The sequence below is a fragment of the Diorhabda carinulata genome, chromosome 7, assembly GCF_026250575.1.
Source record: "Diorhabda carinulata isolate Delta chromosome 7, icDioCari1.1, whole genome shotgun sequence".
Classification (NCBI taxonomy): Eukaryota; Metazoa; Arthropoda; class Insecta; order Coleoptera; family Chrysomelidae; genus Diorhabda; species Diorhabda carinulata.
In genome coordinates this window covers 16,717,947-16,779,528 of record NC_079466.1, presented here as the reverse complement: position 1 = coordinate 16,779,528, position 61,582 = coordinate 16,717,947, and the positions used below count along the sequence as shown (strand labels likewise).

At 32.5% G+C, this 61,582-nt stretch overlaps 1 protein-coding gene across 1 annotated transcript; it reads right to left on the bottom strand.

Annotated features, from left to right (window-relative positions):
• Positions 1-11,026: 11,026 nt before the first annotated feature.
• Positions 11,027-34,783, bottom strand: LOC130896292 (uncharacterized). The gene is made up of 8 exons (XM_057804287.1): positions 34,523-34,783; positions 28,100-28,299; positions 24,842-25,154; positions 21,896-22,094; positions 17,947-18,046; positions 15,631-15,732; positions 11,972-12,127; positions 11,027-11,321 (listed from the first exon to the last, which is right to left on the bottom strand). Exons 1-8 carry the CDS (start codon positions 34,527-34,529, stop codon positions 11,271-11,273), a joined length of 1,128 nt encoding a protein of 375 aa, XP_057660270.1. The 5' UTR covers positions 34,530-34,783; the 3' UTR covers positions 11,027-11,270.
• Between the last annotated feature and the right edge of the window lie 26,799 nt (positions 34,784-61,582).

Sequence of the window (61,582 nt, the reverse complement as noted above, 5' to 3'; positions counted from 1 at the left end):
TTTCCTGTTTCTACGTTGACGCAAGTTCGTGTGCCTACGACAACGAAAATTGGATTGCCTAGAAAGGAAGACTACTAAGTTGAAATCATTTATTATGCGCTTCTATTTCAACATGGAGACCGATATGACCACCTACCGATACGCCATTCATCGTGATTTCATTGAGAGATAGCCAGCACTCAATTGAACAACGAATAGTTGACCAAGGGAGAAGTATTGTGACGAACAATCTGCTCAGATAGAATTCCTTCTAGATCTTCAAGAAATAGATTATCATCTCGCAGCACAAGATGCAAATAAAAATACACGCTAAAACCAACAACGGCGAACACGAACATGTAATCACCATCAATCAGACTATACCCGATTTTGACAATACCTAACCAAATACCGTCTATAAAATGTGACTAAAATTGCACAAGGCATTAGCGGGGTTTGAGAGCACAAACCCTGTACGTCGTCCAAAATCACCTAAATGAAGACCATAAAGTGGCTTCATCCACTTATTTATAGTGGAGCTAGTGCAGTAGTCGGTCTACATAATCAGTAAATGTACGTGACAAATATCTGTACCAATGATACTAACAAAAACCTTGTTGGCAATGCCGCCTAGAACGTTCCATCGATACCATTAGGAGTGAGCTGGGACGCCTAATGAAGTACAAGAATTGTGAATTACCCTCTAATCGCTCGAGAAATCACAGCAGAAAAATATTGGAGGAAATTATTACTCACACACAGCATCCAGAACATCAACAACATTTGCGTGAGTATATTAATTTGTTTTGTTTTGTTTTGACAAAACAAATAAAGTAGCAGGATGCCTCAACAGCATTATTTGGAAAAATAAACATCTTACAACAGAAACAAAAAGCAAAATATATAAAACAACAATTAGATCTATAATGATATACACAGCAGATACAAGTCCCGTTACAACTAAGACAAAAATATTACTAGAGACAAAGGAAATGAAAGTACTCAGGAAAATAGCTGGCAAAACACTTTTAGATGGAGAAAGAAGTGAAAACATACGAAATATGGCAAGGTAAAAAATGTAATTGACTAAGTACAAAAATGAAAACAAGAATAGAATAGTCACATTAGCAGAGCGACAAGCGAAAGACTGGTGCGTATCGCAAGGAATAAATCGCCAACAGTCGGTCGATCGAGAAAGAGATGGTGTGACAATCTGGATCCAGGAGGCTAAAACTGAAAACAGGTTTTAAACTCACCATACATGAAGGAAGAAGAAGAAGATGAAGATATTAATTTACTTTTTCAAAAGTTTAAATCGAAATCTAAACGTTAACGAAATACAATGAATGCACGAAAACGGAGCGACAGAATAACATTTTTTATATCAAACCTAAAGTATTTTACAGGAAGCTTGGAGCTACACCCAATAACGTAAGTCATCGAAACGGACGTTGGAAAAGTATTGATCTTTATTGTGGTGGACTCCCAAAAGCACAAGAGAAACGCCGACTGGATACTAGTCGAAAAGATGAGATTGAATATCGTTCCGATGCAGTTTGATAACTTCACACTAAAAAAAATCACTGGGACTTGATAATATTGGTCAACAAGGTTTTATGCCGTAAAAAATGTTTTTTCTAAGAATACGTTAGTATGAATTACAAGGTACAAGGAATAAAAATTGTGTGATGCAAAATCAGTTAATTCTATAATTATTGAAAATGAGTTTTTCAGATTTGTAATAGTGTAATAGGGAAATCACTGCTTTCTATACTTATCTAATAACACTGGCCGACAAGATTTTCGTAACCCAGGCGAGACCTTTATCTTTAAAATGGAAATACCCGCCCAATAATAGAAAAATATTCATTAAGCCTCAACACGTACCACTTTTTAATTTTTATTAGTTTAATAATCCCTGTTTCCATTAACAGATAGGTAATTTTATGGACCAAAAAAATACTTGAAGAGTATTATTCAGAATAATAAACATTAAAATAACATTAAGAATTAGTATTCTGTTGAGTTTCATAGTAGTTCTCAGTTCATAGTGCAAAAAGTGATTGTCAAGACGAAAATATCGAGTCGAGCGCGCCGCAGTTGCAAAACTTCTCACAAATATTGCTATATTTGTGGAGAATTTATGGTGAAATCGCAAGCCAGGCCATTTTCCGAAAATGTGGAAAAAGCCTATCTCAAATATTTTGGTACTTTAATTGGAGACCAAGACAAGCAGTGGGCCCTCCACGCCTGCTGTGTTAGTTGTAGCGTGTCATTGGTGCAGTGGATAAATGGAAAGAAAAAAAGCATGCTTCTTGCAATTCCAATGGTATTGCGGAAACATAATAAGCATTTTGACGACTGCTATTTTTGTCTAACAAAGATTTTTCTAAGAAAGGAAAGCACAAGATCGAGTATCCAAATGTGCCGTCTGCTATACGACCTGTTTCCCATAACGAAGATTTACTAGTACCGATTGGGTCTTTAGATCCGTAAAATATTGTTCTAGGAGATACTGGAGACAACGTATCATCAGAAAGCTCGGAAGAGCAATACACTATTTTTACTCCAAGTACTAGTTCCGGCGAAACACATTTGAATGTTCAAAGTGAGTTGAATGATTTAGCGCGTGATTAGAGGTTATCAAAGCTAAAGTCTGAACTTCCATTCCTTAAGACGGGAAGCAAGTTGTAAGCCAAAGAGACAAAAATTGGTCTAATGGTCTAATAATAATCCCAGTGAGTAGCGCCTATTTATTGACTCGTCTAAATACAGTTTAAAAGCACTATTATTACACAATGGAAATTCAAAACCGTCTACACCAGTTGCTCATTCTGTGAAGATAGAAGAAACTCATGAAAATATTCGCTTGCTTTTAGACAAAATTAACTACAACAAGTGGCAGATATGTGGAGACTTGAAGGTGATTGGAATTTTGATGGGATTTTAGAGTGGGTTTACGAAACATTCTTTATCTATGGGACAGTCGGGTAATAGATCAACACTATGTCAAAAAAAATTGGCAAGTAAGAAGTGAGTTTCAACCGGGATCTCAAAATTTTAAGTTTGTGCCCCTTGTAGATCGCAAAAATGACCTTTTGCTCCTCCATCACATTAAATTTGGTTTGATGAAATTGTTTTTTTAATTAATTATTGAATATTTTAACAATGAATATGGTTCTATAAATGTAACATAAAAACCTTACGTGTAACAATTATTTTTGTCATATTTCCTTATTTGTATAAGTCCATTTTATCACAATATGCTATTAATTCTTGTATTACTAAAAAATTTTTTTTTGTTGACCAGTGAGGATTAATGGTTGGTCAAATGTATTAAGCTGTGACTATCGAGATCAGTGAATGCCTAATTGTTTTTGATTGTATTATTATTAAGATTTTTTTTCAGAACACCATTCAAGGAGCATCCATTAAAATTTATTTGATTATTTTCATGGCTACTCTTACAATGTGGTTTTTGTCTTTTTTTTGCGAATCAATCGTGAACAAGGTAAAGGTATTTTTTGAAAATATTATTTTTTTTTTTGAAAAATATAATTCGGGGGCAAGAGGGTACAACTGCGGTTGCATTATTCCTTAACGTCGGCTATTTGGCTGGTGAATCGGTTCACCAGGTTACAAGGAAACCTGGAAGACTGACGATCGACGAAGTGATGAGAAAGGGTTTTATCTTATGGATATGGGAGAGTTGCCAAGTAGTTGAGATAGATTTCATAGAAAAGTATTTGATATTATATCGACTTTCTTGAGATTGCTGTATGTTAATCTATACCTAAAAACCAGCATTTTCGAATGTCTATGCGGGTGCAGAATGTCCCAGAATATAATTCAAATATTTTGTTTACAAAATAAACTATGTTTATTTGATATAATTTTATTTGATTCTGTACCTCATGCATTAAATACATAAAGATATTCATGTAGTTGAAAACCAAAATTTTGACAAGGGTTGTCTCAAAAATTATATTTAAAATAAAACTTGTACCCTCAGGAAGCCAATAACAAAAACATAACGTTTAAAAAAATTGACATAATCTTCAACAATCGCACATCGTACCAATTTTTGTGAAAATACAAGTTATGAAACATTTTACTGCAACTAACCAACAAAAAAATGTAATATTGACCTGATTGATGTTCAATATGACCTTTCTAACTCAAAAAATTCAAAAGAAATGAATCGTCATTATAGTGGTGGCAACTGCAAAGAACCTTCGTGGCCAATCTTGAAATGAGGAGGAGTTCCATCAAGCAGAAATCATAAAATAATTCAAATTTGTTGTGACACATCTTCAAACAGCTTCCAGAGGTCAGTTAAGAAGAAATACATATTGCAATAATAGATTACGGCCCTATTACTTGGTTGCCATTCATTTCTGTCCAAGCATCCACCATAAATATATGCTGGTGCTTTGTTTTATAAAGCCTTGTTGAATTTCACTATCTCATAAAAACATATTATGAACCAGATTCGTCAGTAAAAAAAGCGCGAAAATAAAGATATAGTCAGTTTAGTTCTGTTGCAGAGACCAAGGACCATACTCAAGTCTTAGAGGATAGCCAGTTGCTGTCATAGCCACTTTCCACTTTTGGTACTTGAAAATTATACAACAGTTGTTCTTTTAGAATGCGATAAACAACTGATTTTGAGAAGTAATGTTCTATTTTGTACAACATGCTTAGTTGAATTTAATTATCTTTACCCGTTTCTATAAACCTCAAATAAATACTTTTTGTCTTTGTAGCAATACTTATGAAATGTTTATTTACAAAGTTTCTCAATCTTAATGTAGCTTGGACACGTCAATCCTTACATGTAATGCATATCTGCCTACCTAACAAAAATGTATTCTTCTATTGTAACTCTCAAGGGTTTATTTCATTTCCAAGTTTGACAGATATTTAACCGCTAATATGTTCACTTGATATACCACAGAAATACTTTTGAGACCTTATCAAATTTTCGAGTAATAGGCCGTTAGATTTAGTTGCTAGATCATCGAAATGTCTATTGGCACCCTCCACGGAAAAATCCGTGACTCTAATTTCAACCATAGAGACAAGGACATTTTTAAAGAAATGAGCCGAATGAAGCTTTATACGTGTCACTAATTTCAGCCGTGACTGAATAATAAGCTTTAACACACGGATGAATGCTGTCCGCAGATGAAGACTATCGTGAAGATGGATGAATACCATCCACGGACAAATATCATCCACGGATAAATATCACCTACAGATAAAATCTGACATATATGCCATTTCTAATCCCAATATATTTTTTTCATTCATTTAGCTTGCTGATAGTGCACAACGTTACACGAGTGACTAATATTCGTGGCAATTGGATACAAATGATTAGGTTAGGTTAGGTTAAGTTAGGTTAAGTTAGGTAAGGTTAGATTAGGTTATGTTAGCTTAGTTTTAAAGTTTCCGTGTTTCTAAGATTATCATTATTATTTTTATTATTAGTTATCCATTTCTATTAGAGTAGGTGAATCGATATGGTATGGATACAGTTCTTAATGAATGATGTATACGAAAATTGATTTGAAGAAAGTTGAATAAAGTAGCAAATATTAGCAAGAGGGCGTTTTCGCTAGATATTACGAGTAGTTCATCTCTGGCTTTAAGGCAACACTGTAAACACTGTTCACAGTATCAAAATAAAAGTACAAATACATTATAAATATGATAAAAATTTCATGAATTTCAAAGAAATACGGGAATTGAAAATAAAAACCACAATTGAAGTTGAAATTTTTAAGGTCCATTATTCTGTATTCCGTATATTATATTATCTCCCGTTTATCATGATAAACAATTTGTTGAAATTCATTTTTTAGTCCGGCGAAGTCCGAGATATGTTATACGAGTGCCCTTGGATGTATTGGAATACAAAAAATAGGAAAGTTCTATTGCTTATGATAACAAATACGAAGAATCCGTGGAAAATCTCATTTCACAAGTTGTTCTTCGTTGATCACAAGGCAATAACGAAAGTAAGTATACCATGGAGTAACAAACAAGGTTATATTTTAAATATTTACATGAAATGAAGATGGACAGAAGTTTTATACTGTTATTTTATTAGAAAGCTTTTGGTTTTAACGCTGAAACCGCATAGAGTGTTTTCTTGTAAACTTACAGCTTACAATTTTGTATGTGAACACTCAGAGGTGTTGAGTAGTTGATTTAATTTATCTATTGTGGACTGCTTGCTGCGGAAACCTCTGTCATCTCCTCTTGACCTTATAATTGACTGGTCGACGGTTCGATCGATCAAGTAGTCAAGATCCCACATTTTCTCCTCTTCTGTAATGAGATGCTGGGCTGTTTTTCGCCAGTTCTCTGGTGTCACCTCCTTAATGGCTTGATCAAACAGTAGCTTAACGTCTTTTCCCTTTACCTGAAGGCACCTTAATACCCATTGATAGGCCTTCCATGAAAGCTTGGCGAGCACTGGTTATATTTTTGTTTTGCCACCGTTTGGGTACTGTATAACCTTCATTAATCCACGTCTTATCAAGATAAAAGATTTTCTTCTGCTCTATTCTGTACTGCCTTATACTTCTTAAGTATTTTCGTCGCCAGCAAACAATTTTATCGCTTTCCAGTAACAATGCTTTAAGGTTATGCTTTTCACAGGCAAAATCTATATTTCTCAAAGTGGTCCATAAAAGTTTTTTAGTTATAAACGGAATACAGTCATCCTGGCCATCATGCCTCCATTAAAATCTTATCTAGGGTAGGTATTTCTTTTTTAAAATAAAAAGAGAGAACTTTTCTTCGAATTACACTTTTGGTGTCTTCTTCAAGGACTTTTACTGGTGTGCCTGGATTTTTCTTGAGAGGTTCCACTTGGCATGCTATCTTTCTCCTCCGCAATAATTTAAAAACGGTGGACTTTTCAGCTCCAGTCATCGGTCGACAGTTTCTTGTACAGAAAATTCGAGTAATCGTATTTTATGCAATCGGGTACATTTGAAATAAACCATAGCTGATTAAAAAAAGGGCCTAATGCATCGTATTTATTAGATAAGCAAATTCAATTTTCCTTAATGCCAAATATGGGGCCCCGTTTATAAACTGAAATCATTTGGACGTAAAGATATTTTTGATTATTTGAAATTATCACTTCCAATTATCCTTTCCAATCCCTGATTTATATATCAACTCAATTTTAATTTTCTCATAATATTCAGTCACCAATGGTGAAAATGGAGTATTGCCTCGCAATTTGTTCCGATAATATAATTTGTACGAAAATTTGGAATCAAGCTTTTTAGGGGTTAAAACTAACCCTTCTCATGAAAATGGAAAAATAAATAAATATGTCTCAATGGATAGAATAGATATTGAACAGATTTCTCCAAATATTTCTCCATAATTCAGAATACAAATTGTAATTTGACAATAGAAATAAAGCAGGAAATACGTATTTCTATTGAAACTAAAAATCAAAATTATCATTGTTTTTGGTAGCATTGTATTTTTTAAAATCAAGTTTGGTAGCGTAAGCAATATGTTTAGTATGAATATCACCAACAATTCCAGAAATTCCAAATTAGTTAGCACCTGAGTGATAATAATTCTTTCGTTTTTATTTTGTAGGCAGCCAAACTTATATACAGTTTCTCAGCTGTCGTTTCAAAGTTTAAATGAGAATGAGATACATCAAATTTTATTATTAAATATCAGAAGCACCATCAATTCAGCAAGAATAATATACCAGCACATATTTGATGGATAAACCACGACAAATGGGCTGATTGCTAAATAATCACGGCTTTGTGCAAACTAGAAAGTGGTATCCAAATAAATATTTAATAATTTTGGAAAATATATACGTAGTGTGGTCCATGAGCTTTTAGCCTAACAAAAAAAGAATTACTATAATTATTTATACTCTCCTTTCATTTTCACATACTTTTCAGAACGTCTGACTGAAGCTTCTATGCCACTATAAAAATACGAGGCATGCTTAGACATGCTCGTACACCACAACACAGTAGGGCGGTGCCGGTGGTGGACATGTACTAATATCTGAAATTTCGAAATGTCCCTTATTTTTCATTAGTTTTTTCATAAGTTGTTATTAATTTCTATTGTCATTGTTCATCATAAGTTTTTTTTTCTATTTTTCAACCCAAGATATCTTAAGACGATCAATTGAAACGACCGTCCATGGAAAAAGTTCTTTTTTTTAAAACAAATATTTTAATTAAACAAAATCAATGAATAATCTTCATATAATTCAATTTTATTATCATAATTTAAGTTAATTCAGCTTGAACTTTCATATATTCCTAATTATTTTAATGAAAAACATAAAAGAAATTACCAAAATTGCTTAAAATCGCTCAGGTATCCACCTTGACAGAAATTCATTGGAAGTTTTATAGTTTATTTCACATTAATAATTACCCGCGGGTTCGTGTCGGTTGATGAGAAAAAAATTGTTTTCAGTCACCGTAAGCAGCCTCCATTTTGTTGATTTGCGGTTGCTGTTAATTCTTCTTCAGCCAAAAATTTCATAACAGCGCGAAATTCAATTTGAGGCATTTTTTAAAACAAGTAGAATGTTGAAATTTTGGTAGACTTGTTATTCCGGTTAATACAGACATTTAAAATAAGAAAAATTCCCGGGAAGCCAAATATTGGTGGAGAGCTGGGGTTCAGAAGTTATTCGAGGTCAAAGGTCGAAATTTTAGGTTTTTTAGATTTTTCGGTAACGAATACGGCGAATTTATCAAAAAAAGCCTCAAGCCAAAGCTGTAGATCTTAAACTTCTCTACCAAAATGGTTCATATGATTTTTTTCCAATTGTTACCATTCTTGAAATTTCGCGATTCTAATACACACATTTCCACGCCACCTGAGATGTAGTGTACTCGGCGTAAGCCTACTCCACTAACTGTCCTATCAAGTTCTAGATATTACCTTATTATTGCCATTAATTTTGCTTTCTTAAGATATTTTAATCAGATTCATACTCTTAAAAGTCTACTTCAACAGTCATGTCTTCTTCGATTTCTTCTTCTTGCTGAATGTTCATAAATTGTTCAAATGTGGCTGAGTCATTGGTCTCTTCTTTAAAATCCTAGGAATGTTCCTCTATTGTACTCAACTGATCTTGGCAATTGGTACACGCTAGAGAAAACGGCAACCCGACTTTTTCACAGCCACATTTGGCACTATAACCTTTTTTGCAATTTCCAACCTCTGTCTTCTAGGTTCAGTTGATTGCCTAGACATGTTTGAGCTTGATAGTATACTCGACACAAGTGTTGAATAACAAATGCCGATGTTGGAGAAAGACATGATAGTTAAATTTGCTTCTTGTTTTACGTGATTTTTCAAAAGTTGAGTAACGGTATTTAACAATGCAAGTAATGTTTTTTGGGGCTCCATATATAATGTAACTTTTAGAATCGCGATATCTCAGGAATGGTGATTCTTAGAAAAAAAATCATAAGGACTATTTTTGTAGAAAATTTCAAAGTCTATAGATTTTGTTTTAAGGTTTTTTCTCTATTTATTATATGACAACAAGTACTCGTGGACCGCAGTACATGTATTCTAACAGGTAGAGTAGCTTAATTTAGAAATTGTATTAGTATTTTTTTTTCTAATAAAGTTTTTTCTGTTAAGAATTGATGAGTGTGTGAGATATACAAATTATTTATAGTAGTAACAGTAACACCTTTATTGAATAAAGATAAAATAAAAGATTATCACTGAACGATTTATTACTAAAATGTCACATCCTGTATATATTTTTAGTTTTTCGTATAATCTATTTTTATGTATGAGAGTAATGAAACTTAGTTACTAATTGGAAGCTTGGTAAGGTCATTTTAGATATTATTATATCTAATTATCTATATTAGATATCTAAATGTATATAGTTAGTTAATACAAGTTAATACAAGTTTTAGTGCTTTGATTGGTCTTTTATAACCATAAGATGTACAGAACAATAGAAAAAAGTTTGGACTCGTTAAAAACCCTCTGTATTAAAGATTATAAAGCCGTTTCATAAGATCTTCCAGTGCCTAAGGGCCAATAAAAGTTAGATATTTTGTTTTATTTCAATTCCAAGAGCCTCCCAACAAATTTCACCCAAAACGCTATTTTTTTACATTTAGTAAGGAGGTTCAAGCTTAGGCCAGGTATTCAAGCATTTCCCTTTCGAATTCTTTGATACAGCACCGATTTATTTGAACAGATGATAGGTGTGTATCCAAAAAGCGAGATCTACATGGTGTCGAGTGTGTAACCCTTTCCGGGAGGGATGCCCCCCTTTTCGGGGGTGAAATATTTTTCACCCAAAATAACGCCAGTCGAAAGATTAGCAAATTTGAAGTAAAAAATGTCATATAAAGTATCGTTTTTGAGTTATACGCAATTGAAAAGTACGATTGTTTGTGATAAAAACCGCATTTTTCAATAGTTTTTTACTATGAATTTGTGTGATCAACAAAAATGAAGCTTATAAAAAAAAACAATTACAATTAGCTATATTTTAAGATCTTATGTTCTACCTAAAGCAAGTTGTAGATACTTGAATAGCTTTTGTTTTACGTATTTGAGCATTTAATCTCAAATAACGGGATAAGGGTACATTTTTCAACAAAAAGTCGAAGAACATTTTTTAAAGAACTTAAAAAGACATTTCAAATGACTACTAATAAAAGTATTACTTCACTCACTTGTTGCATAAATAACTATTTAAAAATTTTAATAGTTATCTCGATATCTGTACTTCGTGTGAACATCTAGTGATTTTTGGAAACATAATGCTTGAAAACTATGGTTGTTGAGAAAACAGGAGTTGTTGAGGACGAAGAAATAGAGGAAATCGTTTTGAGGGAAATTATTTCATAAGGTTTGAGAAAACGATACAATAATAATAAAAATACACTGAAGTACAGGTGTGCTAAATTTGGCAGTTTATTCCTGAGCTAGGAATTTATGGAGTGATATAGGTTGCTGGTAACCTAAGGGAAGAAATGCAGAAATAAACTGTTCAGAGATATTATTTATTGGTACCAATAAACTATGTACATATAAAATTGAATGTAAACCAAGATAATTCAGCTCTATTCAATCTGAATAAAATTTTGTTTTAACATTATATATAGTTATAATCTATTACATGATTATTCAAACCAAACATTTTTTCAACTTCTTCTAGTAGCCCCGAAATTGAAATGAAATGAATTCCTAATATTCTGTGTACCTCAGATATTAAAAGAGATGCTCGGTTATTTCAAATTAGAAAGGACAGCGGCCACACTGTAGACCAGTTTGGCTAACTGCAAAAAATGCATTTAAAATTAGTAACAATCATATATTGTTATCATCATGAATAGTGCAAAAATGTTTTAATTGATCGGACTTTGTGATTAGAACAGTTCGTCGGCTGAGTGTACAAATTTATGTTTCTAGTATCTTCTGCTGAACATTTTAAAAACTCCTGCATAAATGTGCGTATCCACTTGCAACGAACGAACTAAATGCACCGCAACCTCCAAACAATCATATTTGCGCGCGGTCCGAGCAACCTACAACAAAATATTTTGCGCGGAACGTTTTGGTGTTCACTGCGTTTCCACAAGTAATGAGTTCGGGTTTGTTTGTGACTTTTTCGACTTAACTGCATCTGATATTACCATAGCCGCTGATGCATTTTAATTATAGAGCCATTAGAGGGTTATAAGGAAGGGAAAAAAAATAAAAGAACGAAAAATGTGGTTTTTCCGGCGTCAAAATTTTTGCCTTGCTTATTGATTTAGATTATATGCATATGAAAAATTTTACAAGGATGGCCGTAGAATATTTTGAAAATCTAATATGTTTATTTGGTTCTGAAATAACCAAAAAAGATATGGTATTTGTTTCATGTGGTGTCGATTTATTTAATGTTAAACTATTCATAGCCAAACTATTGATGTTAACAGCTTACCTGTGTTAAAAATAGGTGGTTGGCAGAGACCAAATTATGAAATGATATCTCCCATGGATCCCTTATATTTGTAATTATCATCAGTAACATTTTCTTGTTTTTTATATTCCAATCACTCCAAGAACTCTTGTATAATATGTCGCGTAGTTTTATTGACTAAAAAATAATCAGAAGATCTAAGATCTGCCTATATTATATGAAGTGGGTCATGCCGATACTTGGCAACATTCTTAGGATGTATCGGGATCTATAATTTATGATAATTTTCTTCAGAATGTCTCTTTATGTCGAATGGTTTCCTTGGCGTGTACAACGATCTAAAAATCTACATCTCCTGAACCGTACATTTTATCGAGTTGAACAAAGATGTTGCAAAATCGAATGAAAAATCATTTTTGTTACCTTTAGATTGTACAGGTTATCCCTATAAAAGTTACGGATTGTTAATCAATGGTCTTCAGATAGTGGTGTAGCGATATTTATAACATCAAACACACAACATGGACGTAAGTAATCATCCATTGAATATTCATAATGTTCGAATGTATAATTTAGAAAATATACCTCGCAACTTTAAATGCCTATAACTCTGTAACGAGGGGTCGTATGAGAATATTTTCCGCAGGTCACAGCAATATTTTCATGTCATCTACTTACTCCCGAATTTTTTGCCCGGAACACCCTGTATATTAGAAGAAATTGACTTCACTAACAGTGAACATTCTATCCAAATTATGACCTGAGAGGTAGTGTGAACAGTGTTATCGGTATGAATCTCATTAACGGTTCTTGAAATTCCAGTTTATTTCAGTTCGACTAATTTTTATTGTGTGTAATTGCTCAAACTGGAAATTGAAAACTGCAACCCTTCCAGACATAAGATGTTTTAATTGAAGTTATATGAAAATTCCTTGTATATTTATTATATTATATTATATTTCCATTTTTCGAAAAATTGATTAGAAATTCATTTCCAGCATACCCGGAAGTTGTAGATAACTGAAACAGGTTTTTCGAAATACTTCCGTTTATATTTTTTTTCTATAATATTAATAGTGCACCTACATATAGTTCTAGCTCATCGTAGTATACAATGTACAAAAAATGTTTTATAATTTCAATCCGTGTGAGAATTAAAAAACAAGAGTATTTCTAGGTCATATCAATACGTAACCTTAAAGTTCTACTTAGAGTTAGCTTTTTCATAGTTTTTGATAGAGAAATATATCCAGGGTGTTTCAAAAAAGGTGATACCGTCTCTAGAATAGATAGAAAACTGAAAAATATTTAGAGTTTGTTATATTCCATACTACTTGGTACGAACCGTGTAACTAGCGCCCTCCATGAGAGTCAGACTGAAAACGAATTCATTGGATGTATCAGCTTCCAAAGCATATGCATAATTTTTTTTAACTTCAAATTTCTTCATCTTGAATACAGATGGCGTTACGAAAATTTTTTACTTAGCAGAACCCAAATATTTTTAAGTTTTCTATCAATCCTAGAGACGGGATCACGGGAAATACCCTATAAAAAAGCTTTTATAGGGTTTGTTTTCCATTTTCTTCATAAATGCAGTTTGTACAGTATGGGGAATATATCATTTCTTTCTACTCATATATTTCAATTCATTTTTTAAATATATATTATTAATACGTCAGTGGTCGAAAGCTACATTGACAAACCATTCTATAATAAAATCAACGTAGCCAATCAAATTTTGAATTCCATTAAGTATAGTCAAACTAATAATGCAATAAACTTCACTCGATTATCAACATTATTCATCAATATTGTAGAAAATTTGACTTAGTTCAAGAAAAGTTATATAAAGTTACCTTAAAGTGTCAAGTATTTCCATGATATTCCAATTATGGATAAAAATGGAACTTGAACGGGGGTAATTCAAAATGAACCAGTTGATCGTTTTTTTTGACATTAACGGTATCGTGATGACTGAATGGGTTCTAGAGGTTCAGACTCTCAACCAGATTTACTATTTTTCAGTTTTGGCAACACTGCGAGAACGAGTTCGTAAAAAACGACCCGATTTTGCATCTGCCCATAACGCGCTATCTATGAAGCAGTATTTGACCGGTAAGCGTACTCTAGTGCTCGAACAGCTGCCCTACTCACCAGATTTGGCACCGTGTGACTCTTTTTTATTTCCGAAGATAGAGTCTAGTTTCGAAGGTATCCTATTTGAGTCGTTGGAAGCGGTAAATCAAAAAACGGCAGAGCTCCTAAGGCACCCACCGAAGAAAACTGCTTCGATCAGTGGAAAAAAACGTCTGTAATGCTGTGTGGTAGATATTTGTGTTGATTTAATCAATAATTTACAAACAAAAATAACTATATATAACATTAAATGAAGTTTTATGGAAGAATTCTTTCTTTCCTTCAAGAAATATCACCCGATTTTAATTGTTGCTCCGAATGATATGGGTTATTTAGAATGGATGAATTGTTCTTTTCGACAAAATAAGATCTCTTCCTTAATCTCTAATGGAGGCATGTGGAGAGACCGTGAAATAGATCAAAAAAAAACATTTATTTCGCTTATATCAATGTCAATTGGTTTATATTTAATAATTTTTTTTCTTAAATTGACCAAACTGACTAAAGTTTCCAAGCAATCTTCTTACAATATCACCAGGTGAGGTGGGGATATCACTCTCCAAAAACACAATTAAATACAAAATGGTAGAGATATATATATCGAAACAGACATGGCCTACCCTTTACCTATGTTATAATCAATTATTATTATGTTTTTACTAAGATAATGAGATATTTCCAAAGTAAAAGGATTTAGACATGAAGAACATCGATACCAGAAGTTGATTTCAAAAAATACATCGGAAAAAGTGATGAAATGAAAGGTTAACGGCTGAATTTGAAATACTATGTATGAAATATGAATGAGGTGGACAAATTGAGTGAGCGAAAAGAGTTTCTGGTTGCAATTTCACATCATTAGCTTCATTATTAATGGAAATATCAGTATTCAACGTGGAATAAGATTCTTTCAAAATTTTGAAAAATATCTCGAAAATGCTCCATTTTTGGTATGGGACAATGTGCAGGAATTTTGTACAAAATTTCATGTGTTATTCTTAACTGTAATAAAAAATATTAGGTTATATTTAAAAGAACAATGTTGAAGCCTTCTTTCGGTATAGCCAAAAGAGTCACATACATGAAAATCTTATATTCCAACTCAGCGTTTTTCAAAATCTACAGCTTCGTACTTTCAGATTTTCAGCATAATTGTATCCGCCATTACTTGGAATGAAACTTTTGGAGCTACAATCTGTAATTATAGTATAATGGGACACCAGCAAAAGTTAATCAATAAAAAAAATTTGAAAAGACACAGACATATTTTATACAAGTAACTGAGTTTTTTAAAAAATACTAACCTACACAACGAAATAAATGTAAATACAAATTTAAAAATAAAAGAATATAAGAAAAACTATCAGAATAAAAGAGGTAGTGTAAAGTGAACAAAACAATTAAGAAACGCAGAGACGTTATAAAAATAACCTAAAAATGCGAAAGTTTCTTCTTTGTGTTGAGTGCTATTATATTATATAGTAATAAACACATTCCACTGTCATACTACCTATTTCACTAACGATAATAATTATAATTACCTGATCTGAGATACTTTGACCACAGATGTTCAATAATACCGAAATTGAAAGAAAAGTTGCAGTCACCAAATATATTTTTATAGATTTTGATTGATGCGTGTTCTAAAAAACATTAATATTCATTAATGAAAAGTTGTATTGCTATTTCACATTATAATTAGGCAAAAAAATATACGGAAGGAAAAAGTTTGCTTTTGTAACATCCTTTGCATTCCATTACTTTTTTATTTACAAGTACATAGTTGTGATTTAGAAGAAAAATGAAGTTGCTGAAATGAAACAAAACATTTATTTCTCAGCTATTTTATGAGAAAACATATTCTAGGTTATATTATAAAATAAAAACGTTAATTTTATGGGTTAGAATTTGTTAGTGTGTATCTTCCGAAACAATTACCCATATGCATTCGCGTTTACCAAGCAAGTATCACAATATGGGTGATTCCATTATAACTGTGATATTCAATGTCCTGTATTGTTTTTTTGTACTAGTCATTAATTAATAATCAATTAATAAAAATTTTGTGTTAATTGAATAATTCTTAAGATATTTAAACATTATTTTTATACAATATAACTTGCCACTTAAAGAAAACTTATACTACATCACTTGAATGTCAGTACCGTGTCATGTCCATTCCTAGAATTTACCGATAAATTATTAATTTTTTTTGTCGTAACAAATGATTTAAACTAATTACCTTATAAATTCTAATGTTTATGATCAAACTGAGGAAAATTGATGCACTTGTTGTTTAATATCTTAAGTTACCATGTCAGTACCATGGATAAATGAGTCAGTACCGTGGAACTCAAAATCCGACATTTGTGTCTTGCTCGTGATACTTTGAAGTTGTAGTAAATTCCTCTTAGAGTTTTATTTTTACAGTAAAATAGATGAATAATATGCATAAAAAAGTTAGAAAAGTTAAATTTTAAAATCTTGAAATTTTGAATACAAAAAATCACAGTTAGAACGGAATCACCCATATTCCAAAAGTATCGCGTCTTTGTCCTCTTTTCTTCTTTACTTAAACGATATCTATTCGTGGGGTTGATTAATAAACACTGTCTCTCACGTTCTTTATATATTTAAATACTAGACACTACACTTAACTAACTTGTAATAATTCGATTACTTTACTAATTCATCCTGTTTACTACGACTACTTATTATAAACTGAACTTAACTGCGCTAAACAAGCTCGCTTATATAAACAAACGAAATTATTGAAGAAACAAAACAAATAAACCAATAGACCCTAAGTCAAAGTAAGTTAAGGGCGCCGCGCACGCCTTCGCCGAATATTAGAACTTCGATGTATCTACGCAGAACCGACTCTAGGACGGTGACACGTTCATAACAAAGTGATCGATCTTCGCGGAATTCATCTATGAGTTGATCCACTATTATTTCCACGAATTTCAAATGGAACCGTGATTTTTCATTCCAGCTATTTTACACACTTATATAAAATCTATAAAATTATGGCAGACATCTTCAATCCCCAAAAGAACATTTTCCTCCACCACTTGAAATATTTTCTTAGGAAACAGTATGATGATGCGTATTTTTCCGCGCGATCAACACAACTCATTGAAGCCATGTAGTTAACAACAATTTTTGGCTTTTCCTCATTTTGTTGTTCTAACAAATCTTGTTTTTGTAATGAATCTAGAGTGAATACTGCTGTTTATCTGTCTCTTATCTTTCCAGGACCATGAAATTCGAGTATTGACAGGGAAATAAGATTTCATAAGATTATCGAAGGTAATATTACCATAATATGGGAGAAGTCAGCCAAAACGTATATGCATATGCCCCATTTTGCAGACTCTTTTGGTTAGTAATTGGTTGAATATTCTAATAGTGAACATATTAAAAAAATGCTCTAGTGGTCAAACACATTTAGCAAAACCATTGTTCCCATATTCAAAATTACGCAGATTCTTTATTATTTGTGTCGCGCCATGTAAGCTATCTTGAATCTTTGGGAATAGTTGTATTCTTTATTTCGTTATTGGCGTAACTATTTGTTCCTAACACAATTTTGTAAGCACGCTTCTTCAATTTCGGAAAGATCGTTGCTATCCACTTAAAAATGCGGAGCACGACCTTTACCTACCTACTCGACGTTAAGATTTTGTTAAAAGCTCAATATTTCACGATGCAAAAAAATGTATAATCACTGGCCAATTGAAGTCAAATCGATATAATGTTTTTCCAAATTAGAAGATTTTGTATGGATTAAAAGTTCGAAAAAATATGTTAAACATACTCATATATTGATAATACCAAGTTTATCTATTACTTACGTTTCTCATATTGTAAGTACACATTATTGCAGTCATTGATCCTGTTACACTCAGTATAATCATACTGAAGTTCTGAAATATCTTGATACTATCGAATGCTCTGAAAATCATATAAGGATAAAGTATTTTTTCCTTTCATATTTACTGGGACTTTTTCAACAACTATTAAACTATTTCAATAAATAGAGAGAGCATAATATATTATCAGAATGTTTCACTAAACTGAAATCTAGAGCAGTCTAAAATAAGAGAAATAATATTATATATTAAGTCCCTTGTAATAAATATGATGCTGTTAAAAAAAAGAAATCCTTGAAAAGGAATTAAATACCAGGAAAAGAGAATTTTTAGAAATGGTTCACAAACATAGGAAAAAGACCTAAGTAAAATTCCTAGTACCAATTATTAGTTTTTGATGCAACTACGAATAATTCAATTGGTATACTCGTATTTTTGAAATGTAACAAAGAAAAATTATTTCTTGGGGTTGAAAAAGATTTTTATTTCCATTATTATATTTTTATTGTAGAGTATTTATTGATTATTATAATCATGCGAATTGTTAATGTCAAGTCATATTTTGATAAAGACCGAAATAGAACGAAACGCCAATATTTACTCTTTTTGTTAAATAAATTTTCATTAGGACACCAAAAATCGAAAATCAATTCAATGAAATAAAGTCATCTGAATGAAGACAATAAATCAGTACATTATACTGAAAACAAATCCCATCTGTTTTCACTTTATCACGTTGCGATTTATTTCGATTTTGACGTTTCAAATATTTATTTTAGAATGTCACCCTTTTGGTTTCTAATACTGACGAGAATAATAATGAAATAATAGAATCAAACATACCAAAAGATATCATATACAACAGAAATTGTATCAAAGCCGCAGTAGAATAAGCTTAGCCAGGTATAGAAGCTGCTTGCTTGTTTGACTGACTTTTTTGTATTAAATCAAACAACCATGATTCAGCAAGACTTGTCAAGGTGATTCAAAAATGTGTATTGAAAGCAAATTTTCAGCAGATACCAACGACAGCAAAGTTTGTCCTGTCAGATTATTCAGAAAATTAATGTCAAAAGGGACCCAAATATTATAATAAACAGAATTAATAGTCACTGAGAATCCGAAAATGATCACTGGTATGATAACATGCTCATTGGAGGAAATACGATTCAAAATTAGACAAAATGGTCTGCCAATGCGATTGGTTTGAATACCAAGGAAAAATTACTCCAATATATCAACTGTGGTTGGTTGATTAGCCTAAAATGTACAAGAGCAAAAGCTTATAAAAATTATTAATTACGGGGCACAACAATGGTAACTCAAGAAATTCCTACTAGAATATTGACGAAGAACATCATAATCAAACTATTATCAGCATGCGTATCGGAAATATATATTCACATAACTTACATACATTAACTTTTCTAATTGTTGTTTTTTTGTTAATTGCAATTGCAAATGGTATTTGCTCTAAGTTTTTTGTATAATTGGAAAATAAAACCTTCGAACATTAATTAATTTCAAAAATTCTGGAGCTTGTTGCTTACAGACAAGAGTCCTCCGCTTACGACGTCGCGTCTCTGTCTCCAAGTCACAAGCTTTCGAAACCTGTTTTAAAATTTTTTTTGAACAATTAACAATTTTCTTGGGTAATTTCTACTGAAAATCAAGGAAACACTACAATCGAACATATACGGCTTTCATGGAATTGAGAAATATCAATAAAGTAATTTCTTTTTCTGATAACGGCCTATTTTACGAAAAATTTCGTGAAAGGACACGCTAACATTGAATCATGGAATCGATGGATCGAGTATTCGAACTTCCATTCAACGAAAAGAAGACTACCGAAAACAAAGCCATACACTCTACATAGCTTTTGTAAGACTTCTGCCACCTTGCTGGTTGATGTACCTACTGGTCTTAAGCTGTGACAGAGAAAGTTGGTTTGGTTAGGTTAGGTTAATTTAGGTTAGGTAGACGTCGATAGACTACGTGGATAATTTTATGACAAATAAAACGAATACAGTAAATAAAATACTCTAGTCGGTAGAGAAGAATCCAAGAAATCTCAATAATATTCAACAAACATCAACAAATACTCATACTTCAGATGCAGCCAATTCTGATAATCAGTCAACACCACAATTATTGTATATAGTGGATTTAATTAACTGCATCGATCTTACGATGAATTCTACCAGAAAGTATATTTGAGCTATACTATATATATAAATTTAAATTTAAATATATATATATATATAAATTCTAGGAGTGTATTCTACACGTGAAAATAATGTGAAAAAACTCATCTAGCTTTTCACTTATATCAGAATTTTAACATTATCAAAGTATGCCTAGTTCGAGGTCCAAAGTTTATTAGAGTTTTTAACAAATTGTGCTAGCATATCATCTGAACGCGCTGCATCTAGTGGAATAACTATTATATATTATATTCTGCAACTACTAGATCACGAAGAATTGTCACTCAATTGGGAATTCCACAAAAAAGGGCGATAAACACACTCCACCAACAAGGCTTACATCCTTATCACGTACAGAGAGTACAGCACCTACAACCAGATGATTACGCTAACCGTATGGAGTATGGAGTGGATAAATAATAATCATCGTGATGTATCGAGTATACTCTTTACGGATGAAGCTACATTTACCCGTGATGGCATTAATAATACTCGTAACTATCATGTATGGTCGGACGAAAATCCCACGCAACAGTCGAAAGCCAATTTTCGGTTTTCTGTAAACGTGTGGTGTGGTATACCTAAATTTTTAACAAAATGAATTACTAGGCTTACAAGAGGATGTTCCTGTAAATATTAGAATGCAGATGTAATATCAGCACGATGGAGCTCCTGCACATGTCGCTCGTCAGGTCAAGCAACATTTGGACGAACGTTTTCCAGGTCCTCACACCTCACACCACTAGATTTTTGTTTATGAGGCTGGATGAGAGATTAAGCCCACAAAATAAAAGTGGACACACGGAATGCACTAATTAGACGAATTGAGAATATTGAAGAAGAAAAAAATGAATCAATTGGGAGAGCAACAGACCCTCTTCGTAGACGAAGCAGAAAATGGTTAGAAGTCAATGGCGGTATTTTTGAACATTTATTGGAAGAACGCTATGATTAAGAAAATTTTTATGTGATAATTTGTTCATTTGCTAATATGCTATAACTTGGAAACAAATGGGATAAGAGCATATGAGTTTTTTTACATTATTTTCACGTGTATAATACACTCCTAGAGTTTGGTGCGCTCCTACATATTTATTATTGAAATTATTCAATATTATATAAGATATTTGTCACAGGTAATTCTGTGCCACTAGAATTATTCTGTGAAAAATTGGGACCTAAAAATGAAAGTTTATTTACTTGACTTGGTATTTAAGTATCAGTTGAATATTCCATCCATTTTTATTTCATTGCAAGTGTATCTTCATCAATAGGTTGATTTTCCTATATTAGTCTATTAATTTTCTTCACATTTTTTTAGTCTATCGACTCAGTAAAGGGTTTCTCAACCAATTACTAATCTATCAAAGTGCGGTTGTATTTTTATGTTGAAAGTAAAATTTATCAAAACAGAATTGAAAATGATATCACGGCTTACTTTAAGATAGTTCTACAGAGCCGGTAGATTTTTTATTCTTGCCATAAAGACTATCTTTTCTCTCTTTCATTCTCTTTCACGATTAAGCGGGTAATAATCGTAAAATCTCATTCTAGCATTCTTATATCTCATCTTTTCTCTATTTTACTTCCGGAGCACCACAAGATGAATAAAAGATCATTTACATAGTTTTAAATAATGAGGATTCATTTTTATTTCTTGAATATGAATGAATCAACATCTTATTTTAGTTTTGATTTAGATTTGCCGAATACTCTTTACTTACTTTTTGAAACAACACCGATATTTGACAACATTTGAAAGATAATCGTGGATTAATTCTTGATATCTTCCATTTGTCGTATCAATATTCATTTTCTTGTGTAAATTCTGTTTAACATACTCATTGAGCCACGTCAATTGGAATTGTATATGGAATGTGAAATAAATTAAAAACAATAGTGGCTGTACGATTGCTAATCCAGCTGAAATAGAAGTCCAGTATTCTGATATTCAACAAACACAAGCACTAAAAATAATTTGATCACAATAGTGATAAGATGTACCAGGATATGTCCTTCCCTAATTTGCGTATTCTATCTGGTCCCCTACTATACACTGAAGCTTTTATTCCTTTAGGCCGCGTTCACACTACGTAACATGATCAAATAATTTGTGTCCTATTCGAGCACAGGATAGTAAAATGTAATAAAATGTACATAAAACATATTTAACAATAAAAAATTATATTTTACAATTAATCTTAGCCTTCCCCACAAGCGTCCATGAGGTTCAATGATAATTTGTATAAGTATTTTAAACAACATTAAGTACAATAGCGATCATATATAATTTAAATCTAAATTCTTTTAAGAAACGAAATTAGGAATGTCGGGCAATTGTACGCTTGACCTTATATGTCCAAGCGATCGCTGAATGTCAATTCTAATTGGAGAGACTCGTATTGCACACATATTGAAACAAATCTGATGTGGTATATTTCAGTTTTACGCTTGTTTTATTGGATATGAACATTTTTTGTGACACTAGATTTATTTCATTACAAATTCGTAAGAAAACCAATTATCGCTCTTTGAACCGAGGAGACTTCAAGAAAGCTCTTGATACTATAGATTCTGGAAGAAAAATTTGAGAGGTTTGCAGGTTAATTAACATTCACGAGGCAATACTGAGAGCGCGCAGAGAGAAAAACTACAGATCCGTTCCGAAATTAGGAAGACCCTCCATCTTATCAGTTAAGATTGAAACTCACGTTTTCTAATTAGTTAAATCAATTCATGGATTGACTTTCTAATATAAAAAAGTTAATAGTATTGGACACGATTATAATAGAACTCGCAAAGAAGTAGGCAAGGATGGGGTGCAATCATTTCTTAAGAGAAGCCTCTAAATTAGCCTAGGAATTCTGAAATATGTAAATGGAATAACTTCTTTCAATCATGGATTTGTTAAAACTATTTTAACAAATAACAAGTGCCCTAAGACATTTGGATTTTTTCCTGTAAACATTGTTTACTTCATTAACTCGATATATCAAATGAATATCATCATTAATTATGCATCGATATGTCCACGTGACCCCTCAAATTTCATTCAAATCCTTTTAAAAAAATATTAAAGTAATCTAGTTATACTCGTAATTCGTCCACTGAAATCTCTCTATATGCGTACCGTGTTATATGAATAACCATTGATATTAATTATACAGAGTGAGTTTTATGTATGAAACGCCTCAATGATCTCGAACATGGCTTTTACGATTTTTATCAATTTTTGTGTACTAGGATCTTGTGATACCGCTGGTATTATGGTGGTATTCACATTGTTGTCAGATCTGTGCTTTATCCTGAAAAATAATCGAATTTTTTATTTCAAATAAATCATCCCGTGATTTTTCTCTAAGAGCTGTCATTTATTTGTAAAATGTGCTCAAACTTCGGGGTCGCATATTACTAAAAAGTTTTCGCGCCACATAGAGTCTGATGGAAATAACGTCTCCGGCTGAAAAAGAAACTGTTGTATCTCCTAGAAAACTCAATACTTCGGGACGAAAGAGCATTTTACTCGTTACATTCTCTACTTTTTAATTGCATCTGCAAAAAAATTCACACTTGTAAAATTTTCTTGGAAAACCACACAAACGGATTTGTTTTTCGCTGTTTGTTTGAGTGAACTGTCTGTGACCCTTGCTTGAGGTCGTCAATTAGACGATTACCTTTAAAATGAAACTAATCATACCTTTGAGCTCACTCTGTGATAGGAAAAAAACTAATTTTACCAATATTAGATTTTTTCATAGTTGACAAGTTACTTTTTCATAAGTTGTTGAATACCAGCCATTTTAGCAAAATAATGAAAAAACTAAAGCATACATTTTATAGCTGAGTTGTCGAGCTTCAATTCCCTCTTCAAATAAGTTCGTAAAACCTTCGGTTACCCATCAAGAATTTGAAAACTCGCCAAGAGCTCCAAAACAAATTTTTTTTTTAAATCTTTTTGCGATTTTCGAGGGTTTGGTCAATTCCAGCTCGGCATTTCATTTCAGAAATTTACCTCTAAATTTTAAATCTTTTTTGAGTTATCCGCAAAAAATGCGCTGTTGAAAAAGTCCAGCAACACGAAATTCGCTTCTTGTAATTTGAGATTAGGAAAAAATCACAGAGATTTTTTGATGTAAGAAATTTTTTAAAATACATTTTTGATCCCCATACTTTTTTCGAAATTCGGCATAGATTCCGAGTTATTTGCAACTTTCGAAATTTTGTAAACTTAAACAAAAATATATCGCTTAGCAGCCAGATGTTAACTTTCACTGTATCGATAGAGCACCCTCAGAACTACCTAAATCTAGAAAATCAGCGACATAACTAATTTTCGTGGGTTTTGGTTCTAATTGGGCCGTACTCACTGGACGACATAAGAGCCATATGAAGCGACAGAAATTACTTTTTTGTTAATAAAAACATATTCATAAATCTATTGTACGAATTCGTAGAATTAATACAAAAATTATATTCAAGATAGTCATAACATATATTAATGTATTTTATACAAAATCTTACATGTTTCGTGATTGTTCAATCTCACATTAAGGTCGTATCTTTATACGATGAAGTTTTTAGTTAAATAATTAAATATAATATCACGTGCAGACAATCCGCATTATGACCTAAATGAAGTATGAGTTGAAAAATATAATTGTGGTACTTACCAGCTATTAACAATGGAATGATGAGACAAATATAAATAAAATCAGGACCGTCGCCATAAAATCTCTTAATAGTATAAAATGTGAAATTTTCGAATCCATCATCAATGAGAAAAGGTAGACATAAAAGATGAACGCATATGCTCAATATTGATATCACTATTGATATAATATTATAGTTGCGCGACTTTTTTAAAATCTTTATCTCGAAATTTGAAGTTTGCGTTTCTAGGACTTTTGAAATGATACTCAAAGTTGATGCAATTTTTTCCGATTTTGACAGAAAGTGACTAAAAATAATGAGGCCAGCGCATCCCTGAAAAAAATTCGTTATTGAACATGAGAAATATAGTAGAAAGATTTAATTTAATTGAAAATTTTCAATACATTTCACGAAATTTTATCAATAACCCCGATAACCATTTTCTAAATAAGAATCGTTTGTATCAAAATATAGCATGCGCCAACTAGGAACAAGCTGCATAAATTATGAAATTAGTCGTATTCCACCGATATTGAGTTTCATCAATCTCATACCTAAGGACTAGTGTTTGAAATATTGTGAGTGGAAGAAGCAAGCGGATATTGAGCAATAAACAAGAGAAATTATATTCTACGTATTTAATCATTTCAAAAACAATATATGTGAGCTGGAAACTTCATAAGTAGTGAAAACTGAAATATCTGAAGCAACAGGTGAGTGTCTTCGAGTGTAATTCGTGCAATAAAATACATCAAATTATTTCCTAATTGCTGTGGATCTATTTTGTCATTTGATACCATCAAAATAGATTCAAATGGTGTAATGTGGAAGCTGTGAAATAATTATAAATTATAATAATAAGTCATTTATTTTAGTTGTTTATGAAATGTTACTGCGAAAATAAACGAAAAAAAAACAAAATAATGAAAAAGTTTGAAATTATTTATGCATCTAAGAAAAACAGCCTCATTTGAAGTTTCAACTATCTGTCTGGAAAAAAGTATCAGTACTTATAATTTGTGAATCAGTTGCAGAAGCACATATCGAAGAAACAATGCCAGTCTGTAATTCGTCTACAACTCTGCTAGAAAAACTCAACTCTTCTACAGTCCCTGGAAGTTATCCAGAACATAGCAATACTGAAGCTTATATGGAGAATTTGGAGACATACCACTTTCTTACTGAAGACAATATCTCAGCATCTCATACGCTATCTTTGTATCATCGAATACAAGAAATCCCGTAATCTGCAACATCGTATCTGACCATTCTAAGAAAAAATTCAACCAGCTCCACTACTCCTCTCTATCACAGAGTCAACACATATCTATCCAGTATGAATATGCAATTCTGAAATATCTTCAATATATCATCAATAGATGCTATCATGGACAATATCTGTACTACAGACCTAGAACTTGCTCACCTCAAAAAATTAGAAAAACCAACAAACACAATGAAACTAGAATTCTTGAGAAGATTGAGTGAATACGCCAACTTTTATAAAGTATTCATAGATGCTTTAAAAAACCAAGATGAATCTGGCACCTTCTATTCCGAAAATATGACTATGAGAAAACTTCTCGATTATCAATGGAAAATTAGACTCCACTCACCCTATACCAGTTCATTCCAACAGGGACAATAGTGACTGGGACATTTGTGAAACATGAATGAACGCTCTGTACACACTACTACTATTTAACTAACACACAATCACACTCTCTGATCCGTTATCATCTTTAGAGACTCAAGGTTAACAGTTTCCTCTGAAAACGATTATTTCGTTATCGAAACGAGCTTCAGAGAGTGTAAGTGTGAAAAGTATGCTCAGCATAAATATCACCAACGGTTCCAGGAATTCCAACTAAGTAAGAGAGCTTGAAATAGGCCATGAGCTTTCTTCTTTCGCAAATGGACATTTCAAGTCTTCTCATCCTCTTGCCAAAAATAAATAGTGTATTGGAAAGTTAGTTTTAGAAAAATTCCTATCAATCAAAACACAAAAAAATCAAATTGCTCATTAACAATCTTAGGCAGTACTTTGAATGATATCATTTCCAAGCTTTTATTACCCTTTGCTTTGTTTCCAGTAGTAATAACCCAAGGACATTTATAATTGTTCGAAACAATTTTATAACAGATTTCGAAAGCTTGTTGCTTGTACACAAACAGATGCCGTAGGCCTTTCCTTCCCTTAGTTTTTTTTTAAAGATAAAATTGGGACTTATCTATGTGCATCCGAAATAGCTGCATCCCTCAACTAAATTTCCAGTTGTTGGAGTTAAGTCCTTTGGGTGTGATTCAAATTCCAGTCTGGCAGCTGTAGAACTGGGGGAAAATAAAATAAGGAAGGGAACGGAAACACAGATGGAAATTACTGAAAAAGGAAAGAGGAAGTGAAATAGATTTATATAAAAAGGAGCTTACGTTACAACATATAAAAAAAACTGAATTCATATTTTTTTAAAATAAAACCAAACAGAAATCTATTCTACTCTATTCAATATGTTCCCCAAATAAATTTACACGGAAACTATTAAGAACTTTGCTTGAAACAAAAGGAAATTTACAAAACTAACTGGTATTTGTGTGAACACAATATAAAAGCAAATAAAAGCTTTCTAGCGAATATAGGATCACCACAAATTTCATTGAATTATAAATGTTGTAGAATGTAGAAATGTGAGGACGATTTGAAATATATACAGATTTTATTGAATGAATAGTGAGATCGATAACAAATCAATATTCTCAAAAACTCGAATGCTAGAATGAAAATAGAAGTGAATACTGAGACACAATACGTGAACAAAGGAATATGGTGTTTGAAGAAAAACGTAACAAGCTGAATAACATGTTTACTAGCAAATTTTGTGTACCCAAATTCTTGTAGATTTATATTTATATTGGAAACAGAACAAAGAAAATAGAACAGATTTCTGTATGGTTATATTTCGAAAATAGAAATTCAGTTTTTGTATATGCTCTTATTCCCTTGGGCCCTACCCAAATTCTTTTTTTTAAATTCAAAGGTATACCGTATACATGGTCATTGAAAAGTTCGTGAAAAATATAAGCTCACCTTATAAATATAAGATGCACATTATACACATTGTTTTTAGTAAATGCTAGTTGTTATAGCGGACACTAAAAGTTTATGTCAATACTAAAATTTTCCACGAATTATCTGTTTCTTATCTCAATTTCTGTTGATCAAAGTATAAATGTCGATATTGATGTATAAAAATTAAATATGAAAATGAATATATACTTACACACTGTGAGAAGCAGAACAACGTGAAGTATTCTGTGAGCATTTCAATGTTTGAGTTATTTTTTAGAAGATGTAATCCAGGGAATATAAGACCAATCTCAATGATGAAAAAACCGAATAAATAAATATATTCCATTATCCACAAATTATTTTGGTTTTGTCCTAATGTTACTATATTCATTATCAATCCAACAGGGTCATCTAAAAGATGTCGATGTTATTAGTACAAAGCAGGCAACAGTGTTTGTGAGTTTACAGTTTATGAGTGAATTGGTATGTCAATCAACAGAAATAAGTCGCGGTACTTTGAGTGATCATACGTTCTTGGACCCAAACTGTATTGTGCTGAATTAGTATTGAGAATATATAAAGAGAAATATGACAATTTTTCAAGAGCAAATGGTTCAATAATAGATTCAAATGGTGTAATGTGGAAGCTGTGAAATAATTATAAAATATAATAATAAGTCATTTATTTTAGTTGTTTATGAAATGTTACTGCGAAAATTTACGCAAACTGTAGAAGTTAGAGACAAGGAGAATTATCTCATATGCGGGAAACGTCTAGCTGTATACGATAAAAAACAGTACATTAACCTTCGAGAATGGCGCTAGTGTAGATAAAGGGTATGGTATGTGTTATGAAGTTACCATTTTACGAAAACGTGAAAGCAACGAAATTAGCGATTTCGAATCCAAATTATATCTTCGTTAGTTTTCAACGGAAAAATACCGAGCACCGAATCATTGAGGACCAAGGATTGGTTTCGTTGGAACGGGTGACTCCCTTTCTTACCTCGAGAGGCTTGAGGAGATCCATGAATTTCAAGCCATCTCGATCGACCGGCTTTTGCAAGCTATACCTGAAATTTTCCACCTTCCGAGATTTCTTCTTCCCGGTCAACTACCATTACGACTTGGAGGGTCCCATTTAGCAGAAGAGTTCACCATCTACAGGAAAGTACCGCCACGTATATCACTGACATTCAGACCCTCATACGTCATGGCTGCATCACCTCGGAGCAAGAATTAAATTGGCTTTATAGGAATCTAGGTTTACGGAGGTCGCTCGAGAATACTTCGTCTCGATATTGAGCAAGCCCAAGTATCATCTCTACTTATCAATATAGACTACGCCCACCCCCGCATTCCAAAGCCATCACCCCCAGCTAGGTTTGTTTGTCAACCCATTGCCAAGAACCGAGAATGCTAGCGATTTGGACAGACTGAAAATTTTTGTAATCAGTGTCGAGAAGTCTCCCGATATTTTCTGTCCGAGATGTAAACAGGATACAGCTCTGCCAAAGGGATTATTCATGTTCATGGCCAGAAAACTGCTAGAGCACTGCGTCAACAAGATATTGGATAGACAGAATAGAAAGGTTGTGGGATACGTAAAGAGTACCGAAAGCTTCAAACCTGACAAGCTCCGCCCGTATGTTCAATGGACAATACGTTACCATGGAGAATCCGTTACCTGAATTGACATAACCCATTGAATGAACTGATCAATTTCATTTATTTTTATTCCTCTTTATATATATGAAAATTTATGCGATTTTATTTTTACAAAATTACAAGTTCAATCAAATCATCAATTATGCAATATCCTATACAATTATAGGAACAAAGTCTACCCTACAAACAAAATAATGAATATGAGGGATATTCATAAAATCTTCAATTTTTGAACTTTATATTCTAAAATCTTAAAATATCTTGATCAAGTCTAACATATCTTGTTTGTTAGTTTCTTGGTGTCCATCATTCAATGAAAATAATATCAATATCGAAGAGTCAAATAGTAATGGCTGAGATTGATAGAATTGGTAATCGAAAGAGATATGAATATCATGAGAACTTACTTTCAGAGAAAAGACATCTATAAAGGTACTTGGATAATACCCTGTAGAAATGATACAAATCAGATCAATCATGTTCTAATAAAAAAGAAACTAATCACTAAGGTGTGAACATATCGTGGAGCAGACATAAGTTCGGATCATTTTCTAAAGATTAAGCAAATTTTATACGACTTTAAAGAAAGAAAATATTGAAAGCAAGAATACGATAACAATTGAAAATACTTAAGCAGTCGAGAAGAAAGCCATACACTAACTGTTGAATGAAACTGGGAAAAAATTGAACAAGCAATAACAACCACCACGAAAAAATCTCAGACCGAAATCACAAAAAAGGAAAAGGTGGCTAGATGATGAAAGTGACAGTGTAATACAACAAAAAAGGAAACTTAGACAGAAAGTGTTGCAAAATAGAGGTGAGAAAAGCATTAGTGAATTTTACAATCAAAGAAATTATGTAGGATGAAAAAAAGAGAACCTTCAGGAAACCAAATAAAAACTGTAGAGGAAAAATATCAAAGAAAGAAAATTAAAAAGTTTTACAAAGATGATAAACACATAAGAAAACAAAACTAGAGTACTACCACATGTATAAAAGACAAAGAAGGAAACCTTGTAGATGATGAAGAAGAAAAAATTAGAAGATGGAAAGAATATTTCTAAGGAATATCTAGTGTCAAAAATGATAGAAACGAATGTGCACTCGAAGAAATAGCAAATGAAGACAACCTTTAAAATCAACTTACGGCCTTACCGAAGTTGAAGAAGTGATAAATAAGATGAAAAACAATAAAAGTCTCGGAGATGATTGAGTGACAAAATAACAAATAAAACATGGCGGTGAACAGCTTGAAGAAGAAATTTTCAATTTACTTTCTCAAATTTAGAAAACCGAGAAAATGTCAGAAGCATGGAGAAAAGCTATTAGATTATCCATTCACAAAAGGGAGACAGAACGTTGTGTGAAAATTATAGACGATGTGCTTTGCTAGACGTCAGATATTATAAAAACTGATATTAAAACAAAGATCAAACGAATTCCGGGTATTCTATCAATTTTAGAACTCTACTATATCCAAGCAGGACCGACTCCACGTTCGTAACATTATATAAAATGAAAACAACTTCAGTGCATGTCATTATATGTCACAGAAAACACTCAAACACCCCTGATTATATTGCCCTGATATTTAGCCGATCAAGTTATCTAAATATTGAATTTGGACGCTCAGCTATTCAAAAAGCAAAAACTGCATCAAAAGAAAATATTTATCCTGGAAGCAATATAAATAACATAGCCAAAAAAAGAATTAACAGATATTATAATTAATTGAGAGACAAAATACAAACTAAACATAGAACATTTTTATGTACCATATACATATACATATACAAGGACTTTTTCAACAACTATTGAATTATATGAACGTTACATTAACAGAATATTTCATTAAACTGAAATCTAATCTAAATCTGTTTACATATCGGTATTCAGAAAGGTTATTGAAAGTTCATCAATAGAATAAATAGAAATGGAACTGCATCAACAACCCATGACATATAAAAAAATAATTCCAATTATATTATATTTATCTACAACTTCATCATCATCATCATCAGCATATATTATTCAAATCATTCGTAAAGACCAATTGTACTAAGATTAAAGCCAATAATTCTATTTTTTTTTTGTTTGTGTAGTTTAAATAACGTGTGTTCTCAAAAAGAATTTTTAAATTATGATGTTTTCTGCATTCGAATTTTCTTTTTTAGTTCTGGCAATAAGGTTCCAAGAACAAAACATAAAAGTGCAATGGAACAAAATGTCTGGCATATAGTAGTATTGTAAAGTTTCGTTTTGATGCAAAGAAAAAGGACGGTTTTTGAATTCATATTTTTCATACTACCCTGTTATAAGGATAGTTGTATATGATGAAACAACTAGAAGTAATACAATATGATACATATTCTTTGGGAATTGTTATATTTTGTATGTTTAGTTATAAACCTCACTTTTGAAATTGTTGTTATTCTGGTATTAAATATGTTTTAAAATATCTCCAAGAGGAGTTTGAATATTTTGATAGAATTTTTCGAAGATTTATGTGACATTTTTCTCAATAAATGCTGCACTATAATGGGTCTTAATGATCTCAAAAAGAACCAATAAAATATAAACCATACAATTAGTTTTTTAAAATTGTCCAACAACTGAACGTCTGATTGATGTCTTTTCTGTTGTCAAGCTATGAAAAATCAGGTTATTACGGTGCTGAGAATGAAATGAATGTTTTGAATCAATCTCTTATAGACACTAAAATTTATAATATCTATAGCAGAAAAAGTGAAATCTCAATGAAAAAAGAATTTTCAAATTATAATTACATTACTAAAAAAATATTTGTTAGAATGAAGCTTTGATTTGGTAGACTGGTATTAGTACAGGATTTAGATAAATTTTGAAAATTACATTACAAGGAAAGTCGTATTGACAATGATTAGAAGTGAAAATAGAAAATACTCAATATTACTTGCCAGTGAAATACTTGATTTTCCAATTCATTTCACATATGTGCGATAGTGCCTCATATTTGCGTTAATATGAATTCTTTGGGATTTATTTCACAATAGATCTGGGGTAGTCGAAACAACACGTGAAGTTGCCATTGCCATTGCAATTCACAATATATATTTAAAAATAATCTAAGAATCAAGATATTTATATGGGCATGTATAGAATGATGCCCTTACTATAAAATTTAACATGTACAACATGAGGATGAAATCAAACAGAAGAATATTTACGAAAATATCCAACAAAAGCATATCAGAACAGATAAACCTATAAATGTTTCCACTAAGGAACAAAGAAGGAAGTTATTCACGATCTTAGTTGTTAAATTGCCAATGCAGTAGTCTGGAAATCGAGTCATTTCAGCTCCTGGTTTCAGCCTCAACGTCTCCGGAAGTTAGATGAATTGGAAGAAAATCGTGAGAGCCTACCACAAAAATAAAGAGTTCCAACCAAAAAATGCGGAAAGTGGAACTAAATAAAATCGTACTTCGTCAGTTTCACGTATTAGTAATACAAACCGAGATATTTGAAATTATTGACCAAAATTATTAATTACCTTTGAAACATATCACATATTTACAAATAATCGGAAAAAGTGAATTTTCAAACTGGAACCCATAATAGCGATATCTCTACCAGAGGCCTCATTGGTGAAATTTCAGATTAATGTTCACTTTTTTGCTAATTAAAATGTGGAGTTTTGGGTCAGAATTTTTTTTAATATAAGTTGAAAAAACTCAAAAATCGTAAATGCTTGTTGTATGTTTCAACTTTTAACCAAACTAGAAAAGTATTGTTAGTACATTTTAGTACAATTTTTTTCGTGAATTATCGAATTATCCATTCACCGTATGGCTAGGGAATGCAATACCGTTAAAAATTTTCGACAACGGTATTTCGGTATTTTCGTTTTAGAACCAGTGATAACGGTAAAATACCGATATTGGTATTATTGTAAAATATGGAAACAGAATTGAAATTTACTTAACATAGGATATGTTATTATTTAGGTGTAGTACAAATATATGTCAAACACTAAAAACCAAAATATTCATTTTTAAGAATAATTTAACAAAATTAAATCCAACTTTTTCAATGTATATTACATTGATACAAAGATACAACGTACCGTCGTCTAACCTCGATCCTATTTTTGTGGTTATATGTTGTGCAGTCGAAAAGGCTCACTCTAACTCCACACTTGGTGGTATTATTAACAAGTATTCATATTTATGTATCACCCTAATTCCATGCTCTTAAAAAAATTTGTAACTCCTTTTCAAGTTAAGTTCTATTTCTAGTATTTTGTTTTGTTTCTTTGAGTTTGGAACCTTCGTCATTGCTTTGTTAATCACATTCTCTAAATTGTTTTCTAATAAAACAGTTACAGTATTAATAGCGGAGAGAGATGTAATTGGTGTACCTTCAAAATCAAAATCTTTAATAGCGGTATACCGGTATTGCATTCTCTAGCTGAGCAATGAATTTTGACTGTTTATTGCGAATAGTTCAATTTCTATTACAAATATATGACAGTGATTTCAAAGCAACTTCTAGACCATATATTTTGTTTACTATGGATATTTTCCTTATAACTTTTCACGTATTTAAGATTTTTCAAAAAAACTGATTATTTTGGAATTAATCGATTGGTTTCTATCCCCCAAAAAATTTCTAACTAGAAATCCTTTGAATATAAACTAAAAAATACATAAACGCAGGGTTAAACTGTAAAATTGAAAAATAGGTCAACATGTCTAAATATTTTTAGATTGCAGTGGTAATTGGAATGCCAAAACAAATTACTATTTGCTTTAATAATTTCTACATATCCTTATAACTAGATTAGATCGAAAAGCAAAAAAATTCATCCAACAAATTATAAATAAAAAAATCCTAGTTTTGACACATTTATTTTTGAATTTATATTTGAATTGATAATTAGAATGAATATATACGTCAAAAACAATTTATTGTTCAAACTCACCCCTCATAATGGAACAGTTTGTGTATTGGACTAAGAACTTTCCTGTAACCAGTTTCCAATAGAAATGGCGATATTCATTCGATCAAGCTTCTTCACCAACGTCTCTAATATTGTTTTATTAATGAACGATAGACATAAAAGAGTATGGAATATTCGATTTTAATAACTAGAGAAATAATTATAATGCGTACAGAATTTTTTTAATTCGAACGAAAAAACAGAGTGATACCATTACAAGCATATCATTGATTGAGGTACGGAGCTCTGTATGTTTATTTGATAGGAGACGAATAAAAACGTTTCATTTTTCAGTGACATTTTTGTATTTTTTGTTTTGGACTCATTATAATAAAAGTGGTTGACCATTTATAAGTCTTGTTTGTTGTGAACTTTTTTGTAAAGGTATAACAAAAAGACTTGTTTTCATGTTCCAAAGAGTACTTAAATTCGCTAAATGAGTAGCAATAAAGAAAATGTTTTTATTGATTAACTAAATTTTTTTACGATACAAAGTAACATTTTAGTATACATATAATACATAGTATAAAACCCAAACACATATATGTTCATTGATGTGAACACCGACGACAACAAAGCTCTCTTTCTTTGTTTTGGACTTCCCACGTTCAGCAAAAGTTGAGATAAGATGTTCCTTACTCCAGAAGCTTTTACACCTACGGACTCTGCTGGTTGCTTGAATTTCAGTCTGACATCAATCATCACTCCCAAGTAACGTATGGACGGTTGGGATGTGATCTCGTATTTCTCAATTTGCAGCTCAATTCTCTTTCAATCACAGCCTCTGTTTTGTACTCTGCTAGTATTAGGCTGAGTTAATCCACTTACAAATCGACAAATCATCCACGAATGCTACAAGACTCGCCGCCCTCGGCAAGATCAGTTTTAGTAGCCCATCGTACATGATATTACATAAGAAAGATTCTAGCACTGAACCTTGGGGTACCCCTCCAGTGATTTTGTACCGCTCTCTGTGTCATACATGAGGATTCTGCCGGTGATCTAGGAAGCTACCATCCGCTGCAGGTATTCCGGCACGCCCAACGTTCGAAGAGCCTCCATAATGCGATCCCATCTAGCTGTACTAAATACGTTCTTTATGTCTAGCGTTACCACTAGACAGAATTTTTAGTTCCTCCTTTCCATCTGGTACCTGAGATCGCTTGGAAGCAAAATTTTTATCATTTTCTTCATGAGTTGAGGTCATGCTAACAGTGGCTTAGGTAGGTTTTTACATGACTACCTTCAGCATTATTTCTTAATTCACTTGATAGCTTTATTGAATTTCTGTCGGGCCTCCTTGTACATTGTCTCCATTTCTTCTAATTGTGGTTTTTTCCACGCCCGTTGCTCTAGCCTTCTCCTTCAGTTGCATTCTTTGCGGAGGTTGGTGATCGAGTCGTTCTACCAGTACACTGGTGACGATCTGTTTCCTCCTAGTGTGTTTGTGTGTGTGTGTGTGTGTGTGTGTGTGTGTGTGTGTGTGTGTGTGTGTGTGTGTGTGTGTGTGTGTGTGCGTTGAGTATTATAGAGGATCCGCCTGTAAGTGTTCACGACCGCAATCACGACATCGTGCAATGAATATAGTTCAAAAAAGAAAATAAAAAACACGTTTCTAAAACAGATCAATCTAAGGTCTAAAAAATATTTATTTTCAAATAAGCTCCGGGCGCTCGATGTACGAGATACTTAGAACAAAGCGTCGCACGCTTTTTTCACAACAATACTAGTATTTTTCATTCATTATTAGCTCAAGGTTATTTTAAAAATTATTTTTAACTCTATAGTTTCATATGTTTCGCAAGCGTGTTTTTTAGTTGTTGGTTTTCAATTGATACCGCTTATATACCTACATTTCATCGAAGCTTGTATCGACCTGCAAGGGTGTAGTTATTAAGGTTGTCGAGGTGCTCAATTTCCAACACTGAGATCACAGGGTTAAATTCTCTGTCGAACGAAATTTTTATTAAATAAACTACTTGCTCTAAACATCAATTTATGAACTTTACGTTCGCGGTTACTTTGGCGCCCTCTTTTAACATAAATTAAACAGATCACGAAGTGTGACTTATAAACAAAAACTCGCGTTCCATCACCTAGCCAACGTGAAGTCGAACGTAACTAAAACGAGAGCGTCAGCGAAAGCGAGGACGTAAAAGTTTATTAAACCACCTTCAGTCCAAAGGAGAGTTACAAACAAACCTACATACAGGTGAAGATAATATGAGCGTATTAAAAATAGATACATCCCTAAAATCAATCGGCAAAGGAATTTTTTTTAATTTGGTGCTTTATGCACAGTTGAACTTTAATTAAGATGGATCTGTGAATCGATAAAACTTTTATGTGCAACTTCTAATCCGAATAATAAACCCATAATAGCCAATGAAGGTGATCGTGTAATGTTTGGGATGGAATTGTATATGATCATGTGAACGTTTCTTTAGAACAGCCAGCTGTAAGTTTTATTGGAAAGCTCCACTTAATATTTGGTGACAAATGTGATTTCTGCATTATGCCAGTTCATATTACTGCGTCTACACAGGATTATCTCAATATCTTTCTCGAAATCAGGGGTCACAACTGATCAGCCAGCTCTGAATCCAGATTTAACGAAAATTGATTTCTCTGTAGTCCAATTTATTAGGGGAAATGTCAGTCAATGATTCGAACAGTGCATTGATGCTAAGCGTAAACGCTTTGAACATTTACTTCAATATTACGGATAACAAATTCTTGAATATGTGAGTGTCTTGAATTATTGAAATTTCATTGAATACTAAGATATTGTATCATATTACAATACTGTTAAGTCAAATGAAAGTTTTTTTCTAGCATAAATACAGTAAGTAGTAGAGTCACAGCGTTGATTTACTACAGTTTTCGTATAAACGGGTTCACGTAATAAAACTTTATATGGAAAGCTTGAAAAGATACACGTAATCCGAATTTGGTATAGTTTACATGGTTTCTCATTTATAAAATCATATGGTTCATAAAAGAAATATACAAAACGTTGTATAGCTCAAGATAATTTCAATATACGCACCTTACGGAAACCTTTTATGTTTCTTTATAATATTTTTTTAAATATCTTGAAGTTATTTATACGAGGGTATAGATTTTAATGTAGAATATTCTGAGAAGACAAATCCAATTATAAATTTTTTTTTATTTGTTTATCTAAAAACTCAAGTAGCAACCCTCGTACACCTTAGTTTATTGTTTGGTATAACCTTTGTACTCTCTTATTATCTCACCCATACATTCAAATATCTACTTGAAATAATTGTTAATTACCAAATAGTACTTTATGAGTTTAAAATATTGCATCCGAATCTCATGGAATCATTCACAAATGACTCTGAGAATCTCTAATTTCAAGTCAGAACGAAGCAGAATCGGAAAATGATTAAAATCTCTACATGAAGTGAAGTTTAATTAAATATCTATCTGTCCATAAACGATACAGTGTTTATCTTGATTCGCTCATTACCAGCGAAGCTGAGATCTTTTGAAATGTTTTCCTTGAAATATGTTGATAATTTATTCACAATATCTTTTGATTATTAATATTTCACATAAAAGATTCAACTATACATTCTTGTAATTGCTGATCATTTATTCTAGTAGTTATTTTCATTATTAATGATATACAAAAGACTAAGATTTATGTTATTTTAACTGATAATCTGAAATAAATTGCTTTTTATAAAACAAATAAATGATAAGATACAGATGGAATCAATTACATGGTATGATTGCAGCAAAATTATTCAAATCAATGGCAAGGAAATGGAAACATTATAACTGGTCGATAAATTTTTTCTAAATGATAATCTATTTCCTTAAATCAAATGTTTACTTCCGGATGTACTTAGGGTAATGATCAATGTTATAATACTGATTGGTTATTTGTAAATAAAGCGATCCTAGTTATTGGCAAAGCTAAAAAGATCTAAAAAAACTCACTTTAATTCTATTGAAGAGTCGAAAAACGTTACATCATGAGAAGTGAGTGTTAGTTTTTATATTAGGTTATTACTTCAAACCTTTGATTGTGGATTGTAGTTGCGAATTTTAGGAAAGAGCATGGAAATATATAGTGCATGAATGAAGTATAAGAACATCTTTTGCCATGTAGAAATCTCTTTCATATCAGCCATTTGTCGTCCGAATTTCTATTGCTGTTAGTTTTGAGCCTTTGAACGCCAGATGATGCCCGTACTAGTGAATTACCTTTTGGTATCTAAATCGAAGACTAATATGTTTATCTTGAGGTGGCGCGTCTTGCGATATATTCATAGCATTCCTACTACACCCTACTTGCTACTCTATCGAGGATATTCGATGAGCCAGCGATTTTAAACTCCTAACTTTTGTCTCACACAAATATACAAAGCACTTAGGTTTTTGAATTGATTTTCTGGAACGTAGAGGAACGAACTAAATACGATGCTAGATAGGACATCTTTACCCTTGGAATCAAAAATCTTACTAAAAGTTCGTTGAAGTCTTGTGAAGGGCTCTGCTCTATTTATCAAAACTGACACTTTGACAAATCTGAATGGTCTAGATGTCTTCAAAGAGATCTTGTTAAGTACTCATAATATTATTATGAAAAATATTATCAAAAAGGATCTACTTATCAATTCAAATCTCATTGTTCACATACGACTTTACTACCTCGAAACAATATAATGATGTCCTTACGAGCTCTAAATTCACTTTATTGTCTACTATTAGATGTATATACTTCTCTCTCTTCGACCTTTGTTTCCTCGCGGCACTGCAGTTAGGTGTCACTTCGCGAGGAAAGAATCTAGTAATCATACTCTCTATTCAAGTTCCTTGAAGTCAACTCCTTTTTTAATTGCCTTCTTCACCAGCTACTTGATCTCTTTCTGAACAGTGGAGTTTCTTAAGAATATCAGTCACGAAAGAGCTCGTCTCTCCTCAGGCTGTCTCTGAAGAGAGAATGGTGCTAGTCTAGGTCTCTGGACGAAACTTCTGCATTAACAAGTACTGCAGAATGACTCCAAACGGGGGCATGCAAAAAATACATGTTCAGCATCTTCGCTTACACCAGCGCAAATCGGACATTCGGGAGATGTGTCGTGCTTGAAAAGATACAGATATTCCCAAGAACACACATGTCCTGATATCATTTGAATCGAGTAATAATTGACCTCTCCATGCTCACGGTTTACCCAGGTATCTATTTGTGGACATAGACGATCTATCGGTCTTTTCCGAGAAATTTAAATGTATTTGCCATCATTTCAGACTGTTATTCTGTTCCTCATTCTTGAGTTCTACTTTGCTTAAAATTCAGTAGAGCCTTTTCGCCGGTAGAGGGCAGTTCTCTATTCAGCAAGTGAGCTGATAGGCAGCATTCCGTCTATAAAACAAACTGTATCTTGAGACACCGTACGGAAATCGCTTGCCATTCTAAAGGTATCAGCCCATATCGTCCTAAGACTGCTCTGAACATCGCCGCTTTGTCGCTCAAGTGCTGTGCCTACTGTTTAGATGTCATGCGCACCAATTTGCAGTAAGATCGTTTTCAGCTGCTTTCTACTAGTAATGAATTGTGTGTTCAGCCAATTTCAGGCCAACACTATCTATCCATTGGCTGATATTCTCGAAAATAATGTCAAATGCCAAGTTAATCTCTTCTAGAAGCTTTACTACGATTACTACGGCTACATTGTCTTCGTATGCCACAAACTTGACATCCGTCGGCATTTCCAGCTTGAGTAGTCCATCATACATGACATTTCACGGTAGTAGATCTAAAAAGGAGCCTTCAGGTACACTTCCAGTACTTTTGTACTTTCTTGGACTGGTCTCGGCGTCGTATTTCAGGATCCTATAAGAGAAGTAGCTTTTCACTATCTTTAGCAGGTATCGGTACGTTCATGGTATCAAGAGTTGCCACCAAGTAGTACTTCTTAGTTTCGTCTTTCCATCTACTCTCTGGAATGGCGTCCTTAGCTGTGTTAACGACGAAATTAATAGCATCCAAGCGGTTTTTTTGGAAGCCATGTTGATTATGAAAGGGCAGTAGTTTGATAACTCAATCCTTCCGTAGATAATCCGTTCCAGTATTTTTCCCGCGGTATCAAGCATGCAAAGCGGATGGTAGGATGACAGTTCCTTACGAGGTGGCCTTTTCTTTAATAAATGTAGATTTATCGACTGTATTATGTAAAAATCATGTCCAGAGTTGACACAGTTTTCATAAGTGCTACAGTCAGTAAAAAAATCAGTAGCCTCTTCAGCTATTGCCACTAGTGAGTGCTATTCCTCGTCTTTGGTCAGTCGATCTAAAATAACACATTTTCGTATAGTTAGAGGCTGGGTTGGGCATAGCAGCTATAGAAGTTTATTCCACCCAGCTTCGCTAAAGCAAAACCAGCTGCTTCAGTACCCTTGACAGCATTTTGGAAGGGGTCTTGCCACATGACCAAATAACACCATTAGTGGTATTGTTCGTTTACTAGGTTTACAAAGGTTTACTAGCAAGGTGTCTATATGGCTCTGAGATCAATTCAAGCTTTTGTTTTAGGGCTAGCAGAGGTTGGAAATCATGCATCAATACACAATGATTGAGTTTTATCTGCAATATCTTTATAGTAGTCTTATTTCATCTTCCGGTGATAGGATCCTGACTTTTTGTGTTATCTTTTTCGAAGCAGAAGAAGCATTGGGTGTTATTTTTGCAGGTCTGTGGCTAATTTCTCCCCACTTCATACAGCAATTGGATCAGCCCACTTGGCTTCTGAAATTTGGTGAAAAAATGGCCATAGTTTCAACACCTTAAACATTCAGTTTCTCGCGGTGACTTTATTTCATCCGGCATGGTTTTTCTTTTGTTCTAGTCTGTATTTAGCAGATATATCTGTGGTTTATTTCCAATCACTTGCGCATCATCTCTAAGGTTACTTGCAATGGTCTCTTACAAACCATAGCCTCTATGTCATCTCAATTATTAGTAAGTTTCCAGTGGTTGTCCTGCGAATTTTATCAACTGAGGCCTGAACAGGGATATTTTTTTCAACCCGGCTGAGTATTTCCGAGTCTTTTTCTTTGTCCTTTTAACAAACGATAAGTGCATTTGGCCTAGTTACTGATCTCGGTGGCTTCTTGCGGTGCAGTTATTTATCTTTCCTAGATTTTACTATTTGTCAATCTGTTTCTTCCTTTTCGGTGGACTTTATTACTTCAGTGGTTAGTGGAGTTGGCATTGTCTCATTCATTTTTTTCCATGTTTTTGGTGACGTTCGTTGCCTATTATTTATTCGCAGTTAGCACCTGTCTCAGTGTCTACTGTAGTATTGGTCTCCGTGGTAGTAGTTCGTCTACGTGGTGTTGTTGGCGCTGCAACAACGTTTATCGCCAAACTAATAGGGCGCGCTACTTTAAATGCCTTGAGCTTTCTGAAAGCACTACCAATGGCCACTTCAGTTTTGATAGCCTTGCGGATATTTATCTTAGGCTCTTTTTATCAAACTCTTTAAGATCATTGAAGAGTTCCCAAGTGTTTCAGCGCTTGAGTTGCTTGTTATTGATTTAGTTCCCATTATTCTATTGGTTCATTGCGAAAGCTAATTCATTTCACTCCTACTTTGTGCCATGCAACACGGACAACAAGGTTTCCCAGATCCGCAGCTTGGGCACGTGCTCCGTTACGATATCACCTCTGCCATGTGTGTGTCCTTTTGGCAAATTTTATTCACAGCTATGATAAGTTCTACAATTTACTCGATGAAGGAAAAAAGGGGACTATTTTTTAGAGTTTCTCTCATATATGTACTAATTTTTGCTGTCGTATTAGTAATAAAAAACTAACATGTGATATTGTTTCAGGAGACCCAGTTAGACTGATTTCCAGAATAATTACAATTGATCATAAGAAATTCAATCGGAAGGCAATACAATTTCTAAGTCTAATCATGTGCCTTTTACTGGAATTTTGTGCGTTACCAGGAATATTAAGTCTCTACCAAAACATCAAGCTTAGCATCTTTATGGAATATTTTACAGTGATATGCTTCTTACAACCAGTATATACCAGTTCAATTTTATATTTAATTATTTCATTACTTTGAACTATTTGGTCGATTTTTTGTTGTTGGATATTGTGATATATTTTGAAAGCAACGAACCAAGTATTTCTGGTCCGTTAGAAGTATACAGAGTGTATAGGTCCAGGCATTCATTAGATTTGAACCGATGTTGTGTAACCGTAATCTCTCCTTTGACCTTCAGTATAGAATGGGCAAATGTTATGTGTGGTCAATTTTACTAAACGGCATGGAAGCATGGATATCGTTTATCAATAAACTAGATGCCTTCGAAATGTGGACCCTTCGAAGAATATTGCGTATACCATGGACAGACAGATTAAGAAACGAGGATGTAATAAGAAGAGCAGGGACTGAGAGAGAGCTTTTCAACTTGATCAAGGTGCGAAAGGTTGGATACTTGGGTAATGTTCTTAGAGGAGAAAGATATTCAATACCCCAATTGATCTTACAAGAAAATATCGAAGGAAAGAGAGGCATAGGGCGAAAACAAATGTCATGACTACGCAATATAAAACACTGGACTGGCATAAATAACACCGGTGAGCTGTCTCATGCCGCTATAAATAGATGTCTGACCATAAGACAATCGCTAACGCACTGTAGGTGCAAGGCAGCAGAAGAAGAAAACAGGTTCAGCATTACCAATTTTCGGATATTTTCGTTTTTTTTTTAAATTACGAATACAACCATGACCACCGTATAATTTGTAGTACACTTAATGAAAAAACGTAATTCATAGAGAATTATTGTTAAAAAGTTATTAATAGGGAAAAAATTACTTATTAATATTATCTAATAAAACGCATATATAAATTTTAAAATATATAAAGTTTAAAAGGTCGTAAATTTTCTTCCAACGAGGAGGTAATAAAAGCTGTGGAGGTCTGGTTTGCAGAGCAAGAAGAAACATTTTTTTTTAAAGGTCCAGAGACGTTGCAGGTTCACTGTAATTAAGAGGAGAATATGTTGAGTAATAAAATATTTTGACATTTAAATTTTCTTTGGTTCTATAGTAGGCTGTATATCTCATCGTAATCATTTTTGTAGGTAGGGATAAAGTGTAAAGTAATAGCAATTATCAGATTTTACGCAGTTCCGGACTTCTGAATTCTCTGTTAGGTATACAGTCTTAATCGTCACATTATCATGCATAATCCTCAACAGAGTAATCTCGTCCTAATAACTGTTTCAAATAAATATAAATAAATATTTATGCTGCTATTCAACGGTTTATATTAAAATTCAGCTTGTGATTTGCTTCCCTTTATCTATGATAATTTTGCGGAAGACCATAATCCTGAGGTAGGTAACTTCGATGTGAGATTAAAAGGGCTAAGAAAGGGTAACAAAGATACTCAAACAAAAACAAAGGAGCGAATTGATGAAGAATTTGCAACAATAAAGGCAACTACAACACCAGATACGAATATAGAATTTGTCTGGGATCAAATTAAACATGCAATAGAGAAAGTAGGAAGAAATATGAAATGCCAGTCCGAAGACCAAGAAAAAATGGATGACAGAAGACATACTAGTGATGATGGACATTCGGAGAGTATACAAGCATTCAACATCCAAAAATACAAACAAATAAATAGAGAAATAAGGAAGAAAATCCGAAAAACAAAATAAGAGTGGATGAAAGAAAGATGCGAGGAAATTGAATTACTTAAGAATAAACAAGACAGCCACATAGTTCATAAGAAAATAAAAAAGGTAACTTCCAATAAAACAACTCTTATCAGATTCCCCTCCGTAAGAAATCAAATACCAAGAAATGTGATGAAATCAGGCTGATAAGCTTAATGAGCCGAATCTACAATAAATGTGAAGCCGATCAAAGCGATACCCGAATTGGATTTCGCGAAGGTCTAGGAACTAGGGAAGCACTAGCCAGCTCAATAATACTCTTCCAGAAATGTCGAGACATGAGGAAAGATATCTATGCCTGTTTCATAGACTATGAGGAAGCTTTCGACCCAGTTAATTATATCGTCCTTCTGACAATAGTTTATTAGAAATCTTTATTAGTACTAAGAAGCAACGATTAGATATGGACAAACGACATCAGAACCGGTGTGTATAGAAAAGGGGGTACGACAAGGGACAATTAGAGTGCGATTGAACTGGTATGAACACATTATCTTTAATTCGGACCACTCAGGACCGAAATAAGTATGTTGAAATTGTCGTCAACCTTCATTAACTGGAGATGGTAGCTAAAGAAGAATAAGCGAAATGATTTTAATTACAATATTCAAACGTTCACCTGAAAGCAGCTATTATAAGGAACTGACTATTATATTATACGCATACTAAGCAGCTTCTACAGTAGCAGTTCTATTCTTGTACATTTCCAAGGTTTCTAACAGTGTGTTTTAGTAAGTTAATGACAATTTGATGGAAAGACTCAATAAGATGAATGGTAATATGAAAGTCTTCGAGTATAATGTCGTTAAATGGATGAATATCTCATACTAAATCTATGTATTCCGGTTATTGAAAAAAGTTGTCATGAATTACTATTGATAAAATAATCATGGAATCTTATAGAAAAACTATAATATCCGTAAAATTTATTTATAGAAAGATCATTTATGTTTTTATTTTCAGGGTTGTGTGGGTCTCTTGTTATTTTTAAAGTTTGTGAATAAAATAGAAAAAGCCATGTCAAACTTGAATGGTGTATCAAAATGTCTAGAAATGCAAAGTCCCGATTTTGAAACTAAAATTTTGAAAGGAAGCTATAAGCATAATATTATTCCGATTATGGTATTGATTTTCGCCATGCTAACTCATATTACTTGTACACCATTCTTAATTGATGATGGATTTGCGGATCTTATCTATTATACTACCAAACGCTTTTATGGCAATATTCCAGATCCTATTTTATCGTGTTCATTATTTTTTTGTCTAGCGGCAGGTAAGTACTTAACATATTTGTTTTAATAATCAACACTAATGTACAAAATAAACACGCTACTACTTCACAAATATTCACAATGTACTGTCTGTCGCGAGTTACGAAAAACCAATTTATCGTCTTCAGAGATTCAAAGTAAACAGTTTAACATGTAGTGTGGATTAAGTAGTAGTCTAAAGAGTAATCTAACCTAGCCTGAAACGAATGTACAAGAATGTGAACCTAACCTAACTTTACCTTCCTTAGACCTCGAAGTTATGTCATATTTGTTTTATTCAACCAAATCAATTAAGCTGACTTAAGCTGAATATCCGTCAATTCTTAGTCAACATCCAATGTTTGGTTTGAAATTGAGATAAAATATCTAGTAGAAAGTGCAAAATTTTGATCTTGTGAGTTTGGGAAAACTGTAGAAAGAGCATCATTATTTAAGAAAATAATAATCTTTTCAAGACTCCAGCCGAAAAAAACCATCTAGTGTAAGTCGTTAGAAACTCAAAAAACATTTTTCTAATCTCTTTACGAATTAAACTGAGATAGATTTCTGAAGAACTATGTGGAAGACTTGAAAACTTAGTTCCGTATTTCAGCATCCGCAAACAATATTTCTAAAGATTATAAAAGCAAAACTAGAAGAAGGAATAGTCACTGAAAATTCATTTCATGAACTCACATATGAATTTTTCCCCCTGACATCTAGAGATGTATGTTATTAACGGGGTGTTTTCATATAAATTCAAAGATTTTTGAGAAAAATCATGAAAGAAATTGGAATAAAAATATGATTACCTTTAGGGAGGGATTACCATTGATTTTAATAACAAAGCCTGATCAAAAAATTTCAAAGGCCAAAATTTATCATATGCAATTATTTTTCTATCGTACCAAGTAACCAATTAATAGAATATTTTCAATCTAGACTATCTAGAGAACATTTTAATAATTTTTTTTGACTTACTATTACCTAAATAATCAAAAATCAATAACTTTCAGCTGGGATGCAAACACTGTACAAACTAATGTAACTTTTGTGAAATCAATGTTTGGTTAACTGTACCAATAATTGGGTAATAATGGAAAGCTTATGTAATCATAATAATCTAAGAGCCATTGATATTTTCGAGGGATAATTCACTCAGTCTTATTTTTTGAGAGATTTATTTGAAAAGCTTGAATCCTAGTGTGTGGGTTTCCACCTCTTGTTCCTCGGACGTCATTTCAAATAAAGGGGTTCGTAAAGTTTACTTGCGTCTTAGATAGATGATTGAGGTTTCTACATGGGATTTGGCCTTTCGATGATTGCAAATCTTGGTAGAGGTTTTTCTACCACTTTCACTTCTTCTCATTGGCCATGAGCAGCTTTGTTTCTGATTTTTACATTAATTTCAAAATTGTTTTCAATGTGCTTATCACTGTAGTTGGCTGGTTCTTATTTCAATCGTTTTAGTTCAGCTATGACTCCTTGCATTATTTTTTGCATTGTGACAGAATTATAGAGGAACGTGTAAAATAGAAAACGATACTTGAGAAAGATGTAAAATGGCTACGAACGCTCTGCTAACCTACAAATTAATTTGGACAAATCAACGTGATAGAGAAAGTGGTTACAACAATTTGGGTGGTGTGACATAGCTGTTAAATTAGATAAAAACCCAGCAGAAGTTCAGGTACTAACGTTTATGGCAGTGATAGGCTAAAAAGTGGTCGAAGTATATCAGAGTTTTAACTTTAGCGTCGTAAACAAACAGGACTTGCCTATCATTAAAGACAAGTTTGAAGAGGACTTTGCGCAAATATTTTATATCAGAGATATATATTTTTGAAAACTCTACAAAACGTAGATAAACAGTTAAGCGAATTTTTTGGAATCCCATCCAAGTAAGAGAGAAATTGTCTATAGAAGATAAACCAGAGTCAACCAAATCTGTCAACAATCTGAGGAAATATTTGAAAAATTCACAAACAACTAGACGTGTTCGAAGGTAAAAATAAAGCAAATAAAGTATAAGCAGTAAGAAGTAAATGTGTCAAAAATTAACAAAATAAATATTTTGACCGAGAGATATTGTAAAAAACATAACTGCAGAGAATGTTGAGCAATTGAATAAACCGAGTACCAAGTGCAATGGGAATATACAAGAATACAAGTTGATGATGCGAAATTAATTTTAAAACTAGATACAAGAGCACAATGCAACGTGTTACCAAGATACTTGATAAACAAAACGAAGGCAAGTCTGAAACTAAGCCGAACAAAAAATTTAAGTCTAAGTTACACAGAGATAACATAGCAGTTCTAGGTGAAGCAGATATACTTAGTACGACAATAAATGAATAAAACAACATTATATTCAAGGTAGTTAAAGAAAAGGTTACACCGATCCTAGGACTTGATCCCTGTGGAAAGTAAGAACTTATTGCAAGGGTGAAAACTTTGAAGGAAGGTAAATACAAAGATGACATCTTTAAAAGGGTTAGGTTGTTATAAAGATTATGAGTATGATATTGATCTATTCGAGTAGCTCAAGTTTAAAATTAAACCGTCAAAAAGAATCACTTCTGATAACATGTAGTTATTGTTTTAACTACGATTTTAAAAAAATGATTAAGTGGTTGACGTGACATAAGAAAACTATGTTTTTATGATGATTGCATTCATGTACAAGTTTTCCACACTAGGAGTCTACACTTTACAAGCCCTAATATTGTTACTATTCCCTAACCTATCGTCATCATTAATTTTTTAGGTGGTTTTGCGATTACCTTACCACTTCTATTCATGAGTTATTTTACATTCCACATAACTTTTCAATTGATGTGGTTGTCGGCTTATATTAAGAAAAACCTGCATAAGAAGTTCAATTTGTATACGCGGAACGATGTTAATCAAGAGTTGATCCATGAACATCTCATAAATATAGTTAAATATCACTTGTGTTTTCAAAAGTAAGTATTTGAAGACGAAATCATTCTATTTCCTGATGATCTGTCTCTTTGGGTCTCTTTTTATTAAAATTTTGTTTAAAAACAGATGAAATCTTGACTTTTCGATATACTTCGCTCTTTATTAGAATATTATTCGACTTTAACAAAAAACGTATATCGAAATATGTTTTTTTTTACAGTTTTCGGTTTTAAATGAAAAACAAAATTTTATTAAAGTATGAGAAGTGATATTTGACAATTTTACTAAAAAATAACTCTTAATAATATAATAACTTTGATTATTCCCTTATTATTTAAATAAGTAGAAATTGAAAAGTCACTGAATTAAAATTGTGAATGAAGGCGGAAATATTGAATTTTCCGAAAAAATTGCTGATAATTCAAATAAAATTTCTGTGTGAAAAGTTTGGGAGCAGTTGGGCAAATTATTCCAATTAAGAAAAGGTGTGAAAATAAATATGTGACGTAGTAAGAACAGTTGTTTTTCAGAAGCATTCTTTTCAAACCTCAAATTTTCAGTTAAAAACATCAAATAGCTTTGCACTATGGTGAAATCAATGATTATGGTTAAATGAGAATGTCAACATTTACCGTTATTCTAAGTTAATAGCTTTTTTAAATAACAAAATGTATACTACCATCCAAACCAGTCGAAGGTGCTAACAGTTGAATTATTTATGAGGAACGCCCCAGACAAAGAGTATTTACTGGTGAAAGTTATCGCATTAATTGGCTTTGCCCGAGGGTGTCGAAGGGAAGACATTTCTAATTTACAACAGCAATACGGTGCACTTTTGATAGACAAAGTAAGTCAAAGAGCTAGAATACTCACTGTTGGCAAGGCACCTAAAAAAATTGCTGAATACCTCAATCTTGAGCATCCAGACAAGTACACAGGAGATTGCCACAGAAGGACTTCTGTTGGCCAACGCTGAGGTTGATATAAATGTTTTAAAACGGTATGGTGGATGGAACAGTTCATCAGTGGCTGAAAGATATGTGAAAAAATCCGTCGAGAGTAAAAAGAAAATAGTAAGAACGATACAAGGGGGGAAATTTTTGTACAAGTGATGAACCAAAACTATACATCTTCCAGTATTATTGAAAATTAAGAAGTACATTCAGTAATTCCCACAATAAATGTTTCTGGTAACAGTAGTTGCACCATTACTGTTAACGTTCAAAAATTAGAATAAAAATTTAGTTATTGATGTTAATTGATTTTTTATTACTAATTATTTCAAATGGGATTGGGAAAGTTCAAGAGTACTGTAAATTACAAGGATACTGTGAAGTACCATTTTCCGGACACAAATTAGTACTGTAAAGTCGAGTTCACAGTACAGTATGAAAAAATGTGTATTGCACACCTACCGCCTAGACAGATAATTGTTACAGAAGTGAATTTGAAATAATTTCTCCAGTTTCATTTTTTCTTCATGGAGTCCCTCATCTGAGAAATGGAATAATTTCCTTCTTTACGCCTGGTATCGAGTCTCACAAGTTAGACGAACGAAATAACATAGTATGTCCCCTTCTGTTTTACAGAATCTTCTAACAATCGCATCAATTTTAGATAACTATTGAGCTCACAATGGCCTTGATCATAAAAGGTCAGTAGTCTTATTTATTGGTCAGAGGTCAATAATTTTTTATTGAGGGTTAATGTTTTTCAAGGTCACCGAGAAATTTCAGCACCTCATACATAAAGAAAATGAAAAATTCCACCTGTACGCAATCTAGAAGCACTCGATGATAATTGGTCAGCTTATATAAATATCTCGTCAATTTAATTTACTTAAAAAAATGAGTTGACATTGTCGTATAGCTTCTATACTATGAACCAGACGGAGTAGAGGCATATTCTTTTATAGAAAAGAAAGTTAGGTATATTGGAGTATAAATATAAAGTGATAGTTGCAAAATTGGTCATGGTAATTTGTTAAGTAAATAAAATATTCCTAGTTTCAAAAAATTGTATTCACAAGAAATTATTATAGAAGCTATTTAACTATCATCATTTTTTTATAACATCTTCATTTTTACGGCGGACTTACGAGAAAAATTATGGGAATAAAAGAAAATTAAGACTTATATTGGTTTCAGGGCATTAAATGCACTCATTCACGTATAATTGTTGATGAGTTTTTCCAAATAATCAAATGAAGTTATTATACTTTTTTTCATAATCTACATAAAAAAAACGAACAAATTGAAAAAAGAATTTTTACAAATATGGTGATTTATCATGTTTTCACAATTGAAAATAATAACAATTTCTCTTAAAATTGACCTTTTCTCGCATATAATCATTTGTATCTTTTTTTAAGTAATCATTATAGTTATAAGAACAAAAACATTCTTAAAATCACTCATTGTAATCAAATAATAATAAAAGTTTGACTTGAAACTTCGAAAAATTGAGAATTTTCATTATTAAAACAATGTTATTTTACTGTATAGGATGAAAAATAGATAAACAAACATTTTTCAATTTTTTTTTCAAAATATTCGTATGATCATATTTAAAGTCATAAAACTATATGACATCTCCAGGTGAGATATTTCCCATATTTTTCCGCCGCAAAAACGAAAATTTTTGAAAAAATCATTGAAATCGGATGATTTTACGATTTGCCAAGTATTTATAAAAGCTAACCAATTATCAGCGAATGCTTTTCGCTCGCTGACGAATGGCATGTTTTAATTTTTCATGAATGAGATGCTAAAATTTCTCAATGACCTTGAAAAATGTAAGTCCTTGATAACAAATTTCCTAGTGCTGCATAATTAATTTATAAGGTCAACTCACAAGTCAACACATGGGGTGCTAAAATCGAGGAGACTTCATGACAGTTGTACTGAATACACTGTTTACACTACTACTACACCAACACTCACAATTCCACTCTCTGATTCGCGTTTCGATAACCAAGTTATCGTCTTAAGAGCCTGAAAGTAAACTAAAACCTAATAACTTGACTTACCCATTTAATACCAAATTTTCCCACCAATGAACCTTCTCCCGCGAAAATTAATTCTAGCGGGAATTCCTTAATAGAGTAGCTTAAATAGGGACAAAGGGCCAATTCCTTACAGTCCACTCTATAGTTTAATAGTCAAGGAATGGACGTGAAGATTCCCGCCAAGGAGTTTTTTCTCGCTGGAATTAATTTTCGTGGGAGAGGATTTATTGGTGGTAAAATTCAGTATAAAACAGGTGAATCAAGTCATTAGGTTTTAATTTACCTCCGAAGACAATAATTTGGTTTTCGAAACGCGCGTCGGACAGTGTAATCGTGAGTGTTGGTGTAGTGGTGGTGTAAACAGCAGTATATTCAGTATGAATGTCACCAACGGTTCCAGAAATTCCAACTTACTTCAAGACAGTTGTTACTGTTTGCCCATATTTTCTGATTTGTCGATAATATCACTTCTTTTCGATATTTTGATTTTTAGAAAAATATGCATAATATAACTATAGCTATTTATATGACTACAGCTTCAATGAATCTGAAATGATAATGAAACATGAAAAACATGTTACCAAAATATCTGTTTTCTTGTATGTTTCGATTCAGGTTTCGAATGAAATAATGATGATTTTTTTTAGTGCATTTGAAACGATCCATTCATTCCAGGATAACTCTATCATCATGCTGGGATCTTCAGGCTTACTCGTTGGAGTGATGTGTGTTTACAATTTAAGAAACGTAAGTCACTGTATGAATAGTAATAATAGCGATATTGACTATGAAGAGAAAATTGCAGTATTTGAATGTTATTTAAATAGAAAGTATTCACTAGAGATCGTAAAGCCGTTGAAAACCTATCTCATGCGAGTGGTTCAGCCACCTCTGTTAATGATTATGGAATGAAAAAATTCAGGAAATGGTGCTCCAAAATCGTCGTTCTGGCACAAGATAGATGCCAGGGGCACTCAACATCTCTTATAGATAAACCCAACATTTTTTTGTTAATATTTTAGGTATGAATCGTGTCAATACTAGACTCGTATTAAGAGACCTAAGTTCTATGCATGAACAACGTCGCAGAGGAGTTACTCAACAGTGCCGAGAGCCCCACATTCATAAAACGCATAATTGCTGATGGCAAAACGTTTTTTAATAAATTTGATGTCAAAACTGCTGAACAAACCAAAGAACAAAGCTTCCAAAAAGAGGAGTAGAAAAATCCGCCACAAATTCAGTCGGAAATAGAGGTGATCATTTTCTTTGATTACCGTATGTGGTTCAACCATAAATTCTATCCAGATGGGCAATGGGAGTATTACTTTGAGGCAGGCGTCGATGCGAATATATAATTAACGACTGAGTTTGTGGGCCGACTATGGAGTTTTCATCACGATAATGTGCCTCTACATTCCAAAATAATTATGAATGATTTTTGTCCAACTACGAGTCGAAAGTGATTGCTCAGCTGCTGTGTTTGCTATATTTGGCGGTCTGGGACTTTTTCTTTATTTGAAACTTGAAAATCCACTCTGTAAAACGCGCCAGCAGTCCATGAAAGTGAAAAGGAGTATTCCATTTAAGGCATTTAAAAACAACTGTATAAGAAACTGGATGATTGTCATATTGATTCGATAAGAGCCTGGTAAGTGTGGGTTAAATTTGATGACATTCAATAATGAAAGTATAAAAAAAATTTATAAAAAGTATAAAGTATAAAAATTTGGCCAACTATCCTGACAGACTAACTGAACATCGAAAAATTACGAAAGTAAATTCGAGAGTTCATTGAAAATAATGTTACGTATTTTTTCCAAAATTCAATAGAATCCTACGAAAAAATATGACAAGTTGTACATTTACTTAGAAATGAGCAACTCTGGGGAATTTAAGAATATGCGCTGCATGCAACAAATCATCTAAATTCAAACATAACATTCATACATCAGTGAAGTACAGACAGAATGTCGTTGAGTATGAAAAAATACAAAACTGTACCAATCGAAAAAGCATTGTTGCAAGAAGAACTCATAGAAGTAGAACCAGAAAAATATATTTTGGACGTTTAGTATTTAGCAATCGTATAAGTGAGTTATTAAGATTTTTCTGAAAATAGACAGTAATCGAGTATCGAGCTGTCATTAAATATTTGTTTTTGAAAGGCAATACGCCTGTGCAAATAGAAAATAAGCTAGACACTGTGTAAATGAGGCCGTTTTAGCTCGACTGTCGAGGAGTATTCGGGCAGACAAAAACTACGACAGGTAGTAGCCGACCGTCGGAGAAGACTGAATTATGTAAAAAGAACGCATTTGCTATGTACATGTACATGCATAAGACAGCCGCACCGCGCCGATGCTCGAAAAGCACATTCAAATGAAGACTTTGAGGCAGTTTATCAAAATGAACTAGATTCTGGACATCGATTCATAACTTTAGATGGAACCTGGATCCACTACTTCACCCTTGCTGCTATGAAAAAGATGAAAGGGAAAAAGATAGTTTCATTGACCGGAAAAATGATCATTTTTTGGAATGGTAAAGGGATTATATTCATCAGGACAACGCACCTTTTCACAATTCGTTTATTGCCATATCCAACATCCACGAATTGCACTATGAGTTGGTTGATCACCCAAGAAATTCACAAGATCTTGCCTCCGACCTCTTCGTAAATATCTGTTTTGGAGAGAAAGATTATTATGTGAAAGTGTTGAAAATGTGGGAGCAACGCTGAAGTAAGTGTTTTGACTAAAAAGGAGAAAAAAATTAAATTGATTACGAGGAAAATGAAAATCATTGATTCCGAAAAGCCCCTCCAGCCTTTCAAAAAGGTAGCTTAAGTAACCTCACCTATCTTCATCACTCCCTTGGACCCGGATATATAAACAATGATTAGAAAGATCATAACGGAATTCATATAATAGAAAAAGCACAATCCATTTTTGAAATGTTTTAACCGTTTGAAATAAAAACTGTTGACGAGGAAGTTCAAGGCTTCTACTTAGAAGAGTTACAAGTACGATAAATTAATGATTTACAAAAAAAAAAACAATCCATGAAACTAAATCCAATAAGTGGCTTAAAACAAGGAAGCTTTCAACGAAAAAAAATTATTGAATTATCAAAATATAATACTATAATAATAATAATAATAATAATATAATACTGCTTTATTCTTGATCCTATTACTTTTACATTTCAAGCAAAAATTCAATATATTAACTTAGACAATATTGAGAGGTGACCTCTACACACATATTCGACTTTATAAGAGAGAAATTTATGAAGATATTAGTTGAAACCTTTTCTTATACTAAGCACTAAATGCACATCATTTTTTGCAATAAACCGAGAACTGAGAAATTCTAATTCGCAGAGAAGTTAGAATGATTTTTTAACAAATTATTACTATAGATAAAATGGTAATGAAATGAAAATTATGAGCTGTAGAGACAGTTATATCATAGTAACTTCACCAGAAATCATATAATGGTACACTGAAAAAGATAACGCAAATATTTCATCGATCAGAATTTGTTCTCAACAAAAGTTAGAAGATATATTAACTACTACTTAAAATAATTCTTAAAAACTCTTGGTTACTTTAGAAGGAACATTACGAAAAAAAAAACCTCAACACATGACAATTCACGCACGTTTTGGGAAGGTATTCTGTTCGACGAAATGAAGAACACGAAATTGCTGGAATTAAAAAAACAGAACAGCCATAGAAACACACACACAGAAAAAATACTTTTGAAGGATAAAAATTCGAAAAAGCTAGGACAAGTTAAGAGAACCAGGAAACCATATATTGGTCAAAATGTTTTGTGCTATAGAAAAACAAAGAATTGTTTTTAAAAATACATAAATTACTTGGTAGTAAATGGAAGCTGTGAGATGCGAAATTAGTTATTTCTATAACTTTTGGTTATAAATATGAGTTTTGTAGATTTATTTTTCAATTTTGATAGAAAAGTCTCTGATTTCTACATCATAATTCTACTCATAATTAATGATTGTTGTAATTTGGATAAACTTTTACTATAACTGTCGGGATCAGTAGATGCCTAGTTGTCTCTGATTAAATCATTATTAATATTTCGTTTTCAGAACACCCATCAAGGAGCATCGATTAAAATTTACTTAGTTCTCCTCGCTGCTGCTGTTAATATGTTATTTTTGTCTTTTTTTTGCCAATCAATCGCGGACAAGGTAAAGTTATATTTTTAGAAAATGGGTAATTATATTAGTATCTTTACACAATTTCCACAAAATTTCGCGGATTATTAATTAACTTTTCTCGAAGACTCGGCGTGAATGTCAAACAGTTATAAATATCAGGTGTAAAAAAAGAAGAAAGTAAATAAGTACGTGCGGAGCAGTACAAGAAGATTACTTGGCGAAAGAGAAAATAGCAAAGGAAAACTCAAATAAATATAAAAGAAGTAGGAAGCAGGAAAACTGCATAAGGAATAAATTTAATTCACATTTAAAAATTATGGCCTTCAAAATTTTCTTGTTAAATACTTTTATGCTGAAATTACTTTCATTTCATATTTTCAAGGTCTCTGAATACGGATCTCAAAAACATAGAAATATATGGTTTAGTGGCAATTGAAGAAATTATTCCCTAAAATGAATTATTCACCATCTGACATTAGTATGACACTGAATTTATGGAAAGCTGTTGAACGGCCGACTTTTTTGAAATTGCAGTATGTTAATGTAAATCTAACAATATGTTCGTATATTCTGTACGGGTTTGGGATGTCTCATATGGAATATTTTGTTCGAAGAATGAACTGTGTTTATCTGATTTTATGTAATTTTGTAGATAGGCAAAATTATTACTCAGCATGTCTCAAAAATTGTATTTCAAACAAAACTGTACTCTCAAGGAAGCCGATAAACCAAAATAACGTTCAAAAAAGTTGGCACAATGTTTGAAAAATCATACTACGTTCGTGACGATACAACTTATAAAATATTTCACGGAAAGTAACCGAAAAAAAAAGGATCAATGTTCAATATGACCTATCCCACTCACGTGTAAGTCTATGAAGAGCAATCCATATTATATCTAACAGCGATACGAAAATCTATCCATCGAATTCTGTCTTGTTTACAGAGGTGTTTTTTTGAGTTAACTCGAAAAAATCAATGGGATCGATTTCTCCAGATCGCGGTGAAATGTTGAAATGAAGAAGAGCCAGCCCGCCCTATCATACACGAGCCGCGAAGTAATTCGAGTTTGTTTTGGCGCAACTTAATGCCAGAGCTCGGTATACAAAAAATACAAATACCGACAATATAGTACCGGCCAATTAAATGATTGCCAGTCACTCTTGTCCAAGCATTCTTCATAAGTCTATGCTAGTTCTTTGTTTTATAATTTCTTGTAGATTTTCAATATCTCATAAATGCATATTATGGAAATTATTGACTTATTTTTGGTGAAGCAGGATTCGCGCGTACAAATAACTAGAAATAAATGTATCGTTCGCTTAGTTTTGTCGCAGAAACAAAGGACTATAATAAAGTCATGCATGTAAACCATCCGCTATTATATTGTCTACTTTTCGTACGTGAAAATGATATAATAGTATTTTTATTTAAAATTTTATAAACAACTGATTTTGAGACATTATGTTCTGTTGATAGTTTTCGTACACTCTTTGAAAGCTAATTATTTACTGCGTCTTGTTTAGTTCCCACATCAAAGGCACTTCCTACTGGACCTTCGCCACCTCTTCATGGCACGAAATTTCAAATTCTATTTTATACAACATACTATTAGGTTGAATTGAATTATGAATACATGTTTTTAGTTACCTCAAATAAATACGATTTGTCTATATAGCTATGCTATGTAAAGCATGTCCGCGTATTAAACAGTGAACAAGTCAATACTTCTATTGTAACATTCAAGTATTTATTAACTATTATTAGGTTTGACCAATATTTAACAGAACGATTAACAAATTATATGTTGACTTGATCCACCGGAGAAATAATTTTGAGAACTTCTCATCAAATTTTCAATTAATTAAAAAGTTCCATTGTCGGCCATTTCTAAGTAGGTGAATCTTCGATATCAATCCATTAAATTACATCAACTCTACGTAGAAAATCTTCATATAGGAAAAAATTAGCAACTATTAGCCAAACAGTTCATTGTATCAAATGTCGACCAGAGTACATTTTCGCTAGCTATTTCGAACAGCTCGTCTCTGGCTTCAAGGAAATACTGTAAATCTGTTCACCATATCAAAATAAACATACAGATTCATTCTAAACATAATGTAAATTTTATGAATATCAGATAAAGAATACGGGAAATAAAAATAAAAAACGAAATTAGTTTCAAACTTTGAAGGTCCATAATTCTGTATTCCGTATAATATATTCTCTCCCGTTTATTATGATAAACAATTTGTTGAAATTAATTTTTTAGTCCATTGAAGTTCGAGATACGTTATACGAGTGTCCTTGGATGTATTGGAATACAAAAAATAGGAAAGTTCTATTGCTTATGATAACAAATACGAAGAATCCATGGAAAATCTCATTCTACAAGTTATTCTTCGTTAACCACCAGGCAATAACAAAAGTAAGTGTATCATGGTGAAGCACGCAACGTTTCATTTTGAATTATTACATGGAATTGAGAATAGTTTCAACATGGAATTGAGAATAGTTTCAAGTTTTATACTGTTGTTCTTTCCTATGTCGATAGCTTCTTATTTCTCTCTAATTTCAAATCTACAGTCATCCTATACTATTTGGTGAACTTTTACAATTATATGGCTGGTTGTCAGAGTTTTTGACTGACACGAACGTCATTTAAGCTCATACGACAACGTTTTAATTCAGCTGACCATAATATTACGGTCGAAAATAATGGTGCAGTGTCCGTACACAGAGTTAACCACCTCTTACATTTGCATAGGTTTATAGTATTTCAAAATCAAATAATTATTGACAGTTCGATACTCAATTTTTTTCATTTTGACTAACACTGATCTTTGTAAAACAGAAATGAAGCTTCTCAACGCATGCGCAAATATATTTCTCAACTTACATTGATTAGTGCTGACATGTTTAGTTTGAGATAGAAAATTTTTCATATCGACCACGTACGTTGGGAAATCTCTATTAATATTTTCCAAGGAATCACGAACAATCCAATTACTCGTTCCAGTGAATGTTGTAGCAAAAAATGTGCTCCTATTATTCTGTTATTTATTATGACATTTTAAACGTTCGTTTTAATAGGGTACTGAATCTGACCTTCCCACATATATAACGGATTTTGCATATTCTAATACCGGCGAATTCGCTTGTTTACCATTCCATTTGGGGTAAACGAAAATAAGTTTTTTGTAAAAGTTTTTTTTTTATTGTGAGAGAAGCGATACACCATATCTCGCGATTAACCGACATTTTACATTCAACATAATCTAATTACTTTACTGCCCTTAGAATTTCTATGCACGCTACACTATTGTGGCTATAGTTTTTCCAATATCAATTGCAGATTATAAAAACTTATATAAAAACCCTTGCAGACAATTTTGTTTAATCTACCATAGGCGTAGATACCTCATTTTATGAATTTATTAATTTCATAAATACTTTTAGGAATATGTATAACGTATGCGAAAAAGTATTCGTTAAAAGGCAATCGAATCATTATAAATTGGACGGCATTATACGCCCTTATTTAGAGAGATGCACTTAATTGTATTCCTACTTGGAACTTGGAAAAAATCATTAGATATCATACCTAGTTAACTTGCTACAACTGAATATTAAATTATTAAACGTAAAGAGACGAGTAAAATGTACCTGCCTGTAAGGGTGATGGGTTTAAACAGGGTACCAGATGTAAACTGAGCCCTTTTTGTACCCCATTCGTCTATCAGAACTTCTGTAGTCTTTTATCTGACGCAAATAATCTTGTCGCCATCGAACTATCCTTGACTATTCGGTTATTGACATCTATTTATTCACTTTTTTGTGTAGCTTTGTCAACTGATTTCAGTTTTTCTTTACATGTCTTTCGGTTCTGTGAATGATCCACAGCAACCCCTTTCGTGATTACTCGAAAAATGGAAAATTTATTTACTCTAGTTAATTCAGCAATTTTTATTATGGTTGCATTATCAGATTACTGAATATTTCTCTTTTTTAAACATTCGAATATATTTTCAATAACTTGCTGTGTTTGTATATCTAAATCTTTATTATTAAATTCATACTTCTCTCTATTGTCACTTTATTGTGCAATTTCATTGTCTTCATTTGCCCATGGTCTGAAGAACGCCATATTTCTATTTATTTAAAGAAATTTATGAATCAAATAAAACTCACCAAGCCACGCCACTGCTTATCGCAGACTGTCTAGCAGGAATATTTCAAAGAAATTGTGTACAGATGATGAGTCCACGTGCACTGACTGAGTACACATTATTTATCATTTCTTAATTTGGTATGAGTGCCATACGTGTTTATGAAATATTGATTGTCCCTTGCATAACTGTCTTCTGCAATTGATAGTGAAAGAACTATACTAATTACTGAACTACTATCACTTTTCACAAAAATTTGTGTCGTCGTTTTTCGTGACTTACTGATCTTCTTTATCTTTTCTTCGACTGTTTTGATATGGAGTTCTCGGTGTAGATCATTATTGTGGGCATACCACGGGGCGTACTAGCATCTTATTTTTAATAATAAGATGTGAGCTTTTTCCTGGTAACCAATATATTTTTTTATAGTGTATAGTTTCATATCTAGAAGTAGTCCTAGATATTTGACTGTTTTCTTATATGGGAAATCTCATTGTTTGGTGTAACTGTTCATGTTCTTTAAATACGTCTTTTGTTGACGTCTGTTTTGTTTGTTGAATTCTGAAGATTCTTGATAACATCTCCAATTGATTCACCAACAGTTAGTATCGCAGTGTCGTCAGAAAATGTAATCAGTTCAACATTTTCCGTAGTAGGAATGTCACAAGTATATAATAGGTACAGTATTGGTTCCAAAACGCTGCCTTGAGAAGCCTCTGCTTCAATCAGTGTAAGATCTGATTGTTCGATTTCTTGTTTAACTCTTAATGTATGTTCTTCCAGATAAAAGTCTATTAGCAAAAACAAATGGTTAGACTAGAAAATTTTCTGATTTTTAGTAACACACCCTTATCTCTCATAATTTTGTTTTGATTAAGTATGGTTAGTGTTTTCTCAGATAATTTGAGAATGATTAATAATAATGTTATTGGTCTGCAGGACTCTACTTTATGTATTGGTTTTCCCGGTTTGGGAATCATTATCAGTTCCGTTGTTTTCCACAACATTAATACGTATTAGAGCTTGTATACTGTATTGATTAGGTAAGGCCTCTCTTGGTACTTATTGCAATATTTTTGTTATTAGGTCGTAATTAATAACTTTCATTACCACTTTAGGGGCCTTCACTACTTACTCCTTTATCAATACCTCTATTATCGGTTTCTCAATTATTTTCTATGTCAGCAGTGAAAAATATTATTTAGTATGGTGCAAATGTATTGTTGTTCATTAGGTACCCACGATTCATCTTCCATTCGGATTGACGCGATCTGTTGAAATAGTCTGTATATTCTTTTAGGAATAGTCAGTGGTTTGATCATCTGATAGTTCACATATACAATTGTTTAGCAATTCGTCTTTGATTTTATCTATTTCTTCTTTCACTTGATGGGTGAAGTTGTTCAATGTGTTATTTATTTTCGCAGTTCTAATATTCTGCTACATTTTTCTGGCTTTCCTTTTTCTTTGATCTCTTTTGGGTAGCTCCATGGTGCTTCTCAGCTTCTTCATCTAGTTGTTCATTAGTTCTTATTGGTACATCACATTAATTCCAAAATCAGCATCTGATTCTGGTATGGTATGGAAATTTATTTAATTACTTGTTAAGTGCTTGGCAAAGAAATCTATTTCTCCCTTTTTATTTAAGATAACTGGTGGAGGTTTGGTTTTGTATGGATATCTTCTAATTCAGTTGTTAGTATATGAGGAAACTGTACTTCCGGGGAATTGCTTGTCTCTCTTCATTT

Excerpts from the sequence above, each read along its gene's own strand:
- LOC130896292 (XM_057804287.1), bottom strand. Across the intron at positions 22,095-24,841 it reads CATTCCATTGTTAATAGCTG|CTGGATTAGCAATCGTACAG; the intron begins GTAAGTACCACA and ends CTTCTATTTCAG. Across the intron at positions 12,128-15,630 it reads GTCAAAGTATCTCAGATCAG|TCAATAAAACTACGCGACAT; the intron begins GTAATTATAATT and ends ATTATTTTTTAG.